Raw genomic sequence first — 72089 nt, forward strand, 5'->3', positions numbered from 1 at the left:
AGGAGCTGTTAACTCTTCTTTGGTTGCTTGCCTTGTGCACCAGAGAGAGAGAAAAACCAACCCTGGGCACCTGGTACCTTCCCTGGTGAATGGAGCTACAGAGAGGAGGAGGAGTTCCTGCCACATCTTACACTTTCTCTGCACTTAAATAAATCAATCTCTTTTTATTGCTTTCAAGTGGTTGGTTTTAAGTTTTCTCAATTTTGTTGATATACATTAGTAGATTACTGAGAAGTAAAATAGGCTATCTGTAATCCCTTTAACTGAACTAGAAGTCATTTACATTAGACCTTGATGTATCCTTCAAATTATTTTTGTCTATATTCTATAGTTTTACAAATTGCCTGCTTCTTTTTGATGTAGGGAGAGATATGTTTAAAATAGATTCAGCTACTTCCATTCCAGAATGAATAATTGCTTCTCTCAATATCATAAGCCTTCTTCAGCCATCATATATTCTTCCACTTAGAACCTATATCCAGATACAGTAGATCATAGTACCAACATGTTAAATGGTTAGATAATGAGCTCTTATGATTCACCGGATACTTTATTTAGGCTCAAAGTAATTATTTCATCTTTTGTCAAATGTTATGATAGAGCAAAACATTGTATACGATAAATGTGTAAATCCATTCTCTCAGGAAATTACCCAATTTCTTGATGGCTATCTGGGGCTAGAACTCAGTGAGGTCAGATTTTTCTCTTTAACTTTATTGGCTTATAAGCCAGAGATTCAACTTTACCTGTATTTTAGAATCACTAGGGATGCTTTCTTAAAAATATCAATATTCTGATCACAACCTCAGAAATTCTGACTTAATTTGTCTGGGGTGGGTCCGTGCATTTGTATTTTTAAAAAAACCTCCCCTGTAGAACGGCTGGATTGGGTCAACATACAGAGGCCATGACCCAGAATTAAAGAACTGCCAGAAACAAAAAACGATTTGAACATCCAAAGCATTAAATTCCAGCCAAGTCATCTTTCTCTAATAGCACACTACAAGAAACTGCTTAATGATGGAGGAGAATGCCATAAAAACCTTGGCAAGAAAATGTGTGGAAAGTAATCAGATAAAGTAACTGTATTTTAAAATTCTGATCTTGCTTCCTCATGATACACTCACTTAAAAGCTTGGAATTCTGGATATTACACAACTCGTTTAGGGCCATATCTAGGTAATGAGAGAATTAACTCCTGATTTTATGTAATTGCTCCTAATTTTCTGTAATTTTCATGTGTGTGTAGTTTATGTAGTATACGCTGTTTGTATTAAATTATTCTGTACTCCTCTATCATTTCTTTACTGTGAACGGGGGGGGGGGAGAAATAGCATCTGTTGGACAGAGAACAACAATTCTAAGTTTCACCATTGTATAGTATTATCACAACCTTGAAGCATCGCCTTCGTACAGCTGAATGCATGACACTCATTGATCTACTAGGCATCACCGTTCTCCCATTGTTTGCTGGGCATAGAATAAGACATCCTCCCTGGCTCAGAAGAGGCTACTGTCCAGTGAGAGAGGCAGTTTGCCAAGCATATTATTTCAATGTAACAGTCAGTGCTGTCAGTCAGTAAACATATATTAACTGTATTCTTGACACTCACGTTGTTAGCACTGGTTACAAAACGACATTCTAGACAAGTTGCTGTCCTTGGAGAGCTAATAATCTAACTGAATATAAGAAGTATCTATTATTAAAGGAGACAGTATTATTTGGGAAAAAATTCCTGTGAGTCATCAACACCTGCAGCGGGGATATATATGTAAAAAGAGAGACGGACTCAGAGCTCAGCTGATGTCTCCACAGGCCAGTAGAGCAAGAACTTTCTCTTCTGCGGCAGGTGAACAAGTTTTAGGAAAACTATCAAATTGGTAATAATTGTGTACTGGGCACAACAGTAACTTCTTCAGTGGAGAATATTGTGGAAATTTGTGTAATCTGAAGAAACAATAACCTATGAGGATCATTGGATTAAGGGAAAATATCTCACCAGGTTTGATATCATGAAAATTGATGGGGTGGTTAGGAAGACAGCTTGCAGTAAAGGAGAACTCAGATTAAGCCTATGGAGCGATATGTTGCACTGTCATTTTTTATTAGCTGTGTGATCTGATCAAACATGTAATTGAGTTTCTAAAGAGCCATAGTTAATAGTTTCTCTATTTCCACGTCTCTGTTGTCATGGCAACAAATGTAGAAGAACCACTGAGTGATCTGTCATTTGAAATTAAGGAGAGAAAATCTGATATAAACTTCTCTATTTTCCCTTGCCTGAGAAGAATCAGTCAGAAGCCCATTAAATGGCATCTTATTAAACACTGTTTTCTCCCAAAGTGTTGTGACTCACTGTTATTTTCATACTTCAGATCATCTGTCAAAGTAGATGTTCAGATCTTCTGTCAAAGTAGAAATTTTCCATGTGACTCTAGCTGTAAAATATAGGCTCTTTTAATTATATTTGTAAAATTTCTTTCTCTCCTTGATTTATGTCTAATGAACGTGTTCAAGTCAATTATCTGTCTCCAGATATCTCATTATTTGCGTTCCTACTATGAAGCAATATCTATCAATAGATCATTGTAAATTTTGTTTCTGGCGATAGAAGCATCTATAGGCATCTTTGCCCCAAACACACTGAAAATGGCATCTAAAATCCATATTCCTTCTTGGATGAAACCATTATGAATTTTTGGATTCTAATATTTCTTGCTTCTTGAAGTTTCTGCCTACAGAACAAAGTAAAAATAAAGTCCATCCATGTTATAAGCTACAAAGATTAATAAACCTCATGCAAGAACTATACCAAACATGGGGAATCCCCAAATTTCAGGAGTATAGCAGCAAGAAAATATTTTTGAAATATTTATAGTGCATAGTATTTTGTAATTATTGGTTGCTTCTAGTTGACTCTCTAACCGTTGACTTGAATCACTGCATTACTTCAGAGGAAGGGAGACTGCAACCTAGAGCAAAGCAGTCAATACTTCAATTTGCCAAATTATTTTTTTATTTAAAAAATTGCAACAGTAAAATTTACTTTCTGTGGTGTAGAGTTCTGTGGGTTTTGAGGCATAGAGTAATATATCCACCACTACGGTCATGATACAGAATAGTTACACCATCCTCCAAATCTAATCCTGTTCTTTTAAAGATAACCCCACCCCCCACCCTCCAACCCCTGGGAGCCACTCATCTGATCTGTGTCTCCATAGTTTTGTCTTTTCCTACAATTTATGCATGATTTCTTTCACTCAGCAAAGTGCATTTGACAGTCATCTGTATTGTCACAGAAATCAATAGTTTGTTTGTCTTTCTTGCTGAGAATACACAGTAGAATATGTACTACAGTGTGTTTATCCATTTACTGGTTGAAGGACATTTGGGTTGTTTCCAGTTTTTGGTGATAAATAAGTTGCTGTAAATAAATATTTACATGCAGGATTTATACAAACATGTGTTTAGTCCTCTTAGATGAATAACTAAGAGCGCAATTTGCAGGGTTTTATTGTAAGTCTATGTCTAGCTTTATAAGAAAAGGTCAAATGGTTTTCCAATATGGCGGCACTATTTTGCATTCCCACCGGCAATGTATGAGAGTTACAGTTGGTCTACTTTCTTGACAGCAATTGGGAGTGCCAATTTTTTTTTCATTTCAGTACGTATGCAGCGACATTTCATTGTGGTTTTTAATTTTTTGAAGAAGAAGAAGACTGGCCCTGAGCCAACACCTGCCACCAATCCTCCTCCTTTTTGGTGAGAAAGACCGGCCCCAAGCCAACATCCGCGCCCATCCTCCCCCACTTCATATGTGGGACGCCTGCCACAGCATGGCCAGACAAGCGGTGCACAGGTCCGCACCGGGGATAAAAACTGGCACACCCCAGGCCTCTGAAGCAGAACGTGCAAACTTAACTGCTACCGAGTTGGCCCCTCATTGTGATGTTTTAACATCAATTCTACTAATGAATAATTGTGTTGAGCATATTTTCATATGCTTATTTGCCACTTATACCTCTTCTTTGATGATGTATCTGTTCAGATCTTTTGCCCATTTTTCAACGTTAGTTTACTTCTTTTCTCATTGTTGAGTTTGAGAGTTCTTATATAATCTAGATAGAAGTCCTTTGTCAGAAACATGATTTTCTCCCAGTCTATGGCTTGTCTTCTCATTCTCTTAGTGGTGTTTTCACAGACCTAACATTTTTAATTTTGATAAAAACTCCAATTTTTCTTTTATGAATTCTGCTAAAAACTTTTTGACTGACTCAACAAGTTTTTCTTTTATATTTTCTCCCAGAAGTTTTGTAGTTTTATATTGTACATTTACATCTATGAGCCATTTGAATTAATTTTTGTATAAGTTGTAAGTTATGGGTTGAGTTTTTTTTTTTGCACCACTTACTTCAAAGACATCATTTCTCAATCAATTCACCTTTGAATCTTTGTCAAAATCAATTTACTATATTTGTGTGGGTTCATTTCTACACTGTCTATTCTATTATAAGAGTCTATGTGTCTATCCTTTCACCAACACCACACTGTCTTGATTACTTTATACTAGTTACTTGTAACTTTATACCAGGTTTTGTAATTGGGTTGCATAAGGTCAGTCAAAGTACTTTTGATTGGCAATAATTATGCACTTCAGAGAAGCCTGGGAGACACAGGAAGTCAAATTTATGGTACTGACCAAAAAGTCTGCAATACAGTGTAGTCATGTGGTCAAAGAGGAGAGTAACACACATTTTCTGGGCTAGAGGATAAACTTTGAAAGCAAGATTGAAAGTGACTAAAGCTTAGCCACTGAAGATTTGCCCAACACCTTGTACACCCTCCACCACAAACTGGGATAAAACTAAAGGTAGGATGGTGACTGGAAAGAGCAGATAAATCCCTAAGAGATTTAGGGAAAGGACCAAAAAATAGAACTTATTGCATATCTTGTTATGTTTGAATTCTTTAGAGAGTCCAGTGCTCCTACTGTGGTCTGGGGGAAAGCATCTGTGATTTCCCAAGTCCCAAAAGGTCTGTGGAAATGCTGAATGGATACAAGATCACAGAACTACGGATTTACCATAACTAGAGACATGTCAAGGTAAGGGCATTAACCTTACAAGCCAATGCAAGACAGAGGAAGCCAGATGAAATGTAATGAGCAGAGCCTTGAGTACTGCATGTCAACCACCCCATAGCAGCATATTATAATAATATTTCCAGCCCTAATTAACATTACCACCAGAATAAATAAAAGCAGAAGAAAATTCAGATAAAATCTTAAGGTAAGGAGTTTAAATTACTTTAAATTATAGAGATTACATTTTCTGCCAACTGAAGATATGAGACACAGAGCAAATTAAACTATAAGAACATTAGAAGAGTTACGTCATACAACACATGTTTATAACTATGAAATTTCATACTTGATAAAATATAATCACTTCTGGATAAACCATAGTAATTGAAGATAGGACAGGAAGGATGGCAGTGCTTAACATGGAATGCATCTGTGCCAATGGTCATGGTTTACACGGCAAAAGTAGCTCCTTGGTGGTTGGGATATGTCCTGCTTGGAAGCAGGAACTCAGATAATCTGAGGTTGCAGAAATTATAAAGTGTGACTATTAAGACGTCTCCATGATGATTCTTATCTCTCACTATTGCTTATCAATCTGTTGTCAGACCACGTGAAAATGGGATTTCTTTTCTTCCATTTTGTAAAGGAGTAAAGAAGACACCATCACATTTGCATATCTGCTTAATTTCATCAAGTAATTCACAAATTAAATAAAATTCACACTCTATTACCACGTTTATTTAGGATGATTTAGTGCAGTCATGCATGCAAATAAGTAACAGTTCTGGTAATGAGTAAAGTGCACACTTCTCTTAACACATAGAAGACCCCATGCAGGTGTCTAGTTTGGCTGTCACCGTGGATAGAGGCAGGAGGAGTTTACGTCAACATGGCCCATGAGGTGACTGTCTTGGGGCTCTTCCTGGACTCCAAGTCCGCTGAATACTAGCCCAGTGTTTCTCAGTCCTGTTTCTACAATGGGAGATCCCCCTTTGCATTTCAAAAGACTTCGATCACAGCCAAGCACTGGAGAATCCATTTCAGTAGATTTTGGACTGATCCCAGTAGCTCTTTTCTTAAAAGCTTCACAGATTATTTTGATTTGCAATTAGATCAGGAAGGATCATGCCAGATACTGGGATGTGTTAGGAAATTTTAATCAGCTAAAGAGTTGGGTGTAATGGGAACTAAACAGAGCGCAAGTTGAAACTTATGTGGAAACTTACACATATGCTATCTTCTATTACTTGCTCAAGAACCTTCCACTCAACGACCTTCCACATACAAAAATATTCAGTCTTATCTAGCCCTTGAAAATGAAAAATGTTGTTAGGTAAGTTCAAATTAAAGCTACAATGAGATGCCACTTTACACATATTAGAATGACTAAAATAAAAATTACTAAAAATTCCACGTGCTAATGAGGTTTCAGAGCAGCTGGAATTCTCACACATCTTTGTGGGAATGCAAAGCAGTACAGCCACTTAGAAAACGATTTGACAGTTTCTTATATAGTTAAATGATTATATGATTCAAAATCCCCACTTCTTATTTACCCTAGAGAAATTAAAATTTATATTAATAGAAAAACCTGTACAAAAGTATTTACATATAGATATGGTAAACTGCTTTTTTATTTGTTTTGTTATTTTTAAATACTTGGTCTTTTTTTCCTTAGTGCCATTTTAGCTAACTCCAAAATCATGGCTTTCTCTCAAATTTTTGTTCCAGTTGTGAGTAAGCTCTGGGGATCTAATATATGGCATAAAGACTATAGTTAATTTTTGTTGTTCGTGCCCTTGAGTGGATTCTGACTCTTAATGAGCCTGTATATAGCAGAATTGAAGCCTGCTAATTCTTTTTTGCACCATCCTCTCATCTCATAGAGTTTTCATGGCCAATTTTTTCGGAAGTGGGGTGGCCAGGTCCTTCTTCCTAATCTGTCTTCATCTGGAAGCTCCTCTTGGGAGCTTGGGTGACCTTGGGCGACCTTGCTGGTATTTGAAATACCAATGGCATAGCTTTAAGCATCACAGCAACACACAGTGCCACAGCACAAGTGACAGACAGTTGGTGTGGTTCCCTGACCACAAATCAAACCCAGGCCACGGCAGTGAGAGCACAGAATCTTAACCACTCGACCACCAGGGCTGACTATAGTTTACAATCCTGTATTATATACTTGAAAGTTGCTAAAAGAGTAGACGTTAATTGTTCTCGTCACACCAAAAGTGTAATTATATTAGCTGATGAAGATGTTCACCAACCTTATTGTGTCATTTCTCAATATATACGGGTATGAAATCATCACATTGTACACCTTAAATTTGTGCGATGTTATATGTCATTTGTATCTTAATAAAGCTTGAAAAAAACTTGGAGGTTTTTTTCTTAAATAAAAGTTCTATGGAGGGACTGGCCCTGTGGTATAATGATTAAGTTCCACACATTCCACTTCAATGGCCTGGGTTTGTGGGTTCAGATCCTGGGCGCAGACCCACACCACTCATCAGCCATGCTGTGGCGGCAAACCACATATAAAGTAGAGGAAGATAGGCACAGATGATAACTCAGGGCTAATCTTCCTCAAGCAAAAAAACAAGGAAGATTGGCAACAGACGTTAGTTCAGGGCTAATCTTCCTCACCAAAAAATAAAAAAATAAAAAAGTTCTATGGAAATATAATTTGATTACCAAACATTCATATTTTTAAAGTGCACAATTAATGGTTTTTAGTATATTCAAGGAGTTATGCAACCATCATCACTATATAATTTTAGAACATTTTCTTCACCACCAAAATAAATTCTGTGCTCACTAGCAATCACTCCTCATTCTTCCCTTACTAGCTTCCCCATCTATACCTCCTGGAAAACACTAATCTGCCTTCTGTCTATGGATTTTCTTGTTCTGGGCATTTCATATAAATGAAATCATATAATATGTGGCTTTTTGTGCCTAGCTTTTTTCACTTACCATAATACTTTCAAGGTTTATGCATGTTGCAGCATGTATCTGTACTCTACTTGTTTTTAATATTATCCCACAAATAATATTCCACATTACTATACCATATTTTACTTGTCCATTTATTAGTTGATGGATATTCAGGTTGCTTGCACTGTTTGGCTGGAATAATGAATAATGCTGGTATAAACATTTATGTACAAGTTTTTCTGTGGGCATATGTTTTGTTTTTCTCTTAGGTATATACCCAGAAGTGGAATTGCTGGACCATCCGCAACTCTATGTTTGACATTTTGAGGACATGCCCAACTGTTTCCCAAGGTCACTGCACCATTTTATTTCCCCACCAGCAATGCATGAGGATTCCAATTTCTCCACATCCTCATCAACACTTGATATTTTCTATCTTTCCTGTTTCAGCCATCCTAGTGAAAGTGAAGTGATATCTCACTATGTTTTGATCTACATTTCCTTAACAGCTAATGATGTTGAGCATGTTTTCACGTGATTATTGGTGATTTTTCTGTTTTCTTTGGAGAAATGTCTGTTTAAATGCCTTGCCCATTTTTATTTGGATTACTAGTCTTTTTAATATTGAGTTATAAGACTTCTTTAGATCTTCTGGACACAAGCCCTTTATAAGATACATGATTTGCAAATGTTTTCTCCCATTCCATGGGTTGTCTTTTGACTTTATTGATGATCAAGAAGCACAAATGTTTTTAATTGTGGTGTGATATAATTTATCTATTTTTCAAAAATTTTGTCCCTTGTGCTTTTGGTCTTTTTCCTAAGAAATCATTGCCTAATCTGAAGCTACAAAGGTTTACTCTTATGTTTTCTTCTAACAGTTTGAAAGTTTTAGCTTCTAAATTTAGGACTTTGATCCATCTTGAGTTATTTTTTGTATATGGTGTGAGGTAGAAGTCCAACTTTATTCTTTTGCTTGTGGATATAGAGTTGTCTCAGCATCATTTGTTGAAAAACTATTCTTTCCACATTAAATTGTTTTGGGATTCTTGTCAAAAATCAACTGACAATAAACGTCAAGATTTATTCTGGGCTCTTAGTTCTATTTCACTGAACTGTGTGTCTGTCCTTGTACCAGAACTATATGGTCTTCATCATTGTAATTTTTCAGTATGTTTTGATACTAGGAAGTGTGATTCCTCTAACTTGGTTCTTTTTCAAGACTATCTTGGCTATTCTGGGTTCTTTGCTTTTCCATGTGAATTTTAGGATCAGTTTGTCCAAAAGGCATCTGGGATTTTGACGGGGACTGTGACGCGTCTGTAGATCAAGCTCAGAAGTATTTGCCTTCTCAATAGCACTGAATCTTTTGATGATGAACGTGAATTTATTTCTATCCATTTGGATCTCCAATTTTATTCAATTTTACATTTTTCAGTGCACTTGTGTTGCACTTTTTTTGTTAACTTTCTTCCTAACAATTTTATTCTTTTTGATGCTATCGTAAATGGAATTTTTTTCTTAAATACGTTTTCAGATTTTTAATATCTCAAGTATAGAAATAAAATTGATGTTCATATTTCGATCTTGTATAGTCTTTAAATACTTTTGAAGTCTTCAGTCTTCTTTTAAACAGGTATTGCCTCAATTGTGCTGTATCCCAAGTTTTTGTTTCAATTTAGATAATACAAAGAATTTTTTTAAGATATTAAGAAAGCAATAAATACTAATTCATTTGAATACAATGCCTTCAATATTTTGGCATAGAGTTTTCCTATGCCAATTTTAGAGCATAAGGCTACCAAGCATGTGCCAATCCTAGGAAACAGAAACAACATAAATTTCTGTGTTTTTCATGTGTTAAACATCTCAAACATTTAACCAGTTCCCACAAAACTATCTTTACTTGTAGATGATCTCATTTGGTGTGTGCATTACTGTGATGATTTGTGAATGGTGAGTCAATTACCAAATAATCCAGCTCCTCTTTGTCCCTGCCATGTGCCAAGTCCTGGCCTGAACCCTGCCTCACAACACCTTAAGTCTCTACCTTTATGGCCTTGGAGTTAGGGAGTAAAAGGTAAGCATAAAATTAAAAGCAAAATGATGTAAAATTGCTCCTCTTACGTAAGGGGGAAAAAAATCACAGAAATGTTCTTCATTTTGGAAATCAGGGCAAAGTAGAGACCAAATTTAGCAAAGCTATAAAACAACTCCACATAGTTGGCATTTTTATATTTTTGTCATCTTATTTCCTAGAGGTATTTAACTTTTCAATACAGGGTCATTGTGACAAAAATCCGGCACTGTTGAATTATCATAATAGATCATCTGTTCAAAGAAAATTTTAATTTATAACACAGTTACTGAATGCATTTGCTCTAATTACGCAAGGATCAATCTGTAAGATTTGAGAGGGACTGAGCAACATTGATTTTCAAAGTTATCCATAAATCACTGAAATAGAGTGCATGTGCTCAAGTGAACTGTTTTGAATGAGGTTACTGCACTTTTAATTATGTCAGTTATTCCCTGAGATATGTGATCTGGGCAAAGACAATCAACATAAACTAAAAACTATGTCATATCTCTAGCTCTTGACTAAGCCAAGAATAATTCAGGTATGGCTTCACTTCTATTTCTATTTACCTTTAAATGATTTGACAAATGGGAATAAGGGAGCTAAGACTTGAAAATACTGTGTTTACTATCTGTGAAAGATTAAATGTGTCATGAAATATTCCCAAGGGACCACAGTGGTCAAATGTTCCCAGACAAGATTGAGGGTTGCTGAGAGGAAATTTGATCATGGGTCCATTCCAAGTATAAGCCCCAAACATGCGTGAGGTATCTGCTGCCAATATTATTCCATCTGCCTGGGAACATAGGGCCAACCTCAGTAAAAGTAACATTCATTGTTTTGATCCAAGTGGGTTGCTTGCTGTCTCAAAGATTCCCAAGTCTCTCATAAATTTCTCTATGTATCTGTTTATATTGGTAAACATAGGGAGTAGGATCCTCAAAACTCACCTTTATTCTTGCTGTTATCTCGGACCAGCAGACACTGAGCTCACAGGGTACGCTGATGGAAGACACCAACATGCAAACTGATCCTGGATCAAGGACAATTCGTGGCTAAAATTCAGACAAAACTCCTTTACCTGATAAAGATATGTCTCTCCCATCTAGAGTAATGTTACACTTTCTGATAAAGTCTGGTCTTTTTATCAGAAAGGTGGTGTTCTTTGCACGTAGGAAATAAAGTTATAGAACCAGAGTACAATTGAGAAGTGTCTCAATTTTTCTGGTTTTGTCAAATTATTTGAAATGCTTTTAACTTAAGTAACAGATTCATAATCTTTACATTTCTCTGCTTTAAACATTGCCACATCATACCTTTCTTGACATTGCCACCTGCCACATTTCTATCCAGCCTTCCAGGTCTGACTATAGTCTATTTGTCCTACATCGTGCATCTAGCACAAGTCTTTGCATGTGAAAAGGTAGAAAGACAAACTAGAAAGAATAGGAGTTTTGAACAGTGAGTTCAAAAACCACTTTTAGAGCTTGTGTTTGTAGTATTAAAAATATTAGCAGGTATTGAGGGCTTACTACATTCCGGGCACTGTTTAAAGAATTTAACATACACAGACTAATTCATTTACCTGTGAGGAAGTATTATTATTATTTATTATAAAGATGGGGGAATGGGTACAGAGAGACCAGGGAACTTGTCTGATTCGCCTGCTAGTAAGGGGCAGGGCTAGGATTCAATCCCAGCATGCCTGGGTCCAGCATCTGTGCTTTTAATCTCTTTGTTACACTTATTATTTTCACAGAGTTTGTGACTATGCCTTCTTTAGAAAACAGAATCAGCTAAAATAAATTATCCCATTTTGAACTGGGAAATGGCTATCAAAGATTAGGTATTATTGTTTTTGTTTTTTTTGAGGAAGATTAGCCCTGAGATAACATCTGCTGCCAATCCTCCTCTTTTTAGGTCAGGAAGGTCCTGAGCTAACATCCATCCCCTTCTTCCTCTACTTTATATGTGGGACACCTGCCACAGCATGGCTTGCTACGTAGTACCATGTCCGCACCCGGGATCCGAACCAGTGAACCCCAGCTGCCAAAGTGGAACATGTGCACTTAACAGCTGCACCACTGGGCCAGCCCCAAAGATTAGGTGTTATTATTAGCTAGCATCACATTTTCAACAAATGTTTACATAGGATTTTCACAATGCAATTTACCAGTGATTAAAACTTAGGAGGTTGTAGAACCCAATTAGATTATTCGTTGTTATCAAAGTAAAAATAGCAAAAATATTTACAGCCTTTCAAGGATTTATAGCTTCATAAAGTACTGCTAGAGTTTATTGACCAAAGTTAATTGTTTTATTATTAAAAACATGGCAAGGTTTGCAACTAGAGGTCCTGAAACTACTGTTAACCAATCTTCCTCTTTTTGCTTGAGGAAGATTGTCCCCGAGCTAACATTTATGCCAATCTTCCTCTATTTTGTATGTGGGACACCACCACAACATGGCTTGATGAGCAGTGTGCATGTCTGTGCTGGGATCTGAACCTGTGAACCCAGGGCTGCCAGAGCAAAGTGTACTAAATTTAACTACCATGCCACCAGGCCAGCCCCCAAAAGTATTCTTAAGAGGAAATTTCAGAATACAAAGTGGAAGTTGGGAGATGATAAAACTGTTAAATATCCAATGAACTGCATAATTTAAGGCATATCAGTGTTCATTATAAATTGTTCATCAGTTTGAGAGTATATGGATGTGGTTTAATGGAATATCTATTATTCCTACATGACTTTAAATAACATATTAGCATAGCCAGTACCATCAGTTCATCAAGGAAGCTTCTTGCAAAGATTTTTTTTCTGGATGACAGGACATTCCACATAGGAGTGAAGATCAGAAAGATTTAATGTCCATTAATTATTGTATTTGCAAAAGGAAAACTATAATGGGGACCTAGAGATAAGAAATCCTCACATGAGATTGGAGGAGTAAATTCCAGTATTCTAGTAAAATATTTACTGAATTTGCACCCACCTTCCACGCTGGGGGTTTGGGTTAGGAAAAAACATTGGGAGGGGGTACCTTGGAATGACCTTTGTAGGACAGGTACTTTTGAGGGAAAGAGTTGGATAACCTTCTAATTATAACAAACAACAAAGGTGACAAATGAGGCACAGCCCCTGGCTGAGACTGATATTCCTGATCTCCTGATGTGTGCTCAGGGTTCAAGGTCTGACAAGCAGCCCAGAGGGGAAAGCAAGGAACTGGTTCGGCAGAATGAACATTAAAAATTGCGTCCTAGATGGAGGACTAACGTTAAAGCCAGACATTTGGGGGAGAGGCAGGAACAACCTGACTCTTCAATCAAAGGGAGTTATGGGACCAAGCTGAGACAAAAGCCAGACAGAAAACTGAAGAATCCAAGTATATCGAGCATGATTCGGTCAAAGAAAGATTGTTTAGAGTCAATCCAGTGCCTCGGTGGCTCTTGCCCATTCAGGCCCGCATTTGCTGGGCAGCACTGGAAATATTTAAGCAGTTAACGTAGGCCAGAGTCTTCAATGATGCCTTCTCAGTCTCCTGGCTCAGATAATCATTGAGATAACACAAAGGATCCAATTGTCAAATAGACTCAGACGAACCAGAGATCTTGTCCAGCGTGAAGCTTTACTAAGAATTTCTAGGACACAAGTAATTGGGAAGAAGGGAGAGGGATGGGATTGTCAAATGGTTCCCTGGGTCCTTTCTTGCTGGTTCAGGATGCCCTAGGACCTACATTAACAAATGAAGTTTCTAAGTAATGTGTGATGCTACATTAATTACACAGAAGGGAGCTTATTTAGTCATGAAATAGCTCCATTTTCTACTCAGATAGTTACATAGCTTGTGTGCTATTTTCCAGTAACCTGTGCCCTTATCAATGCATAAATTCCAGTTTGTTCACTATATGCAAGCTAAATAGACAAAGGACATTGTGCTAATATGGCTCTCACGTTTGGATTTCTGTGCTACCAATAAGATCTAAGCTGTCTTTCAGCCTAGAAAATTCAGGCTTTCTGAACTTTTTTTTTTTATCTTCCCAACGCATTTTGGCAATTTTAGTTCCTAAATAGCTGTTAATTCCCTATTGCCTGGCACTACTGGGTCCTTATCCTTCCTTGGATTATTGCAATAGCCTCTAAACCTGGTATTCTGAGCTCGAGCCTTCCTCCTCCTCTAATCCATCCTTGAAACTGCCATCAAAATCAACATCTACATGTTGTGCACGATTCTATAGTAGCACTTTGAATTGAAAATAAAATTTTTTAAAAATACATTAATTTCTTTTTTTGGTCTACCCTGCTCTAGCCTAAATTCTGGAGACACAGTCTCTCTGGTAGTCATGTCTATTGGTTAAATGAATGTTGTTTATTGTGTTAAAAACATATTGTACTGTGTTTGGGAAAGGTTCAAAAGAAACAAAAATGAACTTAGTAACAACCCTTTAAGAATTTTATACTAAACTAAATTTCTCAGCAGCACTAAAGGAGCTCTTTTTATAGAATTCCTATAAGTTACGGAAGGCAAATTCATACATCGTTTCATGTAATACAAGACTAGTGCCAGATCCTTGCTTGAGAGAATTCAGCCATGGGAACATGGGAATGGTTAAGTATTCTTTGGCTAAAAACTTTGATTGGCCATGAAATGAAAAATAATCCCAGTTTAAGGGTTGAGGAGGCAACATAAGTTAGTGAATATTAGCCTTTCTTTAATTGAAATGTCACAAATTTCCTACAACATGTAAAATAGATATCCAAATAATTGAAAATGCTGCATACCTCAAAATAATAGAGAAAAAAATTGTATTAGGTTTCTTGTTGTTAATAGAACACTACTGAATAATTCAGATTGTAGATTTCTTTATAAAATATTCTTGCTTAATTCATAAAATTGATTTTGGAAGAAAGCACTGTTTTAACTAGTTTATATAACCCACATAATATGCATATTATATGAAAATAGTAATATGATTTAATATATTCTTATTTCAAAGTGTTTATTGAGAAATAAAATCAATATCTAAAATTTCGATTATAAGGATAAAGCATCTTCAATGCACTTTTTGATAAGGAAATGTTTAATCTGTGTTTGGCAACCTTTATGTAATGATGGGCAATCACGCATAATGTACAGGGAAGAAACAGATTTATGTTTCTAAGTCTAACAAACCAGGTCACATTTGGAACAAACCCTCCTGTCTAGAGCAGTAATTCTTATCAAGGGGTAAATTGCACTTAGATGATTAAACTACTGTTTCCTACGTTTTACAAAGACACAGCCTATCAAAGTCTATAGCATAATCAATTTACATTTCCTCTGAGAAAACTTTGGATATGAAATGTCATTTGTTTGGCAGAAGAACAATTGAAAAGAATCTCGATCCCAATTTATGTGTTTTTATTTCTAAAATATGGAAGTTCTACATTTAACTTCAATGAATGCAACATAACTTGGCGAACAGAAGCGTACAATGTCCTCTGTAATGAAGAACCATGAGAATATTTGGTTGTACACAGAATGATTAATGAAGATAAAACCAAGGTTATGAAATTTTATTTTTACTTAGTATTTGTTTTTGAATCTCTGACTCTATTTGACATAGTAAAAAGATTAAATATGCAAAACTAACGTTAATTACGTACTAAGCCTATACACAGCCAAGACTATAGGTCTCTTATTGGGTCCAACTTCCTCTTTGTCTATCTGGTAGAAGGTAAATTGTTAGTAGGCTGTAAGAGAGGAGTTACATATATACTACGGAAAATTCTTTCCCTCTTCATGTTTTTCTCTAAATTCAGCCCTGTATTTCCCTCTACTTTCCCCATCATGTAATACTAATTTTTAAGATTTCAGCTTCCTTTGAAGTTAAAGAATCCTTTGATTTTTTTCTACATTAAGAAAATATCTTTTTAATTTTTCAGCTTTATTGAGGTATAATCATCAAAATTGTAAGATACTTAAATTGTACATTGTGATGATTTGATATACATATATATTGTGAAAGAAAAATAACTAACATGCAGAGTAATTCAAAAATTTTAAAAAGATTTAATTGAATTATTTTATTTTGTTCTCACAACAACCTTGCAGTATAGGCTCCATTATTATTCCTATTTCAGAGAAGAGGAAAGAGACCTGCTTAAGTCAAGTGATTTGAAAATCGTTCAACTGGTAGGTAGAGTGTGTGAATTGCAGCAAGGCATTTGGCGGGATGTTTTGTCATAGGGACTTCAGAAGAAACCTGGTTAGCTGCAAATTTTGGTTTTATTACTTATTGGCAGCATGATGTTAGACACATTATTCAAACTCTTTAAATCTTAGCTTCTCATTCATGAAATGGAGATAATAAGTCACTTAAATCGTAATATGAACAGAGGACAAAATGAGACATGCAAGTTAAGACCCTTAGCATACTGTCTGATACACGTAAGTGCTCAATTAATGTCAGCTATTATCTCAAAAGTGGAGCTGAATAAGGGAGCTATCTGATTCTATTTTTGAAATACAGCTAATACACTTTTGAAGAATTGAAAAAGGATGGCACTGCTATTGATCTATGGGGGATGTTAAAAATGGTGTTGCAGAAAAAAAATGAATTAAATCATTGTATAGACGCTTGGTAGAAGCCATAGTCCCTCCTAAATAAAAATGCAAAGGTCCAAAGGTGAATGTGTCAAGCCCTGCCATTCCTTTCCCTGACTCTCTGCCCCAAAATACAGAACACTTAACTCATCTGATTTGTTTAAAAAGAGAAATGCCTTACATATTATTTTATTTTTTACAGAGACAGAACACTACCATAAGATATTGAAAATAATTTCAATTCAGGAAGTCATTATTCAATTAACTCAAGTACATAAATATATGCTAAGTTGCCGAACGTCCACAATGGAACTTCTCTTTTCTTCACAATAAAAGGGGTTTTTGTCTTTCTTATTTACTGATGTATTCTAAACACACCAAGAAAAGTACCTAGCATTTAATAGATTTTCAATAGTTTTTATTGAATTAATGAAAATAACAAATACATGAGTTTGAACTTATCTGTCTATCTATCTGTCTATCTATCTATCTATCTATCTAAACCAACTCCCCGTTCATCACCTTAGATAGCATAGGATAAAAGAGAACCAAAAGTTCTGAGAGAAGATATCATCTGTAGTATTCCTTTCGTATTATCTTCAGATGTAGGTTTTTTTTAAGTTGGTGTTTGCATTTGGTATTCAAGTTCATATTGAAGTATCATAATTCCTTCCCAAGCCTTTCAATTTCATCAATAAGATAGTCAACATCTGTTTGTCTCGTAGCAGGATTAGAAAAGACCATTCGAAAAAAATTTACTTTGTCCCCACATGGCTGGTAGCTTATCATGGCTGTGCCTTCCTCTAGCATCTGTGCTTTAATCTTTGGAGCAATCTGTGTGTAAATGTAAATATTATTAAAAGGGAATTTTACAAGTAAATATGCTTCCACATACTAGATGGCTACATGACTATCATTAGCTTAAAATAAATTGCAGGCAATTTAAAGCTGTCAGAGATAATTTTTAAGAAGCAGCTTAGTACAGAAAAAAACCAGCATTTTCTATATTTATATTGTAGTTCTCGCTACTCCATGATTCACAATTACCAAACTTATAAAATAACGCAAGTGTGCTAGAATGCATTAAAGAAAGTTGTGTGACCTTTTCCTTATATTTATATGGCAATTCAAATAGAAGTATCCAGGCAAGAGGTAAAATGAAATAGGGAATGGAAAAATAGTAGCATATTTTGGTATTGTAAGTTTCATTATTTGAATTATTATACTACATCTTGAGTTTTCCTACAAGGTCACTGTTTTGCAGCAAATCATAGTTTCTTTGTAAATTTCACAGAGACAAATTCCATTTAATTGCCCTGTACAGCTCCTAAAATGACATTACGCATGTGGCATTGGATCACATTAGTACATTCTTTGGTTATTATCTTACAGCAGTGGCACTGACATTCAGGAAAGCCAGAGCGGGACAGTCTACAACTACTCAACATGCCCCTCCTCAAAACTTCTGCTTCTGCTCATAGCGTACCTTTAAAATGCTACAGATGCCATCCATTATTTAACTTTCCCATAAGTATTTATACAATGGCAGCACAAAAGTAAATATATATATATACATATATTTATATATATATTTATCTCCTTTAATAGCCAGACATTTCACTTAATGTCCTTCCCTATTTATTATTGTAATTAATCAATATGGCCATAAAATAATAAATATTAGTTATTGCCCACAATATTTAAAAAATTTGTCTCATAGTTCCGCCTTGCCTTCCATCCAGGAACCTGTACAGAGCCCTAAGAGAGACAGCTGTCTGGTAAATGGGTTGTGTGGACCTCCAGGAGCCAGCTTGCTAAGTCTGTGTAAATATGTCCCTCACTAACCCTCAGCTGGTAGCAATCACTCTAGTGGAAGATAACATTGATATGTTAAGAAAAAAATTAAGAACTTCACTTAATACTTGCTTCAAACCACAAAATATTTAAATAAGGGGAATTATGTAAAGCAGAAAGCAAAACAAAAAAAAAATCTCTATTTTCTCTTAGAACTTAAAAAAGAAGTAAAATTATCTAATGATAGAAAAGGTTGATTCCTTGAAACACTGGTATCGGTTTTGTGCAACTTATCCTAGGGCACCTCACAGTACCTAAGATAAGTGGTCATGATATCAGTATAACTCAAAAGTTTTGGTATTATTATAAAATGTATATACGTATATGATGAATGCTTAATATAGTTAAAAACTTACAATAAATATGGGTGATAAATAGCATATAATGGTGGTGATTCTCTTTATTTTAATATATGTTATTAAGGTAAAGATGAAATGCCCCATTACCATGATATTCATTTGGATTTTTTTCAAGATCGTCATTGATCTGTAATAAAATCTCTCTCAGATTCTTGCTCAGATGACCTTATCATAAGTATTTCAAATCTGATAACACTTCTTAAAGTACTTCTTCTGTTGCTCTTAGAGATTATAATTATTTATATTCTTGTCTTCTCTCCCACTAAGCCTTCTAGCCAACTTTAGACCAGAATTCTGTCTTACTCATTTCATACCTCTAACTCTTAGTGGAATACCTGGCAAATATTAATTGATGAATAAATTAACCAAAGGGTAGGAAATTCAGCTGATTGCATATTAAGCACTCAATAAATGTTTTTCAATTATATAAATGATGACTGGAAATTCAGCTGATTGCATATTAAGCACTCAATAAATGTTTTTCAATTATATAAATGATGACTGGATTAATGTGCAAAATGACTGATAGGTTGAGATTTCACTTGGCTCCATATGAGTATTAAACCAATGGCTTGGGACCACATGACCGCTAAAAACTAACCAATCAAACTAACCAGACACATTATTTAAAAGGAAATATTAGAATTAAAAACACTACACACACACACACACACACACACTTACCTTTTGGAGTTCTTGATCTCTTTCAAAACCTTTTGGGATATGTTTAAGTCTTGGTGGGAAGTACCAGAAGCAGACATTGGTGAACTCAGGCTAAACCAAAGATAAATTTTATAAGTCTTCTTAAATCCCTACCTAATTCCTTAGTGATTTTATAAGCATCCTTAAAGCCCTACTTAATTTCTTAATTATTTCAGAAGTATTTTAATTAATTTAACTTTTGATACATTTACAAATAATTTTTGAGGGCCTAATACATGTCAAGCACTAGATATGGAAATAAAAGAAATAGCCACTGTCCCCACAGAAAGCCCAGTCTGGCATGGGCTCTTGTTGTCTTTCCCCAACACCTCTCCTACCATAGTTTTCCATGATTCCCTTATCTATGTAGGTTGTCCTTCCCATGCTCTGGTCTATTAATTTCTTCAAAGATCTTTAGCCATCCATCCCATACCCATTCTACAAAATATTTTAAATATTTTAATGATAATGCCAATTTTATATTTGAGAAAGATCATTGGGGTTGGAGTATGGACTACTGATTAAAGGAAAGAATAATTGAAGAGAGAATACTAATAAATAAGATGGTATAGTAATTCAGGATACGGAGAGGACTTCTCTAAACCAAGGGCTGTGGGTATAGATAGGAGGGTTTACATTTTCAAAATCTTCAAAGCATAGAATTGATCTTTGTTGGGCTTTCAAGATAAATTCAAGTTTTCTGGTTTCAGTGACTGGATGTCTTTCACGTAGACAAAGAGAACTTACATTTTCCTCTCTGTAACGAGCTTTTCTACTGATTCAATCACAAAATTTAATCAATTAGAAAAGCTCATTACAGAGAGGAAAATAAACTATCAGAGGATGCATAGTATTGACAACAAACCCCTTTACTTCTAGTTTCCACTTAAGACTGAGAGAGAGCTAACGAAAATTAAGACCATGCTGTAATCAGAGGAAGACAATTTAGAAGAGAGACAAAGCACCTTTGTTTCCTTATAGTTACTCTCATTAGCCTAACAGTGATCGCCACTGGATAGTTGACTGGGCCTTGAAGAGGAAGACAGATACAATGCTAGCAAAACACTCAGTTTGTCATTAATATCTACGTAGCACCTTAATAACGATTTACCAAAGATGATCATATAATTTAAAGGAACAGTTAAATTACTCTTGATTCAGTGCCAGAGAAATCAGAAAAGCAAATATAGTCAAATCATTTTAATTGTCTTAAAAAATAAAAGGTTGAATAGAATCATCAAATTAAGGCTTTTGGACCCTTGGCTTGTAAGATATAGAACTTAAATGAAAAAGGTTTTAAAATCTAAATAGTTTGCATTTAGATAAAATAAAATATTTATGATCATTGTTAAGTATACTTTTAAAACTATCCCTTAGTATTAGATAGGGAACAGAGTCAGGTAAGAATATCCAGCAAAGAAAGTTTACATCCATTAAACGATCTCAAAAAAAACACAAAACTAAGAGTCCTTACCTCTGCATCAAGCACAAGCTTAAAGTTATCTTTTTTCTTTAAAACCTTATAGAAGTATTTTGCAAGTTCCATATATCTGTTGATCTGTGCCTCAAAGCCAGAGGTTCCCTGTAATTTAAAAAAAGAATCAAAAGAAAGCTTCCATTGAAGTAAGTTTCTTTAAACTACATTGAAGAATTTCCTGAAATTTATTAAATTTATTTAAATGTACTTTCTTTTAAAATGTGATTATTATCTTACTAATAGCAGGTGTTACCTACATCACTGCATTTTTGTTTCTATCTCCTCGAACTGCTTTTACTCCCTGCTGTCTGTGGAACTTGAGGCAAGTTACTTAGCCTTTCTAAGTTTCAAAAGCCTAGATCTGCAAATGTTTGCTAAATATTTTGACAGAAAATTTTTATCTGTCTGTTATGTAGAGCAAGTTTTTAAAAATTATATGTAATGATGTGAGGAGTAGGAAAAATACTAGGAATAAAGCCCTTGGCATACTTGTCGGGATAGTGTCTTTAAAAACTAACGGTTGCTGAGCTTCTGCTGTATCCTTGGCATGTGGTTTCGTGCTTTATACACTTGGTCTAATTTACTCTTAGAAGAACCTTATGAGGTGGGGAACTAAGGCCAAGACAAGCTGACCAGTCACTATCTCCATTCACCTTCTTTCCCTTGGTTATTTCTGCTTATGTTGTGGTTCTAAATAGCACAGATATGCTGATGACTCGCCTACTTATATTTCATCCAACACCTCATCTCTGAACCTCAGACATATAATAAACTGCTTATTCAAATCTCCACTGACAAGAGTAATAACGTCTCAAAATGAATTGCCAAAACTGAACACCTGATCTTTCTATACACACTTGTTTCTCTCACAATCTTCCCAATCTCAATAATATAACAATTTTACCCTTTAGTTGCTAAGGCCCAAAACATTGAAGTGATTCTTATCCTTGATCTTCCTCTTTTTCTCACACTCCATATCTAATATTTTGGCAAATTCCACTTGGTTTACCTTCAAAATCTCATTAGAATCTAATATTTCGTATTCACTGCCATTATGCAGGCCCATTCACTCTCTCCTGCATTATTCAAAGTGCTCCCCAGCTGATCTCTTTGCTCCTGTCCATACATCTATTGTCCATGCTGAGGGTATGCAGTAACATTTATTCTAGGCTAGTATAGTGTAGAGCCTTTCCAACCGTATGAGGTGGTACTCCAGTGTGTTCTCAATACTTAAGCCTTTGTGATCAGAGCTGGCTTCACGGGCATACAGCCTGTGCAGTAACATAGGGCCCCATACGCAGAAGGGTTTCATGTTTAATTTAATGCTGTGCTGTCACTGTCCTGTAATACTGTAAAAGTTTATCTTGAACTGTGTTTTGTAAGTGAAGTCCAACGGGATAACGGATCATACATGTGAGCTAAGGTGATGCATGCAACATACATATCTCCCATTCCTTGCCACCCCATTCACACATAACATTTACCTTGCACAATGAGCATTGAATTCCACTGAATTCACAATAAGTGGGAGCTCAGTGACACAAAATGCAAGAACAAGGTAAACACGCTGCATCTACAACTCAGTAAGCAGGGACGCTAAGGGTCATAAGAGGCCACACTTTCTGTTTAAATCAGAGCTTATTGCCAACACAAACAGAAGGTGATGGAGTTCTAAGAAGCATTAATAACTGAAGAACCCTTTCATATCTTTCTTATTCAAGTTTTGTCTTTTATTAACCAGCTCCCCCCACCCTAGCCATATATGATCTCCTTGTTGTGTCTTAGACACAACAGGCATGCTTCTGTCTCACGGCTTTGAAGTTGAGATTCCCTTTAGCCACATTTCCCCTAAATATCAACATGACCCCTTCTTCACTTTCTTCAGATTTTTGCTCAAATGTAACCTTCTTATTGACAATTACCATCCTATTTAAGATTACAAATACTCACCCCCAGCACTCCTTCACTCCTTATCCGTTTTCAACACTTGTTTTTCTCCATAGGAAACATATATATGAATCAAATGTGCAAAAAGTTTTGATTATATGACCACGTGGTCAGAAGCACCAACTCTCACAATATTGAACAAATATTGGTTTGGAAAAGGCATTGTCAATCTTTGAAATGCTTAAAAATAGGAGTGATTAAATATGAATGGACTAATTTCTTGAGATAACCACTTTATCATTTGATGTTATGCCAGATATTTTTCCTTGAGGGCAATCTGTTTCAGAGGGAAGCTGTATGTAGTTGAAAAGAAGAAAAACTTGCAGAAAAGTTAATAGAAATTATTGATAAAGAATATTCCTACTCTTGATTCTGAAGAAGTGGTGCTAAGGATCTTTGAAATAGTTGGCATAGAGCTTATTACTCTCCAGGAATTTTCCATATGGAACTTTTGGCTGCATTCATGCCTATTAAATTGGCAATGAAAACTATCAGGACTTACGTCCTTATTGTGAACGCATCTTTAAGTTTCTTCATAAAAAGTCTACAGAGACTGAATAGTAAAGACAATAGCACTTCTATTCTGAACTATATTGGACTCTGTTAGACCAGGTCCTCCAAAAAGTAGACACTAAGATAAGATTAAAGTGCAAGGATTTTCTTAATGAAAGTACCTGTGCGAAAGACAGGGGGAAGGAGCCACTTAGACTGGGAGGGCTATCAGACTGGGAATAAGTCTGACCCTAAGTGAAGGGGAAGAGGAGAGGTGGGGTAGAAGCATCTTAGATTGCCACCAAGTTTAAGGAAGATTTGAAAAGCCACTGGGGAGTCTTCACACCAAATCAGCTCTCAGAAGAGTCTCGTGTCTCTCAGGAATGGGAATGCCTTAGAATTGCTGCCATGCTCAGTCATTGGGTGGGAAAAAACTGTGGAAAGCATAGCCTTGGGGCAAATGCAATTATGAATTTAAGAGAAGCAGATGGAGCTCTTGGACAGTTAAGCTCCCTATAGCATTCTCATAGCCCAAACAGATTCATCTTATGAGTCCAAAAGCAGTCCAACCCATTTAGAGAATCCATCCAAAAAGAAGCTTTTGCATTATACTTGAGTTTGCATATGTAATCAGTGTTTGAAGAATCTTGTATGTTTTCTTAACTTATTTTTATAACCTATCATAGAATATTATAATTAATTTTATTTATAAGGTACATAAATTTCATTAGTGATGGCTCCTCTTTCTACTATCAATGAAGCAGTCATTGTGTAATTAGAGCAAACAAGGACAAAACAGAATTTTTTAAATTTATATCTCTAGACTTTGCTCTTAATGCCCATTATTTTGTAAATAATGCTGATGGAGGCTCACATTTCAAGTGTTTAAATATTTAATAGTCATAAATCATGCTAACAAACTTGCAAGTCAACTCCTTTTTAAGCCTGCCGTGGATATTTACCTGAACCTGATTTCCATTGTATAGAAATATTCTTTTCTGAGAAAAGCATTTCCATTTCACCCTATACTGAGTTTCTCTGTAATCATCTGCTCCCATTGAATAATAAATAAATATAATAATAAAATCTTTGTTATCTTTCCAGGAGTCAAATGCTTTCATTCTGGGGCAGAGGTGGGCAGAGATCTCTCTTTCCTCTACCAAAAGATTTCTTTGCATTGCATTCGGGAATAAACATAAGCTCTTTCTCTCCCCCTTTCCCTCTCTCCCTCTCAGAGTGGGTGTGCCAGCTTATATATAAGATTCCAGCTTCCCAACTTCGGGCTCCCTCTTCTGTAATATAAATCCCCTTTGCAAACGTGGGGTGATGTGACATGCCCTCCTCGTGTTCCCCCAAGGGGGAAGTGGGGTGTGGGAAATTGACACTGAGATATTCTGTAAGTGAATAATTGATCTTCCTCTGACCCAGAAACCTTATGTTTACTGAAGGATGAAATAAATACATATAGATACTAAAAAATCATCGGTCAAGTCTGTTTTATAGAAGGCCAAACAAGGTGGTCCAGGTACACAACTCTCTGAGGGTCTGGCTTAATCCATATCAGACTTGCTTATCTGTGTCTTTTAAACTGTAGGTAGTAGCCTGTAAGTGGGTAATAGAAACAATTAAGTTTTTCTTTCAATGAGATAGAGTAGAATAGAAAATACTAAAGAATTTCACATATTATAGATTTTTTCCTGAAACTTTTGTTCTAATTACAGTGTGTGTGTGTGTGTATGTGTGTGTATGTCATTAGGCCACAACATCAAATGCATTTCTTACTGTGGATTGTGTTAAAAAGTCTGAATGCCACTCTTTTATTGCATGAAGGAATAGACGAACTATATGACCCTTTACATAATCCTTTACACATATAATTTCTTTTTAAAATGTTTTGATACATGTTGAGCATTTGCGAATTCAAGGATGGACCTCATGACAAGTGTCTAGGTACATATACTCTGATCTAAGCGAAGTCAAGCTATATGCTTTGACAGCTAAGCTATGGGAGAAATGTCAACCTCTTAAAAAGCTGAGGAGGTTCATGAAAGTATTTACATAAATAAAGCTGTACAGAATCGGATTGAGGGATATTTGGATTATCAGTGTCTGAAAGGTCTACATAAATATTTGAGCTTCGTGCTTACAAAAATTTGAGCTTAGAAGATTTTTAAAGCAAGTTTAACAAATTTCCAAATTGGCTAATTAAAAATCTTCAGGAAAAAGAACTTGCAGAATGCGTATCTTTGAATAACGAAAATTATCAGTGACACCTCCAAGATGAACTAATTGCCAATGTCTTCCGGGGTAACTGATTACATAGATTCCTATATCAGAGTGCTGATTATACACCAGGTTGTTGCTGGGTGATTTCCATGAAAAGTGATGTCTCTGGTTTTGGAGTAGTAGATTTCTAACAAAAAAAGAGACTTCAGATTAAATAATAGGGTCAGTAATATATTAAAGATGCTGTCAGTTCATGCCAAAGCTTTCATCTGCACAGAATCTAATGTCCATCTTTCTATAGAGGATTGAATTAGGAAGAGGGTGATAGAAATAGCTTCCTAAAAGCATGTCAATTATCTAAGTCAATAATTATAAACAAGGAGCAGGAGATGCAGAACATGTCTTACCGTTGTCACAATCTTTGGAGAGACTCTATCTGCTGACCTTGACTATAAGGTAGATTGAACATTCGGGCAATAAAGCGTTCACATCTGAGAATCTATATTGATGTCAAGTAGCTTGACCTATTACCAATGCCAATCAGTAAAGGAGAAAAAACAGTTTTTAAAAAGAGCTGTAGGGGAGCCAGCCTGGTGGCATAGTGGTTAAGTTTGCACTCTGCTTCGGGGGCCCAGGGTTCACAGGTTCGGATCCTGGGCACGGACCTAAGCACCACTTGTTAAACCATGCTGTGGTGGCATGCCACATACAAAACGGAATAAGACTGGCACAGATGTTAGCTCAGGGACCATCTTCCTCAAGAAAAAAGAGGAAGATTGGTAACAGGTGTTAGCTCAGGGTCAATCTTCCTTGCAAAAAGAAAAAAAGCTGCAGGGCTGGCCCTGTAGCATAGTGGCTAAGCTCAGTGCACTCAACTTTGATGGCCCAGGGTTTGTGGGTTTGGATCCCAGGCACGGACTTACACCACCCATCAGCCATGCTGTGGTGGCCATCGACATACAAAATGGAGGAAGATCGGCACAGATGTTAGCTCAGGGCAAATCTTCCTCACCAAAAAGAAAAACTAAAAAACAAAAAAACTGCAAACCAGTTTATATTCCTGCCAGATTTTTATCCCTGCAATTTGGTAGAGTATATAGTAATGGTGGAATATACCCCAATTTTTTCCAACTCAGTTAGAATTTTGATCTGAGAAATGAAGCTTTCCATTTGCAATTAGAAATATAGCAGTTTCCTTGGGAGATGTTTAGAAAAATAATGGGGCTGTAATTTGGGGCTAATAGAGCTCTAAAAAATTGGAATAGTCTATACTTTGCATCTGAATAAATAAGACCTAATAAAAGAGGTGGCAAATCCCTACCTTTGCTTTCCACATTAACCATAGCTTAAAGATATCCACATGTCGCCCACACTGAATAGTCTTATCCCCAGTGTCAAAGTCAACATTGTAGAGTTTATCAGGCTGGAAAAGATATCCAGCTTGCATCTGGTTGCAGGCTTCCAGAAGACCCTAAAAAAGCAATAATATACCTTACATGTAAGTCATATACATTTCACTAAGAAATCACAATTATTTATTTCAACTAAGTGAGCATTTCTACTTTACATGCACACCTAAATAGAATTTTGTTTATTCTATACAAAAATGTTAGGCTCTTAGGATTTTGGTATATTCAGTTGTTCTTAGGATTTATCTGGAACAGCAGGTGGTGTAATTGGATTAATATTTGTCTATTTTTCTTTAACTTTTTCAAAAGCATTGAAGTTTTGCTGCTCTTTTGAAATTAGGTGCCTATCATAATTTGAAGTTAATGAGAACTGAGTGACTGGGTCACTTTAACTAAACTATCCCCTCAATCACCAATGTACGTGCCAGTCAGTAAACTGCTCTCATGGCCACAGTAGGTAGACAACAAAGGAATCCGTTCATTTAATTTTGTGCTTTCCAAGCCATTTCCTCTCACCTAAAAGATGTTAAAAACATTCCTCCTCAGTGTTAAAGAGTGGAGAAACATTTGCTTGGATGCTTAAGAAATACTCAGTAGAAGGAAGTAATCTTTCCATCACCCCATTAAAGAGAGACTTTTCTCAAAGGCTGTGTGTTGCTACAGCACAACAAAGGCAACATCTGTGCGCGCTGACAGGGTGTGGTTTAAATATATAACAAGCATAACTCTTTCTATAGGGAGCAAATAAGATATTTATTCTGTGTTTATTATACACCGGACATTTCACAAATATTGTATCATTTGATCTTCACAGAAAACTCATGACATTGGTACTAGTACATCATTTTACAGATTGAAGGAACTAGTACTTTAATGTGTTAAGTAATTTTCAAGGTCATATATCTACATAGTGATGGATTTGGGAGCTGACAAAAGGGCAGTTTGTCTTGGAGTATCTGGAAACCCAACTTCCAAAGAAAGGAAACTCACACTCTTTTTTAGGGTAGGCTATTGATCTAGGGAAACGACCGCAGTGTGGTGGGAAGCATTGTAGGATTTGGGGGAAATGGAATAGAAATGATACCTTGAAAAGGAGAGTACTTTATGTGCGTATATCTTGGGTGTCCTATTTACACATGTAATTATTTTCTCTTTAGTCTACCTCAAACTCCCATTTTAATTTTTTGTTAGATAAGCGTTGGAGACTATTTAAAATAGCTAAAACAGTATAATCAATATGATTTCTGCCTATCCCTTCTAATGAGAAGATTAAGTTACGTTTACTCATTAAGGCAACAAATATTTGTAGCACCTACAATCTGTCACACACTGCTGGGACAGTGGATTCATGATAAGGAAAACGGTGGCAGAGCGTTGCCCGCATGAGTTTACGATCTGGGTTGCAGGAGGCTGGGTGGGTAAGCGTGGGGCTACTTCAACATATCATGGGTGAAGAAATCAGAAAAGACTGCAGAAAATTTGTATTTGAGCCCTACGCGTAACAGTAGCAGAAATCTGAAAGTTTAATATAGACGTGTTAGCAAGGGGAAAGGGGAACAAACTCAGCTTCTTAAAGAAAAAAAATGCAGCCACACTGTAGTTCCTGGGTACTGGACACACACCAGTGGGAAGGAAGGATTAGCTTGTTACCCTGCAGGCTTGGAACACAAGGCAGCTGCATTTTATTGATGAGACTCTGCTGTCATGTGGCCAACTAAGCAGACTCTGAAGCAGCGCTAATAGTTCCAGCCTAAGTTGGTGGCAATGGCCCAGACTGGGAGAGGGTAAAGATTCTCTTAGAACTAGGAGAGATGAAGTAGGCATTACGTACTCAGGAGTAAGCTAGGAGTACCAGGTAAGGCAGTACAATAGGAAGACAGGCTATTTTTATATCCAAACCCTTTGGATTGCTTTTGAGTAAAGAAAAAAAGCTATAAATGATAACTACGTAAAATCTGTTTGCATTTCTGACAACTAAGTAGAGATAAGAATTCTCTCATTGAGCTTTAATTGCACCTCTCCTTGGAGGAGATCATGGGCTTATCTCCTTGTACGGCATCACCTTTACTATTGACAGAGATAAAGTACACAAACATAAGCAGAAAATAATTTCACACAACCCGTAAATTTGTGTTTTTTATGCTAAAAGTATATCGAAGTTACTCGGTTACCTGCACTTAAAAGAAGTTCTATTTTTGGTCCTACACTCTGAGATAACAAATTGGCCAGTGCGTCAAATTTGACACCTAGGAAATGTTTTGTTTTTTCATGGTGTTTTTAGGAAGTGGGGCATGAATGATCAGGTTTTCCACGGACCTTGTCGTCACCGTCTATTGTCTCATCCTAGGTCTTATGCGCACATTGAGCTACTACCTGTGCTCCATAGTTTGATTTTGTGGCACCTCAGTTACCCAGTGGCCACTTGAAAATCAAGGAGGAAGGATCAGTGTTCCTCAGTAGGGCAAATTGTGGTACACTATGTTAAGTCAATGAGGCCATAATTATTTTGGTTTTATTAACATTCACAATGAAGCCAGTCATCACTAAGACATCCATTATGTCATGACTTAAAAATAGAGATCATTTACTTTTTCCCGGATCAGGATAGCAGAGCACTGAAGGGGGACACCCATGAGTTTATGTGGATTCCAGGTCACCGAGTTGGCCCTAGGTGATAAAACAGCTCCAGTGAGTACTCACAGTCTAATGGAAGGGAAGAGAAGCCTAAGCAGCTTCTTTTGCTTTCACAAGCAATAGCCCAGGTCTCACCTTTCAATGCCACTGAGTTTATAGGAGTGGTTTCTGGACAGCAGCAATCCACCTCCCCAAGCTGCCTACAACAGGATACAAAGGACACGAGTTCTTATGTTAATTATTTCTTTTTAATTTGCATTGACTACTTTTTCTATGTGAAATTTATTTCAAAAGTTGATGAAGATTTAATTGCTATGCTAGATAATTATAAACTTGGCTATAATTATCCTACTTACAAGAACAATGCATTTTAAAATTTCCTCCTATGAATCCTCATTGTCTATTCATGACACAGCAAAGTTTTAGGTTTCTAATTAATTCAAACAGACACCTTCTGTATAATTGCCAGAGACAGATAAAAAAAAGTTGGCATCAAGTTTGGCAATGCTACAGAAAAATTAAAGTCGCTATCATATTATATAACTTTAAATTTGTCCAACTCTATTCAAAGCCAAGGAAATTTTTGCCCAACGTCACTGTACCAAATTAATAGCATCAAAAGTTTTGATTTCCTTAACAGTTATTAATTAAGAAATGTATATTAGAGTAATGGGCTAAATCTTTGGATTTCAAATTGGGTTTAGATATTTTTTCACATTGATTTTCTACATTGTTGGTTGAATATGTGTAGAGTTTTGGACTTTTTAAAATCACTTGATACTAGTGTAGCTCTTTCCATGATCCTGTATTAGTCCATTTAAAATCACTTGTGCAAATAAGACTATTCTTTCTCTATATTTATTCATTATAAAAATTAGTTTACAGAGAAATTTTCGTCTTGCCCGCAATGCCAATTAAGAAATTTTAAGGATTGTTCACAGGATACATTTTTTTAAAAGGGAAATGATGAACCAGATTGAAAGATGTGACCTACTTACATCCACATGCATCCAGAGGTTGTGCCTCTCACAAATATCTGCAACGTCCTGGAGAGGGTCGAAGGCCCCCAACACTGTGCTGCCAGCTGTGGCAGTGACACAAAAAGGAGTCTGGCCCTGGTGATGGCAAAAGCTAAATCATTCTTACAGTCTCATGGAGTCCACAGGCATGTTAATATTGTTACTTAACCACTACATGTCTGCACCTCAGGAAGCCGGGTGACATTGCTGAAGGGCGTTAAGAACCTGACAACTTCAGATATTCTCAGGGGGCTGGAGAAAGGAGCTTAACCAGATGAACTGCTATCCCTACCATCATGCCTGAGTTTCACTTATTACTACTTCTCCGTGAATTTATTTTCATAAAATAACACCACAAAAATAGAGATGACCAAATTCCTTTATTTAGGAAATAGTTTGATAACTTTTCTTTTGATATTTAACAGAAACAAAACTATTAGAGAAATACTGCACAGTTATTTAATTATTTCACTTCAATTTTATAAGGAATTTCCTACATTTAGGGATTATTTTATTTCTGCTAGCAATTATCTTATCAATTGTTTTCCAATAATGAATATAGGTCAAGAAAATAAGATGCATTTGCATGTTAAATATGGAACTGTAGAACATACCTTTCTTTTAGCTTGTAATATATTTTTCTCTAACTCAGCTGGAATCATCTTTCCCCTTAAAAATGCAAATATACATTGATCTATTATGAGTGAATAAACATATTGATTCTATAAATTAGGAGAATAAATTATATGCAGGAGAAAAAATAGTTTTTAGTGTCTCTCAAAGGTATTTATTGGTTTATAAATAGGTGTTAGATAAATGCTCAGTTGCCTAAAACCAATGTTACATATCACGTTGTTTGAATTAAAGAGTGCTTAGTTTACTATTTAGTCATCTTAAAATTTGCATTACTTACTAATCAGAAGATTCTGGTCTTTCTAAGAAAGATAGAGAATGATAAAATTTATTTTTCTCTTTCTTTCTTCCTTTCTTTCTTTTTTACCTTCTTTCCTTTCTCTCTCTCTCTCTTTATAAAATAAAGCCCTCTTGACATCAAAGTAGAAAAATCAAGTATCCAAACTGAGAGGGGGGAAAGAGAGTGGTATGAATTCAGTTGGCCTCACATTTCTTCACAGCAAATTTCTGCAAAAAAACAAAAGCCAGTATTTTTCTACTTCATTTAGCTATCAGACTAAAGACCAGCATGTCTGTTGATGATTAACTAGAAGGGTTCCTGTTAAAGTCAGGAATAGGATAAAACTGCTCACTTCCATCAACATTACAGTATTTTTTTCTGATGAAATAATCTATTAGATAGGTAGGTGATAGATAGATAGATAGATAGCAAATAAAATAGGAAAAGATCCTAATATTAGAAGATGTTCATTGTTTCAAAGGCCAACAATTTTTTTGTCTTCAAACATCATTATATTGATGTCAATATACTCAAAAGAGGGAACAGGTACATGGCAGTCCCACTTACATGAGACCATATTTAGTGAAGAAATTTTAACAATAGGATAGGATAACTTTGGTGCCTCTTAATAATTAATTCTAGTTAAAATTCATTGAAACTAATCTGGTAGAGTATTCTTGCTAAAGATTAGAATAATAAGAAAGTGGAATTTTAGTCTACGAAGACAAATAAAAATTTTTTATAATAATAAAATTTTTATAATAATTTTTTAAATTACTTAAAAAATTTTCTGATAAAAAATTTTGAGAATATATTAAGAAACATACCTTTCATCACATTTTACTTCAATTACATTATCAGTTCCAATACCAAGGATTGCGGCAGCTTTCTTTACTGAATAATGACCCTTGGGCAAAAATGAAAATGAGAAAGGCATGAATTTTCTGCGTTAAATAATCATTTACCCTAGGGCATTCGGGGCATAAAGGCGTGACTTTGAACGGGTTTGTGCATGTATACATGTATACACACAAGTACAGGTACCAAGCTGTTTCCAGACCCTCATCATGATGCTTGTTGAGATGAAGAAGATTGTAGCTCTTCTTTCTAGAAGGCACTGTCACAGAACACAACTCTTCAAGTGCAGTAGGTGTATGAATATTCTAGTTCTTTGTATACACATGAAGACATGTCATTTATAGATTTAGTGATAATGTCCTCCAGGGAAATCCTTACATATTCAGGACAGCTCTCACTCTTGCATTACAAAGTTTTTTTTTAAAAAAGAGCAATTCCTGGAGAAACGCATTCTTTCTTGTGATATTTGCAATACTTAATTCTGACTTTGACACCAACTTTGATTTCTTGCCTTCTGGATAACTATTATTTCCTTGTATCATTCTACCGGATATAAATAATATCAGTAAGATGGAGATAGTAGCAGGCAAAAGACAAATTGGCCTGGGCTATTTTTAGTTGCCAAGAAAAGACTAGATGTATGAGAGAAAAAAAATACAGAAATTTAAAATCCTAACCATGCTTTCATTTCAATAGAAAATACAGGTTAAATTTACATAATGGAATTTCGGCTTATTTACTCATTATATTTAAAAATTGTATGTCAAATGATGAAAATGACATTTGTAAACAAGCATTTTAAGTTAAGCTTTATAGTAAATTACATATGCAGCAGTGATCTCCCACTTGATAACACGCATATGTATAATGCTAATTTGAGTTCCGTAGTAGAAGCATATTGCAAACACAGGGACATTTCAAAGAAATCCTGTTTTTCCAGGTATTTTTATCTAGAATTCTAAAACTGGGACTACTATTACGCTTTAGGATTACAAGCACTGCTGTGGTAGAAGGAAAAAAGTGACCAGATTTATTAGAAGGATGAATTTTTTTAAAGAAGTTTTCATGCTGTGTACAAGATTGGAACATTAAAACAGACCCATCTGAGGGTATACTGTCAATATCAGAAACATTCGGTTGATAGCCTAGTCTATAAAAATAAAGCTTTGTTTTCAACTGGTTTCTTTAGTCCCAACTGGAAAAATAAAACATTAATCACATTCTTGTTCTCTTCATTCAATGTTAAAGAGAACCATTAAATCTTTGAAACTTTTATGGCTTAATTTTTCTTTTTTTGGTGAAGATAGCAGAACGTTTTATATTAATAATCACATTTTTTTCTGTAGTTTCTCATACGTTGAAATTAAATTTTAATCCTGAATTATTTGTATTGCTAATCTAGAGAGCCTGTATTGACTGGAAGGTTGTTTTTTACCCTTTCCAATATCAATAGATCCAGATAGAGAGATTACTGAATATATTTAATGAAAAAAATGAAGCTAACATTCTCAGTCTTCCAACTACTTTATCAGTTTATTTTAGAAGATTCTTAAAAGTTGGAAAAATCTGGACTTGACACTTACTTGTTCGGAAACAAATAATACGATGCCTGGAAGCACTGTCATGCCTTTTCTTTTTATCTCTGGATATTGTTTATAACGAGCTGTTAATATACCATAGAGGTTTGATATACTCCCACCTATGGAAGAGAAACAGCAACTGATAATCTAATTTCAAAATCAGAAATGTTCACTGAAATCATGACAACTTGAGAGCTTTCTGAAACTAAAGTGGTGCCAAATCAGTGATGTTATTTTTGAAAGATACTTCCTGAAAGTGTTGAGAGAAAGACCAGACAACACAACTCACAACTTTTAGATTTCTGGAAACTTTGTTTGCAATTATAACCAACACAATGGCTCGTGAACATTTCTGTCTCAAAGATAACAGTATGAGCTAAAATATATTTTGAGTGTCTCCTAACATGTAATTCATTTGGCATATAGAAATGATTTCTTGCTTTTTCTTACCAGGTGAAAATAATCCATCTCCCTCTGTTTCTCCCCAACCAATAATTTCATACATTTTCTTGAGAAGAATTGTCTCCATGACTGTAAATACTGGAGCTATTTCATATGTAAACCTATAATACATATATAGAAATTCTACTGTGAATTATATTAAATGGAAGAGAATAAATAAAATCATTTCCTAAATAAGATTTTGTACATTTTTGTATTCCGTAGCAGACTCTACAAGAAATAGTTAAATTTTATATGCTCTGAATTGCCCCTTCCAGATGAAGTTTATTAGTTCTAAGAAGAAAGTTTCATGCTTTCCATTGTCTTGTACAGTAGCTGGGAATTTTTTCCCCAAGAAAAGAACTTTTAAAGCAACTCCTCTCCCCTCAGCACACACACAATACTGTTAGGGTCAGAAAATGTCCAGTTATCAAGAAAATATATATACCTTCCCTAGTGGGCAAGTTAGAAAGACAGAAATCTAGAGTTACAGACAATGTGTTGCAGAGCATGAAAAAGGTAGAAAAAGCCTTTTCTGAAAATTTATTGATAGATGTTTTCTACCTCAAGATTGTACTTTAAACAAACACACCCAAAAAAGCTAAAAACTATTGTTTTCAATAACAGCTTGAAGACGGGAGATGGTACCATAGAAGAACAATGGGAGACCCCTGGAAAAGAATTCCAGAGAGCACCACTATGGGTACTCTCCTCTGAGTCACACTATGAGATTAGAGTCAGCTCCACAGAAAGAAGAAGCTGGGATTAAAAAGAAGGCTATAAAGTTTTCTCTATACATACCGTCTACAACCAATAATGAAGGATTAACAATCAGTTCTGAAATCAGAGTGGGTGCAGTCATTCTCAAGAAATCCTTTTATTTGTCCTCAAAAGAAATTTGAAGACCTCTTTAAGTGTTCTTCTAGAGAGATACTGGTATCAGGCACCATTTATGTGCCACTTCAGATGTTCTCAGCTTGCCTTGTCTCTAAGGTCTTTGGACATTGTTCAGGCCCAGCCACCACTGTGACCACTACCTCTCAGAGACACCCAATAGAGAATCACCACCCACCCACACTGCAGTCACTGAGCTCCAGCCCAGGGGCTTCCTTTTGCCATTGTTTAGGACAAGTCATGGAATCAGTTGGGAGTCCCAAGAATGCCCAACCGTTATGTGTGGAGAACCATAGGAGACCTGGTGGGGAATAAATTCTTCTCTTTCCTCCCTACAGATGGACTGCCCTCAGAAGCCATCATTTACAGGGTTGTGCTACATGCCAAGAGATTGAGCACTCACTTCCGTTTGTACAAACTGGTAGCCAGATCTATAACACCCTTCACATTGCCTTTCTGCCTGTTCTGTTTTCCTCAGCCCTGCTCCTCGAGATGGCATGGCCTAATAAAGTAGTAACACATAAGCTCTTACCCAGGGCTCTACACAGACAGCCAGTAAGAAAACCCATTGTCTATTTGGATTAAAATCCTAGTTCTAAAAGAAACAAAGTAAGAGGCAAGCCTTATGCACTTTTATTTCAACAAGGCTCTCATTTCCGCCCAAACGTGCTGTATCAATTCCAGCTTCTACACACATTACCTTTTTGATACTATTTCAATTCCACAGAGTAGGTATTATTGTTTTCAGACAACAAAGACTCCCTAAACTTCACAGCAGGTGCAGCAGTAGAATTAAGCCTTGAATCTGGGTCTCTTTAATTCCATCTCCATCTCGCATGCGTTTACACTATCTCAGATTACAGAAAGAGATATCCACTCATTAAAGAAGGAAGAAACTTCAAAGGCAAAGAACCATCTCTTAAATCCTTTCTCTTTGCGTCTCACAGATCTTCTTTCCATTGTTTCTCTGTTTAAACCAAAAATCTATATTTTCTTCACATAGAGAATGATTAAGTCTCATAAAGATGGAATTCCAAACAACGGAGTAAGATTTATAGATTAATTTTTATGTAATAATTTATATAGTATATAGAATGCATCATATTGTATCAAAAGAGTTTTTTAAGCAAAGTATTACTTTATGCATGTTTAAATAAAGGGACATAATCAAGCAATAAAATTAAAAATAGCAGTAAACTGTGTAGGCCACACACAGTTTTTATTTGCATTTCACATCTATAAAATGTTGATTACTACCATGAACTAGGCATCATTAAAATCCCTATGATATCTAAACAGTTAAAATAAACCTCAGTTTTTCCCACATAGCAAGGCAGTCTCTCCTCATAAATGTTCAGCTCTTGGTTTTAAAGTTTAAACTTCTACAAGGGACCTCTTTTGATTGCTAGTTAAATTGTATTAACATCTGACACAGACTGTTCTTTCCAATTTCGTATCCAATCTTTTCCCTATCCCTTTTAACCCTGAAAAATATTGCGCTAAAATTAACTTTACCTCAAAACATTGTAGCAGTCTATTGAATTTTCTTAGGGCCAAAGTTTTGCTGCGGCAAAGGTCAAAATTTTAAAAGAATCACTTTGGAGTTAGATTTAACTTTTCTTTAAAAGTTTACTTTATTCGCTTTCAATCAGATTGAGGTTCCAATTTATATTCAGGCAACTTTTCATAACCTCACACGTGTCTTTAGAATATTCTGTACTGTGGGATGTTTTGAGTGGTGTGGCAATGAATCTAATCCCAAAACTAGACTTTCAGTCTGCACACAAATGACTCAGGCTAATCAACTGTTTACCTCTTACCAGGGGATTCAGATCCGGAAAGTTTCTAGAGAGAGAATGTCCAGAGGATGGGGTAAACTTCAAACACATCACCGGGGAACACTTAGCAGCTCCTTTGGATTTCTCTAAGGATACCGTTTGTTTTTGTTACAACAACCGTCATATCTAGTCAAAGGTAGCTTCCACAATCTACATCTTCACTCTTGCTTACATGTGTCTAATCTTGTTACATTCTTTGGCACAGAAGGATACTCACATGTTGGCATTTGCAGTGGCTGTCAACCATTCCCCTGCAAGTCCAATCACATCTAGCCCACTGGAGAGCTGGTTTAAAAAGCGAGGATGTCCTAGAAAAAAGGACAGAATTGCAAATGGGCCAAAATAAAAACGCAGGGCTAAAAAGAGGTTAAATTTAATAGCAGTTTCTCAGTTAACAGGTATTTGTAGATTAAGCACACAAACTAATTATTTCATTCAGCAAACATCAGTGAGCCACTATCATATGCAGGACAGGGCGCGTGATACAGCAGTAAACAGGGTGGACATAGTCACTATCGTGTGGATCTCACTGACTGGTGGAAGAATGACACTACTCAAATAATGACACAAATGTGTTTAATTACAATTGTAAGAAGTGCTGCAAAGGAAAACATCAGGATGTCATACAACCATCCCTGGAGAAAGTAGAAGGCAGTCAGGAGAGAGGCAATCTCCGGAGAAAGCTTCTTAGGGGGAAGTGATATTTTAAGGTAAGATCAAAAGTTTGTGTTCAGACAAAGAAAGAGCGGAGGAAGATCATATGAGTGTGAGGACCAGCTTATGAGAAGGCATCGAGCTGAGAAAGAGCTCAGTATGATCAAGGGTGAGGAACCCATCCTGTGTCTAAAGTAGAAAGACCAAAGATGGGAGTGTGTAAAGCCACCTCAGCAAATGTGGAGGGACCAGTTAAAAGATGAAATAATTTTCCCTCAAAAGCTATGTATACATTTTTTGGATAAATTATTCTTCTTACAATGATTTTTTAAAGATTTATATTAATAAGAATATCAAGCAATAGTTGACAAACTAAACAATCTATATTTAACTCAGTTTAATCTTCCCCTCCTTAGCTACAAAATAGATTGTTCTTTGTACTTCTTACAGATGACGTGCATCATAGCTCTTTGTAAATTTCTCTCTTTTCTCCTCTAGCGAGTTATCCATGATTTCATCCACCCCCATAGCACGTGTATGATTTCTTAATGAGTAGGCATTCCATAAATCTTTCTTAAATATGAAAGAATGTAATGTCTGAAATTTGTGACTGTGTTAGCAAAGTGTTCCTTTTTATTATTTATTTTTCACTTAACATCTTTGCTTTTTTCCTCTCATTTGACATTGGGCAATAGAAAGTGGGGGATGGGCTCCTGGAGCTTCCATCTTCATTTGCAGCGCTGCATAAGGGAAGGAGAAAGACCTTGATCTACATCTGTCAGAAGTGCTTCCCAATTGCTTCCCTATTTTTCAGAACTTCCTTTTACTATTTTTATTTCTAACTAAAACTTATTTCTATTTCACATTTACTTTACGTGGTTGAATTTGAGTCTTTATACGTGTCTTTTATTTTGGAATATTACAAGGATTTCTTTTTGTCTTATTCAATAATATTTTTCTGGTTGTAAATATTCTGCATAGAATAGGAAACAGTACACACAGAACGGTAATTTTCTATGCACATACAAAGATGATCTATCTACATATCTATCCAACTATTTCTAATAAATACATTTGCAAGATATAACTTAAAATATAATTAAATATAATTGCAGTCATATTGAGCATATTATTCTGTGGTATGTCTTCTTATAATGTTCAAAATTCTATGAGAAATTCCCCATGACTTTCCTAGTTCTTTAAGTAGTAACACTGCATAATAGTCCTCTCAAAGGATGTATATAGCTTATGTAAGGTAAAGGTCAAAATAAGGATACTTTTGGGTTTTGCTGTTAAAACTAAAGCAGCAATGAGCATTCTCAAATGTAAATCATTTTTGTTTCTTGGAATAGTTGATCAGTTTGGTCTGTGGACAAAATATTTCTTATGCTCAAAGTTTCTGGGATGTTAAAAATACATTGTTACGTATTCATTTACTTGATGTCTATCAAATACAAGGCAAGGCATCATACACAAATAACTTCTAATTATTGAAATAATACATAAAATATTTTCCAAGATCACATAATAAGAAATGAATAATAAACCCAGGGATGCAAGTTGTGTTTGGATCCTTTGTTTGTTTGTTTGTTTCTTTCCAAAGACTATATTCTTGCCAATACATTATTTAGTATATGTTTAAGATTTTAGAAAAAATGTTTCATAGAGCCTATTCAAAATCGTTTGCTCCTGGAAACGTTATTGCTTTAAGTGATTAACAATCAAGTTATAATAGAGCTAATTTAATTTAAAAAGACAATTTCTAAAATATAAGCTATATTTCTGTATATCTATATCTATATGATAATTTTGGTGCTATATATTTTGTTGACATAGAAGGATAATCAGTTGAGCATCAATATTGAATATGATAAAATGAAATTGGTAAATGAAAAAAGGTAAATAAATATTGTACATTTAGTTTCCATTGGGATATAACTCCCCAAACCAAACCCATTTATTTTATTTTATTTGTTATTTAATAAGCAATTCACATTTTATAACACCAATTTGAAAATAAACTAGACAAATGTTTTAAATAAAAATGAGTAAAATTGGACCATTTTTCAACACAAATGTAAACTCAAGGCTGTTGCATTCACCCAGTCTCCAGTTCAGACACACCATTTTGAAAATCACCTGTTTTCACACCATATTTTAAGGTATCTGTGCAATCAACAAGTAACTGTTCCAGCGATTCTGGGTGGTCAGACAGTTCTAAGCTAAATCCATCCAAACCTTCAAGAAGTTGATGAGGGTGGTGAAAGTCCAGCACTTTACTCTTAACATCAAAGGTTTTTTGGATGTAATGCAGAAGAATATCTACTACATGCAGCAGAAAACTTTCTGTTAAATCTTGGCCATCCTTGGATGGCAACAAATCTAGAGGAAAAAAGAGATAAACAACAAGGTCAGTAAGTAACGTGCCAAAGAAAATCTCCATGAGATAGAGTTTTGATCATCGGAAATTAGAGACATCGAAAGGCCAGGTCAAATTGCAAGTGAAGTAGTATTTGCTCATATCCTTTCATTTGAAGTCTAATTGGATAATAATTTTTACCAAAAATAAGCCATTTTATTTTTTATTTTTTTTTTTGCTGAAGATTAGCCCTGAGCTAACATCTGTGCCAGTCTTCCTCCACTTTGTAGTCGCTGCCACAGCATGGCTGACAAGTGTAGGTCTGTGCCTGTCATCCAAACCCACAAACTCAAGCAGCTGAAGTGAAGTGCACCAGAATTAACCACAATGTCACAGAGCCAGCCCCCAAAATAAGCTCTTTTAGATTAATACCATTGGAGTAACGAGTCCTTCAAGGTCTTTCAAATGGACCTGCATAGATGACATTGAGTTTATTGAAAAGACTAAAACAATATTTGTTAATGACATTCATACCTGAAGCATAAGCATTTGATAAATTAGTCATTAAATTCTCAGGACGAGTATCTTTTTTCACATCTTTCTCAGTTGATTCAAAAGTATGAACAGATTTTTTTCTCATCTGTTCCTTATCTAAGTCAAAAAAAGGAAAATATTTTGTGAGTATTAAAACATGCTGATAACATGTATTTACCGCTTTTATCTGTAATCAAATAGATGCCTCCAAGAAATTCATAATGATTGAAATTCCTATTTACATTCACATGTGATCTCTGGTGGAGAGGTGTAAACTGGAGAGAAGCATTAATTCTACTGGAATTATGTAAGGCTCTTTTATAACCACATAGAGAGCAAAAGGTACAATTCTTGATTGTGATTTTCATATAAGCCTAGTGTCCAGGATTAGGAATATAGTAATTAAGACATATCATCTTTAACTATAAATAACAATACCTACTACATAACAAGATCCTGCTATTAACGTTTAACTGTATATAATAATGTCTACTATATATTAAGCGCCCTAAGTGCCTTGCATACATTTTAATCATCAGAATAATCCTATAATATAAGGACATTTTTCCCAGTATGTAGATAAAGAAACAGATTTTAAAAAGTGAAGTAATAGAAATAATTTACACTTTTTGAGCACATACTATGGCCCAGGCACTACGTATCTCACATGTATTATTCTATTCAATCCTCATAACATAGGGTTATGATGTAGATACTCTTATTATTAACAAAAATAGCTTTATATGGTGGAACTAGGGTTTATAGACAAATGTTTGAATCCAAAAACCATTGTTATCCTCTTTAAAAATTAATAGTTGAAAATAGTAAGTCCTAAGATCATCTCCAATAAAAATATTAAACCAAAATCCAAGGAAGCAAACAAGTCATTCTTAAGCAACTTTTAATGCTCTAGGCAATGTAGGGGGAAAAAGGAAGTACAAACTATAATTCTTAAAATCAAAATACTTACCAATAGCTATATAGAGAAAACATGAAGTACTCAGAAAATGATCTAAAGCTAAATTTTTCAGTTTTGATTTCACAAGCTTAATATTGCTTCCAGTTCTAATGTTTTTTTCTTAAAATAAAATAAGGTCTTTCCCTATATATTTCAGAATTGCATTTGTTAAGATGGTAGCAAGATAATTTGGTTTAATTTTTAAGCACTGATACAATGTTTAAGCATTTTTAAATGCTTATGTATGACATAATAATGTTCTCATAGCTTTTTCCTTAAAAAATAAAATCCTAATACATAAAAGATTTATGCATAAGAAAAGATGGTGTAAATTACAGAAATGTGAGGTGACTTTCAAAGCTAGCAGTATACTTAAAAATAAATTTTCAAGGGCCAGCCCTGTCGAGTAATGGTTAAGTTCACACGCCCCACTTTGGAGGCCCAGGGTTTGCAGTTCAGATCCCAGGTGCAGACCTACATGCCGCTCATCGAGCCATGCTGCGGAGGCACCCCACATACAAAATAGAGGAAGATGGGCACAGATGTTAGATCAGCAACAATCTTCCTCAAACAAAAAGAGGAAGATTGGCAATAGCTGTTAGCTCAGGGCCAGTCTTCCTCACAGAAAATAAATCAATAAATTTTTATATTACGTGTTGATCCAGTATACATATATGAGGTCAATTCTTTGCATAATTTTTTTTCTGGAAGAAAATTGCTTTTTTAAAGTTTCACTGCTATAAACAGTGAATAAAAATTAATAAATAAATCCTAAAGTGACTAAAGTTATAGAAGTATCACTCCTTCTAAATAATTAGTGGAAACAAAAATCACAAGAAAAACTGAAATTTAAAAAAAAAAACCCTATACATGGAACAGTATTACAGAAAGTTTATGAAGAAATTAAGTAACCAAAGGGTGTGATATATTGGCATAAGAATTATACTCCATTAATAATTCAACTACACATTGAATCTACAATCTAAAACTATGTTAAATTTACATTTGATAAAAAAACAGTTGTTTTAAATGCATAAGTAAGACAAAGATTGCTAATATGCTCATCAAAATATGTTGATAATTAATCATCTTATGAAATAAGCGAGACTTGTTGACGGTCTGCACTTTTTGACAAGTAACAAAATCCCACTCAAAGACCCTGTGAACGTTTACTTTCTTGGTCAATAATAATTCCCATTTAATTACCATTTATTCTCACAAAATTTCAACTTACTTGCCAGGCTATGTCCACGCTCCTTGAAATCCATGAACTGTGAGAAAAATATCTGCTTTAAAAAAATACCTGGAGCCAGAGTGTGCTTTTAGGCAATGAAAAAGAACTTGACTGTTAAAGGTGTGCACCTGCTGTATTTTATAACGCAGAGCCTTTCAAAGTCCTTTTTTTGATGGCATAGAAATTTGGAGCAATTCCACTATTTGTAAAACAGCCAGGGATACAATGCTTTTATCTGTTTAGAGAATAGACTGAGAGATGACTGTGAGATATTTGTGTGTAAACATCACTTGCTTTTTAGAAGTATGATTTAGTGTAAAAAAACGGAATGGGCTTCAACTTCCCCTTTAAGGATTACAACTTTTATCTACAGAGTGAAGTGTTACATACTTATCATTCTAAGGTAGAAATGAAAAAATGCATGGGCATATTATAGTACAACTCACATCTTTGTAACACAGGAATTACTCTGTGCTTGTGGATTGAAAATTCTAAAATTTAAAATAATCCAAAAATATATAATGATCATCACATCTGAGCCCCATTTCCAGATACACATTGTCTCAAGAATCTATCAAATGTCAGCTTATCTCATGGGTTTTACAATTGTTGAATAATGCGCTGGTCAACATTATTTTTCTTTGCTAAGCAAGTTTTAAGCCTGTTAATGAAAGAGCAAGAAAAGATGGATTATTCACATAGCAAAAGCACCTGGGAATACATTAGCCTAGGCACTGGGGAGCAATTTATTAAAAGATTGAGTAATTCTTAATTCATTCTAATAATAATAGAAAAGATATTGTAGATTATCAAAAGCCATTCCAACCTAATTTGGGCAAGTTATTGCAAGTTTTTTTCCTATTAAAGAGATCACTAGAGCCTCTAACAAACAAATATATATATATTTGATGACTTGAAAACCAGTTCCTCTTTTCCTTTCTTCCTCCTTTGACTGCTTTCCAGTGGAGCTGATTGATGATGTGGAAGTGGCATACAAGTGCTAAGGTAGAAAAAACAAGCTCAAAGGAGTCCACAACTGCTTTTCCATTTCCTTCAATGATCTGCAGAGCTTCTTTGCTCTAATACGCCACTACATCCACTAAGGAAGATGGTCTCATTGTCTTCCTTCAGAAAGATGATCTCTTCTCATGACTCCTGGACATCTGCTCCTGTCTGTTAATAAACCCACCCACGTTCTCCCACTGCTTGCATTAGCTGTGATATAACCCTCATGCATGAAGTTCATCCTGCAAACTTCCCTTCCTTCCCTTCCTCATCCTCATCCTTAACCATTCCTTCTTCCTATATTATAACCGATAGCACTCTATGTTCAAAAAGATTCAAATAATCCCAATTCTGAAGAAATGGGCTTTGAGCCAGAAAGCACTCTCTAGCTATTATTCCACTTCTTTCCCTTCATGTCCTAGCTCTTGACAATTAGACTTTTACTTGTAGACATGTTCAGCATGAAACTGACCCTCCAAGGCCCGAAGGGAAATTAATGTGGTTTTTAAAAAATTTTTCATTTTAGCCTAATTTTATACATTTATAAAACATATAAATTGAAATTAAAACTCACAGTTTTTCTCTACAAAGCATGTGGTGAAAGCTTTCTTATATTATACCACATCAGACAGGACTAAAAAGGGGGAAAAGAGAATAGTACTCTCCTCTTAGGATTGATAATAACACTAATACTAAAACCGATAGATTTCTTTCATTGGACCCTTACTGTTTTGCATACAGTATTAAATATTTTTCATATGTGGTATTCTTATAGAAGTTCTATGAATTAGGAGTTTATATTGCCTTGTTCTGTTTCACATACCTATTTACTTCAGTTTCCCCATCAATAAAGTGGGCATTTAAATAATACCAACTCATGGGTTTATGGTATCAAGAGAGATGCCTCTGAAGTGCTTTTGACAATCAATTAATTCTTTCTTTCTTTTTTTTTTTTTGTTGGGGAAGATTTGCCCTGAGCTAACATCTGTTGCCAATCTTCCTCCATTTTATATGTGAGCTGCCGTCCACTGCAGCATGACCAATGATAGACGAGTGGTGTAGGTCCACACCGAGGAACTGAACCCAGGCTGCCAAAGCAGAGCATGCCAAACTTAACAATTAGGCCACCAGGCCCGGCCCCTGACAATCTATTAGTTCTTTATATCATTATTTTCCCTGGTAATCCTTACTGACAACACAAAAATAAACAAAAAGAAAATTTTGATAATACCACCACAATGCCCAAAAACCTTTCAGTGACTTCCCATACACTATATTATGAAGTCTTTATGTTGGCTCTTTTCTTGCCTTACTTCCTGCCGCTCATCTACGGGAACTTTCTTCGTCTCAAATGTAGATTCACTCGCTCTCTCGTACACGTCACCTTTTTTTACCTCCCTGCATTATATTTCATGCAGTTCCATCTGCTTTAAATATCTTCTTTTTTCTAATCCAAAGCCCACATATAATACATATTTACTGAGTAGGTATTATGCGCAAACCACTTTTTTAAGCTAGATTCATATTAACTCATTTAATTCTCCCTGCAATCTTATAAGATAACACTGCTGTGTACTGTCTCCGTTTTACAGATGAAGAACCTAAGGCACAGAGAAATCGTGCACTTTTCCAAGGATCACCAGCTAGGAAGTGGCAGATCTAGGATTCCCTCCCAGCCATGCTGGTTCTAGAGTCCACTCTCTTAACCCCTACCCTGACTTGGATCTTAGAAGGTCTGACTCACATCTTAGCAGCTCCATAAATATTTCCTTATCTCCACCACGGAGCTGAAGTCATCTTTATTTTCCTCCGAATTATGACACCAAATATTTTTGTACGGTTTATTTGGCAGTTTAATGCATTTATTAGAAGTTTCATCTTGATGTAGGAGGGGATATACAAAACATACAATCTGTATTGCCCTCATGGAAGTTATAACTTAGCAGAAAAGAGAGTAATGGATGGAAAAAAGTGTTGTATTTTAATAATGCAGAGAAGTGCTACATTGACAGTAAGATTATAATCATAGATTGGAGTAGAGACATGGGACAGAGTGGCGTGGGAGGGTGCCACCGAGGTGCTCTGAGAGTATCTAGCAGGAGACTAACACAGTCTGGAAGGCCATCTAAAGCTCTCTAAAGAGGTTGACATGTGAGATAGGAAGGATAAATAGCGTTTAACTGGGTGATCCGGGAGGAGAAGCATATTCAAGGGAGAACCAAACAAATGCACAAGATCTTGAGATTCCAATTGAGGAAATAAGAGAAAGCAAGAGCATGGGACAGCCCAGAAAACCAACAGAGAGACACGGTCCTGGGGAGGTGGGAAGGCATGAGAATGCGTTGGGTGTTTATCCTTGAAGCAGTATAAAACCAGAGAAGGGATTAAGCTGAGTGACAGGACTGGTTTCCCGATGGTCGGAGAAACAATGGTGAAGGGATAGTGGTTGAAAGTAAGTGTGTTAGTAAAACTTGGAGCAAGAGTTCTTTATCATCTGTGGGATTAACAGAGACTATAGAGACGGGAACATATGCTTTCTGCAAAATCCTTCAAAGTGAATTCCAATTTAAATACATGACATTGAACGATGATGGCACTATATTATACAAATATGAAAAGTGCCGTAGAACATGGGGAAATTTCATTAAAATTAAGAGATACAATAAGAATGATAATAACTTATAGGCCTTGTGCCTTTAGTATGTGGCATGCTCTATTCTATCATGAGCATTAACTCCTTCAGTCCTCCCAACAACTAACTCTATGAAGTGGTTTATTAGTTAAAATAGCATATGGCTGCTTTAACTGAAACCAAAATAATAATGACTTAAGCCAATTAGAATATTTATTTCTCTCCTATAAAGAAGTCTAAACTTGTAGGTAGTTCAGGGCTGTCACGCTGTTCTGTTCCATGACATCATCCAAAGACCTGGTTTCTTCTAATTTTGTGGCTCTTCCACTCCCTAGATGAGTGCCAGCTGACAGAAATAAATGTGAGCTGTTGGGGCGGCCGGTGGGGCAGCAGTTAAGTACACACATTCCACTTCATCGGCCTGGGTTCGCCGATTCGGATCCCGGGTGTGGACATGACACCGCCTGGCAAAAAGCCATGCTGTGGTAGGCGTCCCACATATAAAATGGAGGAAGATGGGCATGGATGTTAGCTCAGGGCCAGTCTTCCTCAGCAGAAAGAGGAGGATTGGCAGCAGTTAGCTCAGGGCTAATCTTCCTCGTAAAAAAGAAAGAAATGAGAGTCGCATGTGTAATTTTAAATTTTCTTATTAATCATATTTCTAAAAAGTAAAAGGAAACAGATAAAGTTAACTTTAATAATACATTTGATTTAGCCTCAGATAGCCAAAATATTATCATTTCAAACACGCACTGCATCTCAGGATGATATATTTCATTGGAAATATTTGGCCCGTATTTAGATCTCATAAAATTTTGCTGTAGAAATACATTAACTTGTGTATGTTGCAAACATACTTAAAGGTTTTCCAATAACTAAATTCGTATCAATTTTTTTCATTTCAATTAATTAAAACTAACACACTAGCCACATTTCAACTGCTCAATCGCCACGTATAGCCAGTGGGCGCTGAACTGGGTAGCACGGATTGAGATTATTGTTTTACCAATTTTTTATCCACAAGGCTGGTTCACTAGCACTTTGTGTGAATTCCAGACCGAGAAATAGGGGAAAAGGGAGATGAGAGAAATTAACCTACTGCTTAAGGTATGATCTGGAACTTGTGCACATCCCATTAGCCAGAACTTAGTTATGTGACCAGACACAGCTGACATGGCCACACACAGCCGCTGGGAGACAAGGATAGAAACTATGGTCTCCTGCTAGATGGACATCTTCCTTGCCTACACTTTGTCTATAAGGTGGAGAAGATGAGAGCAGGAGAGGGGAAATTTTCCATTACTGAAACAAAGATGAGGAGATGGATATCAGGAAAAATTAACAATCCATGCCATGTGCAGGTCCTATTGTAGCACTATTTTTCAGAGAAGGAAAGGGAAGCACCAAAAGATTATGTACCTTGCCCACATTTATACATTTTTTAACTAGCAGAGTTGAAAAAAATGATATTTGGACCACAGTATAAAGGATGTTTGGAATTTCAATATGTTGGTAAACGTATAAGATTATGACAATTGCTACCTAATAATATCTTTTTTTTTTAACTTTACCTGCGTTGATCCTCTAGCTGTTGGATTGTACAAACTTTGAAGACAGGAAAAAAAATCATTCAATTCCTTTTACACTTTCACAGTGCCAAATATCATTCAATTCTTTATGCATCTATCTGATGCTTAGTCACACTGTAAAATCCGAAGAAGAATTGTCATCCCTTTCATATCTATAAAGTCATATTTATCAGCTGCTTTTTCCATATAATTTCTGGTTATCTGGGTTCAAATAAAAAGATAAATTTGAAGATAGAGTAGAAAACTAAAACTGTAGAACAGAAAGATATGATAACTCAATAAACAGCCCGAAGACATATTGACATGTGTTTGCTTTGTAAGGTTTGACTTCATCTATTTTCATAAGTCACTGATCTCTTTTGGGAGAATTTCTTTTCATCTTTGAGAAATCGTTTTTAACAATAACATGAAGCACATATTGTAAATACACAAAGTACAGAAAAAACAGCTCATGCTTTGTGGGAATATCTGGTCTTTACGTTCACATACTTCTTTTATCTTTTATTTTACTTTAATTTTCCCAGGAGCACTTGTAAACCTATTTTTTATACATATTGAAAGAAGAAAAGATCACAATCATCTAATATACTTGAAACTTTATTGTTCTTTGTGGTTTTTGTGTCTAGACTACAGGATATCTTTCTCTTATTAGTTTGCTCTTTAAAGTTGAAAAAGAGTTTTACTTTTTTTTTGTAAATCACCATTTACATTATTCAGATATGCAATTCTAACAAAATATCTACAGCATAGAAACTATTTTACAGAAAACTTAGACAGTTTGCCGTACAAAGTACAACTAGCTACTGTCAACGCAGAGTTTTGACCCCAGAACAAAACCCAGAAATTCCAACCTTAATCTCTTCATTTTGTTAAAACAAAATAAGATAGTAACTATGCCTTCCCACCTAGTGACTTTCTAAATAGAGCCTGTCGTGTTATCAATATTTTAAATTGTTTGCAAGCAATGTGTGTTTTACTTGAACATAAAATATTAATAAGTAAAGCAATACTGATTCTTTGCTTTCAACATTAATGATTTCAGTCATCTGCATTTTTTGAGGCATTTCTAAATGGCTCTCCATATTGAGGGAACTGAATTGCCATTCGTATCTCTCCATTCTATTTGATGACACATGTAATTTATATTTCTTTTCTCAAAAGTTCCCACATTTTGTCAAAGCCTACATTGTGAGGAATGATTTTAGAATATGGACTAATAGGGACAAATAATTCCAAGCTGAATTGTGTAAGTTTTTGTGTAACCTGGCTTGAACCAGATCTATAACATCTGTGCTAATGGACTGGCAGTAGCTTTGGAAAATCAAGACAAACCTTAAGTTATCCCATTTATGTAAACCAGAAAACAATTAAATAGTATCTAGTTCATTAAAAATAGTTGTTATAATGAAACAACTTAATCCAGTAACTGAATGAAACATATATGGAATGGATGATAATAAATCAACCAGTTTTCTTGATATTTCAGAAACTAAGGGTTAGAAGGATATATAAGATCATTGTCAATGAATTGGTCCCTCCTAGCCTAGCCAAATTACCAAAGCTTGAAGCTACTATGGAGATTGCAAACAAGGAATAGAAGAAAAACAAAAATGGCCATTAAGCAAATGAAAAATTATCAATCTCAAAAGTAATCATAGAATATCATATAAAATATGACTTCAATAAATTCTTTGTTTTAATAATTGATAAACTAATTGACAATTAATACATTGTTAATATTTTAATAATTGACAGTTAATACATTTAGTAATATTTTAATAATTAATGAATTAATTGACAAAATGATCAATATTTTAATAATTAAAATTATAAAAATGCTCATTAGATTGGACAAAAAGTAAGATTTAATTACTTAAAACAGTAGTCCTTGAAAAAAGGCTACTCTAGACCTAACAATCCTTAAAAACAAGACTTGAAAAGACAAAGCTGATCCACAAGTGAGTTAACTACCCACCAAAACAAAACTCAGCACATTGAAGGATGACAGCATCTATATACAAAATAACACAAAATTCACAATGTTCAGCATCCAATAAAAATTATAAAACATACAAAGAAGAAAATATGTGAACCACAACCAGGAAAAAATATCAGTAATTTGAAACAGAACCAGAAATGGCAGAGATGATGGAATTAGCAGATAAAGACTTTAAAAACAGCTACTACAAATATATTCAAGGAGTTAGAGAAAATACAAACATAATACAAAGAGGAATGGAAAGAATAAAACTAAGTTATATAGAACTTCTAGCACTGAAAAAATAAAATATCTGAAAATGAAAAATTCACTAAACTGGCCTAATAGAAGATCAGAGGTTATAGAAAAAAAGACCAGGCTAATGAATTTGAAGAAAGGTCAATAAAAACTGTTCAAACTGAAGCACAGGGATAAAAAATACTGAAAAAAAATATGACCAGAACTTAGTGATACATGTAGCGTAAAAATGCAGTTTAATATATCCTTAATTGGAGTTTCCCAGAAGGATAGCAGCAGCAGAAAAACATTTGAAGAAATAATAGCTAAAAAATTCCAAATTTGTGAAAACTATAAATCCATAGATCCCAGATAGCTCAACATATCCCAAGGTGAATAAACAGAAAGAAAACCACATCAGGACACATATACCAAATTTCTGAAAGCAATTATTAAAAAAATTTACAGAAGCCAGAATAATAAAAATGCACTGTGTACAGGGGACTAAAGTTAATAATGACCCACGATTTCTTATCAGAAACAGTGTAGTCAGAAGGCAATGAAAATACTTCTTTAAAGTGCTGAGAGAAAACCAACAAACACTGAAAACTAGAATTCTATATCACAAATGAAAGTGAATTTGTTGACAGCAGTACAAGATACATTTAAGGATATTCTTCAAGCTAAGCAAAAACAATAAAAAGATTTTTAAAACAATTGACTCTACATAAAAGAATGAAGAATGTGTGGAAAGGATAAATGTGTGAGTAAAGTTATCAGATTATTTTCCTTATTTAAAAAAGATTTTCAAAACAATTCATCATTTAAAGCAAAAAAAAATAATGATAATAACTATTCTTCTCAGGTGCAACAGAGAAAATCAATTAATATAAAGACATAAGAACAGAGAATACTTGTTGGATTCAGTAGTATGGAGAATATTGGTTGTCTTTGTCAAATAAAGTTTCAATGAAATATGAAGAAGAGAGGCCAGCTGTTATGGATTTGATACCAAAGCTCTTAAATCTCAAATCCATGTGCCAAAGCACAATAAGCTGATCATTGAGACACCAACATTTGGAGATGGAGAATGGTTTATTCAAATTGATGAAAATGAGAAGGTGAGAGGATAGGTTCTCTTAAATCAGCCTTAACAAAAGAAAGCCAGGGGTTTTATAGAGCTAAGGGGCTTGGCAGGAGGAGTTTTGGGGAAATCTTTGCTGCTTTCACTCAAGATAAGCCCTTAGGGCAATCTGACTTCTGGGTGTCAAGGGCCCCTGGGGGCTGGTTATCTGGTGATCATAACTTCTTTGAAGGCATTCATCTTCTTCTGCAAAACAAGCTCATAAATCCTTATGACCCTTGAGTCACCCCTCAGGTTAAACAAGAAAATAGCAAAATTAACTAGATTAACTTCTTTTCATCCATGTCTTTGCTGGTAACAAGGTCAAAGGTAATCACCTTTTTATTGAATGTTTACAGTAACCCCAGGTACCCAGCTTCAGGTTGACAAGTGACTGATAGTGTTATTTTTATTTTGGTTTTGGAAAATAAAATTATTTTTTATAAAGCCAAGTTATTTATGTTAATATTGGTTTATAATTGTTATTTTTAAAATAAATTCATAAATATTTTTAAATTCATCAATTTTAATTTATAATATTTCTGGCACAGCCAAAATTATTAGATATAAGGCACATAAAACAAATTCTTTGGAGTTTTCAGTAATTTTTAAGAATTTAAAGGGATCTGGAGACAAAAATTTTCAAGTACTGCGTTATAAAATGTTTCCATCATAAACAGATGTTGTAGATACAAAATCATTCTGAGGGAGAAAATAGGATTCCCAGTGGTATTGTCTTATGTGAAGTGGAGCAATAAGCTAAATGTGTTTTCTTATGGTGCTTTACTATTCATTTTTTAATGATGTACAGGTATGACAACCATGCCTAGTGTTTGCGTTTGAATCTCAAACGATCGTTTCTGAATACAAAGAGGAAAGAAATAACATCTGGATATCACAAAATAAACCAATAACAAACTGGCTCATGAATATTTAATTTGCACATTAATTCACCTACAGATAAGCAAGGCTTGCAAAACAAATGAATAGACTCATAAATATTCCCTGAATTATTTATCTATTTGATCTTTTGTAGAAGGCAATAGGTATATTATGCAAAACTTTTGCTCCTTAAATAGATGACATTTGAATAGTTGAAAAAATGCTCTCCCATTATAATCACTGGACATTGCTATGCTAATAAAAGCAAAGATGAAAGATGAAGATTCACATAATTGAACACCATTTGAAAATGAGATATTAGCTTGATCATTGTTTACACATTAGATAACTTTAAAACTGTCAGAGAAGTTGATGATTAACCGGAAAAGAGCAGAGGATAGTACATATATCTCTCATCCATCTAGTTTTTATGGGAGTAAGAATGGAGTTCTATCATCTATTAACTCTCATTTACTTAGTCTCTTGTGTAATCTATACATACAAGAAGACAGGGTCTTGGGTATATGTCCAACATATATTCATCTCCCTATGAAAGTTTGCTGGAGTGAATTAAAGGTTAACTTCTTCTATTTTGCTGTTATCTCAGTTTTGCATGCCTTCCCAAAGTCCTACTTATTCCCACAGGATTCCCTGAAGTCCTTCTCAAGACCATAAAATAAAAATTTTTTTTTCCTCAGTATTGACATAGAATATTTTAAGTTTTACTCTGGGTTTTTACCTTAGAGTGTCTATTACATATCTTGAAATGTAATTATGTAGATATATTCTACTTCATTGACTACATTATCAGTTATTTGAAGTAAAGTAGGATTGTGTCTTACTCAGCTTTCTCTGTATGGATTTGGTGCAGAGCTGAGAACTTAGTACAGTCATGTGCCGCATAACAACATTTAGGTCAATGACTGACTGCAGATGCTATGTTGGTCCCATAAGACCAGTATCATATAGCCTACATGTGTAGTAGGCTGTACTATCTCAGCTTGTGTAAGTACACTCTGTGATGTTTGCACAATGACAAAATCACCTAACAACACATTTCTCGGATTGTATCCCTGTTGTTAATCAATGGGTGACTGAAGACAGCTGTTTTGTGTTGACTGAAGTGTATTAAACAATCTCAGTTCTACCCTCTCAGCTCAAATCTCCTGGGGTGAGGACCAAAAAGTAAACTTTACCTAAGGAAAGTCAATCATCCAGGGTACCATCCTTCTATTTTGTATTACTATTGCATTAGAATTTAAGAACACACTAAAAAAAAGAAAAAAAACATAAAAACTCTAGTCTTAAATACTGGGATAAATGCTAAACATAGTGTTTTATTTTTTTCCTGTAAATTATGTCAAAGTCCTAATTACTAAGTATTAGGTTCTATGGAGAGATGAACTGTTAGAGATGTGACCTAGAACTGAGACACCTACAGCATCTGCTACATCAAGGTTCCACTTTTGGGAGTCAATCTTTAATCATGTCTTTGCCTCATTCATCTTCCAAGTTGCCAACAATATCTCAATCATTTTCTAACTGAACTTCTCTGTAGGTATGTTTTCTTCCATTCTTACAAACCACAGCCAAATAAGTGTTACTTATATTCATTCACTGATTTATTCAAAGGACATTTATTGAGTGACTATACTGTGCCTGTAGGGGAGGAAAAACAATTTTCCCTCTACTCTTCTAGGTTCTTGGCTAAGACCAACCCGTAACAAAAGGCAAATTAACAGAAGAAAAACAAAGAGAAGTTTAATAACATGTATAACCCTTGTAAACATGAGAGATACCTAAGACAAACTGAGTGACTCCCCAAAATGGCCCAAGCCACCACCTTAAATACCATCTCCAGCTAAAGACAACAGATGCTGGGAGTAGAGGGCAAGCCATTATAGGGGGTGACCAGGAAAAGTATAGTAAACAAACGTAAAGTTGTTGCACAGATTTAAGTTGTTGCCTTCTTCATTGATGAGAGTTTAGTTGTCTTCCTCTTCCTGGAACAGAGAGAGAAACATCCTACAAGTGGAGATTTCCTTATAAATATAAATGTCTCTTACAAAAAGGTAGCTTCTCCTATCCTTTACTCTCACCACAGGTACTCTAGTGGAAAAGTTTGAAAGGACTGTTACAGGAAATAAGAAACTATTATGGAATTCACCACAAAATTGACATTATCAGATTTGTGTTTCAGAATTCTCAGAGTTACAAGTGTGTATATTAATAAGAAAAGGTGCTTAATAATTACTAACTATTATTAGAGAGGACACTAGTCTGCATTGCAGATTCCCTTAAGATTAATAAATCAATATGCCTGCAGCAAATATTATGTGAAGCTTGTGAGCTTATCTAAATGCTTATTATGTTTAAGTTACCAGGAGGGTTATAATTTGCTTCTCTTTGTTACCACTGCAGAACATTGCACCAAAAATATTATATGTTGAGTTGGATATTATCTCTCTCCCCCAAGGAGGTATATGTTTTTTGAAAGCTGAGACTTTCCTTTACCTATTGCTGTAGCCTTTCACTCAAAATCTCTTCTTGGCATATTACAAATTATATATATATACGCATACCTATATATGCACATGTAATTGGCATATAATGGATAGTTATAGAATCCAGGAGCACCCAAAAGAATTCCTGGTAAAATTATAAAGAAAACAATTTTGAATATTTATATAAATAATGTATGGCTCAAAGCACACAACATTTATTTATTTTAATCAATTGTGAGAAATATTTATTTAAAAGCCTGTCTTAGAAAATAGTTCTATATTACTCTCTTTTATTTTCTGGATAAAAGGAAATCAAGTTTAATTATAACTTCCCTTCAGGGAAAATTCAATTTCTTCAATAATGAGAAAGAGATTTGAAAATGTTACAATAGTTTTAGAGCTTAATCATGTATAGAAAATTATAATGACTTAACTTTATAGAATAAAAATGAACAAAAGATATAAAAGAAAATTAAAGAGTGGCCAAAAGCGATATTTTGACAATCTTACATCCCTATATTTACTTTGATATGAGACTCCAACTTACTGTTTAAAAACAAATGAGGAAGGAAGGATGGATGAGAGGAAGGAGTTGTAACACTACACCAGCTGAGCGTGTGTTGTTGAGCAAGTCTCTTCAGCCTTTTGGGGTCTTCCCAATCTGAAACGGGTTTTTTTTCTCCTTCCCCAGGACACTGAGGTTCAGACGTGATAATGAAAGGGAAAGTATAGATCTTAAGTAATGAAAGAAGTTTTCCTTCATTCCCTCCTCTGATCTTTAGGCGCACAGTGCCAGCTACAATCATTGGTTTTTTGGAAAGATAAGAGAAGTGTTGTTATTCTTTTGGAGGAAGTCAATTAACTAAACAAATAGCTACCACAATTCCCAAGTGAACTTTGTACCTGCTTTGCTGTATAAATTGTATAAAATTTTATCCTGGCTCCTAGTCTTTTATGTTCCACCTACATGTATGTACTCTCTTATGCTGATTCAATAAGAAATCAGTGTTATTTCTACGTTTATGTGGAGGGATCTGACAAATAAAAATGGCAAGCAATAGGATATATTGGAGTGTATGAGGAAGCCATTTGGTGTAAACCTAATTCGGCCTGACCTTGTCTTTCCAAAAGGGCCTGACTGAGGCCATTGAGCATGCATTGTATATCTGCTTTAGAGATTCCCTATGGCAAGAGCAAAGGCCCTTGAGATAAAGGTGCAACGTCTCTCCTCCTCCCAACGTTGGCACCTCCTTAAGGATTAAGTATCTTTCCTTAGGCTAGAAACTGATTGCTGTGCTCACCTGTGACCGCCCAGCTTGAGACAATAGACTTGCCACCTCCTAAACCCACCGAGATAGCAGACCCACTACCTGCTGCGTCCATCAAGCGCTGTGTTGACAGGACGATCTTGTGACTATTGTGGGAAGGACATTTCAATCATATGTGAAACACCCTCTTTGAGGGTATATAACCACCCTGTGTACCCCACTCTTTGGAGTGCTCTGTTCCTTTGTGGAAAGACTCTCCCGGGTTATAATCCTAAAATTTAAGCTCAGAATAAACTCACCCAAATTTTCATTTATAGATTGGTTATGGATTATTTTTGTTGACAGATCTCTCTTTGTGGTAGAATTTTTAATCCTCAACAAGATAAACAACTGAAGAAAAACATTTGTTTCATACAGAAAAAAAAGATCAAAATATGCTCTTTCTTCTCATTTAACCTTTAATTTTTAAGCTCCCTGTTATAAATTGAACAGATTTGAGCAGCAGGTATAATCAAACAGCAGTAGCTGTGGCCTGTGGAAAAAAGAGATTGCTAGAACCAAGAAATAACATCTGGGGAACCGTCCTAGTTACAAGGACAACAAAAAAAAAAAACAAAAAGAGAGAGAGAGAAAAGAAAACAGATACCAGTGAGGCAAGTTTCAATAACAGAAGTTGAGTAAAATAGATGAGGTATGATGGAAAACAGTTCTTCCACATGGCAACCCAGCCCAGCCCGAGGCCTAAAGTATAAGAAATAGGACATAGTAACCTCAGAGGGAAGATCAAAAACATAATAAGGAGCCTCGATTCAGAGGATTCCGGCCCAGTGGGACTGTAGTAAATCCAATGAATTATCTCTCTCGTGATGGGGTTCAGGGCAGGCTACCCCAGAATGTGCCATTTTGGCATGTGGATTATTTCCAACGGAAAACAATCAAAACCTAACAGACTCAAGAAGAGCTTTTAACCTCCCCCTTAACTGCCTAAAAGGATTTAGACAGGGAGCCTGCACCAAGAAGAGAGCTATCGGCAAAGATAACTTTCTTTTACATAAGAAAGACTTCTCCGCAGGGCAGGGGAAACCTTTGTTTACCAAATGTTTGCTCTTCCCATCTCCCTGTGAATTATCTTCTTCCCCTTTGAAGTCCCAGATCCCTACCTCCTTCTCCTTAGCTCAGGATGTCATATAAGCCTCAATTGCCTATCTTTGGGTGGCATATTCTTGTGTGCCTCCCCACCCCCGACCCTGTACATACATAATTAAATTTAGTTTTCTCTTGTTAATCTCACGTCAATTTAATTCTTTGACTAGCCAGAAGAACCTAAAAGGATAGAGGAAAAATTTTTTCCTCCCCTACACTCTCACTGATAAAAATAATAGGACTACTGATTTGAATAACATCTAGATAACTCGAAAATTTCCCTATTAAAAATCACCTAAAAATTCTGGGTAAAATGCAGCAACCATCCTAAACAACCTTTAATTGTATAACTAAACTCACATAAAATAAGAGAAAATTCCAGGAACCAAAACAAAAAGAGACCCTGTAGAGATAGAGTTGATTTACAGATGGAGTGGAAAAGCTCTGTCTTTATCTCTAGAGAAGCTTGTATGTTTGATTTTTACTCTGAGCCAAGATAAGGGAAGTAGAATTTAAGGTGCACTCTTTAAAATGTCCTGTTTAAGTTTCCCTGGTGGCTTCCAGAGTCAGATTCTTTGCCCACCTTTTGCAACTAGACTAACTGATTTGATAAGCCTAGCTTAAGTCCTTGAAAGGCCTCCTTGAAAATTTTCCTTTGAGCTCTCTCAAAGCCATAATTCCTCACACAGATCCTGGGAGTCCAACTTGGGGACACAGTGCAGTCCCAGTGTGTGAGTCCATAAGATCCTTGGGGACTTTGTCCAGGAGATGTCTAGGACTTTGGATCTTTGCTGCATTCTCTTTCTCTTACCACACCACATCCATCCTTTGCCTTTAGGTAGAAACCTTATGTGATTTGCTCTGTGGACTCTGGTGAGCTCTTTCAAATAACTGGGGAAATCTTTGCAGATCTGGAAAGAATAGTCACAAGCACACAAGCTGACACTATGCTGTCATTGGGAAAGAAGTTTAAAGGGGTGGTTTTTGCTCATCTCAGGAACCAAGAGCTTGGATTTCAACACACTAGTAGGAATAGAGTCTTCCTGAGGCAGCAAGTTGAAACTGAGACTGTTATCGAACCAGGTTCATTTTTGCCCTCTGCCCAGAAAGCCAAACACCGAGACGACAAGATTGCAGCAAAGAGAGGGTTTAATCACAAGGCAGCCACGTGAGGAAGCGAGGGCATGAGCCTCAAATTCACTTCCCTGAAAGTAGGGACTCAGGGGTATTTATGGGATGGGGGCAAGGTGGTCTGAAACGTGCAGAGAGGTGATTGGAGGTGAGGCGAGGTGAGGTAATAATCTGCGCAAGCATAGTCAGACTTCATACCTCTTCATAGTGATGCGGGGTCGGTGAGCCGAGGAGTCGAAAGAAAGATTTCTCGGACTCTCAAGGTCTGGCAGTGGTGCTCTTTTATTTAGAGAATAGTACGGAATAGCATGGGGACAGGACCCGTGGGCAGTAAAGAGCTGCTGCATGGGGACAGGACCCATGGGCAGTGAAGAGCTGCAGGCATGGGGACAGGACCCATGGGCAGTCAGAGCTCCTGCTGCTGCCCTGAGTTGAGGGTTAGGGCTAAATTTATAAGGCATGGGTACGTGACTTATTTTTACTGGAAAAAGAAAAGATGATGTAAAAAGTCATTAAATGATTTCAGTGCAGATGAGGTCTGGTTATTGTGTGGTCGTATAACTTTAGATACGAATCTGGTCATATAGATCGGCATGTAGGTGAGGATGCCCTGGGCTTCTCTCTCTGGGACAGCCATAATTCATACCATAAAAAAATCCACAGGGTTATATAGTTTGGCATGTAGGCCAGGTCACCTTGGGCTTCTTTAGCTGGGGCAGCCTTAATCCACATCAATAGGACCCATGTTCACAAAATGGCGGCATTAGCATGATCTGAGCGTGGAGTTTCTGGCCTCTTGACGTGAAAAGGTCGGCTATCAGACATCTCTGCATGCCCAGTTGAGTTGGTGGTCTCAACTGGCCTGAAGTGGACAAGGAATTCTAATTCCTGAAAAACAGCTCATACACCCATTTCCATGGTGACCCAGGCTCCAGGGAGATGTTATCTATAGGAGCCTAGTGGGAGTCAGATAGCATATTGCCTAAGCAGCACAGTTAACAATGGGTGGGTTAGAAAGCTAAAAGCTATAATCAGTAATTGCAGAAAGGAAAAACAACTTTAGTACTTAGATACTTAATCATCAATGGCTGTTTGCCGGTTTCAAGACCATCATCCTAGGCTGAGACTCTGGGAAGCCTTCACCCTCCGTAAAAGATGAGCTAGAGGGGCCAGCCCGGTGGCGCTAGCGGTCAAGTTCGCATGTTCTGCTTCAGCAGCCCAGGTTTTGCCATTCATTGCAATTACCATCAAAATCTTAACTTGATCAGCTAATTCTAGACTTAGTAAGGAAGAACAAAAGATCAAATACGGTCAAGACAATGTTAAAGATGAAAAAGACAAAGGGATTTATCCTAACAGATATAAATAGTTGTCATAAAGCTATCATTAAAGAAGAGTCTTACTCATGCAGGGATACACAAGCCATTGAAACAGAATAGAGAGCCAAGAAACAGACCCACACAAATATGGAAATTTGATATACCATTGAAGTAACACTGCCTTATCTGTGGAGAAAGGATGGATTATTTAGACATATGATGCGGGGACGCTCATTCATATAGAAGTGTTTTTTAAACTTAGATTTTTTACACAATACACAAATAACTATGCAGAATTGATTAATGGCTTAAGTGTGGAAGAAAAAGTTCAGTAATTAAAATGCATAAAAATATTAAAAGATAATCCATGTAACAAAAGCCTAATGGCCAATAAAATTGAAAAATTACTCACTCGTTAATGATCAGGCAAAGGGCAAGTTAAAACCAATAGATGATAAAACGTTGTACTCTAATTAAATTGGCAGAAATATAAAAGCCTGGAAATATCAGGCGTTGCCAAGGATAGAAAGAAAAGGGAATTTTCATGCATTTCTGCTAGAATTGTAAAAGGGAACACTGATTCAAAGGAACAGTGTGGTAATATGTGGTAAAGTTGAAGGTGTTTATACACAATTACCTACAACCTAATATTTCTTCCTCTAGATATATAATCCTAAACCTAACTCAATTCACCATGGGAACCTTTAATATAATCTCAATGGACAAGAAATTCTGCAGACCTGTTAAGCTAGAATCTCCAGGGATGGGATTCAGGCATCAGAATTTAACACTCTCTGGGTGACTTCAATGTGCAAAGTCAAGAACCTCTACCTTAGAGAAACATCAACATTTGTGTGCAACTTGCATAAGAATGTTCATAGAAGCAACCTCAAACGACACCTAACAGAACTAGAAAAAGAAGAACAAACAAAGCCCAGAGTCAGTAGAAGGAGGGAAATAATAAAAATAAGAGCAGAAATAAACGATATTGAAACAAAAAAGACAATAGAAAGGATCAATGAAACAAAGAGTTGGTTCTTCGAAAGAATTAACAAAATTGACAAACCCCTAGCCAGACTCACCAAGAAAAGAAGAGAGAAAGCGCAAATTAATAAAATCAGGAATGAGAGAGGAGAAATCACAACAGATACCAATGAAATACAAGAGATCATAAGAGAATACTATGAAAAACTATATGCCAACAAATTGAACAACTTGGAAGAAATGGACAAATTCCTAGACTCCTACAATCTCCCCAAACTGAATCAGGAAGAAATGGAGAATCTGAATAGACCAATCACAAGTAAGGAAATAGAAACGGTAATCAAAAACCTCCCCAAAAACAAGAGTCCAGGACCAGACGGCTTCTCTGGAGAATTCTACCAAACATTCAAAGAAGACTTAATACCTATTCTCCTCAAACTGTTCCAGAAAATTGAGAAAGATGGAGAACTCCCTAACACATTCTATGAAGCCAACATCACTCTGATCCCCAAACCTGACAAGGACAACACAAAGAAGGAGAACTACAGGCCGATATCACTGATGAACATAGATGCAAAAATCCTCAACAAAATTTTGGCAAACCGATTACAGCAATACATCAAAAAGATTATACACCATGATCAAGTGGGATTTATACCAGGGACACAGGGATGGTTCAACACCCGCAAGTCAATCAACGTGATACACTACATCAACAAAATGAAAAACAAAAACCACATGATCATCTCAATAGACGCAGAGAAAGCATTCAACAAGATCCAACACCCATTTATGATAAAAACCCTCAGTAAAATGGGTATAGAAGGAAAGTACCTCAACATAATAAAGGCCATATATGATAGACCCACAGCCAACATCATACTCAATGGACAAAAGCTGAAAGCCATCCCTCTGAGGACAGGAACAAGACAAGGGTGCCCACTTTCACCACTCCTATTCAACATAGTACTGGAGGTGCTGGCCAGAGCAATTCGGCAGGAAAAAAAAATAAAAGGAATCCAAATAGGTAACGAAGAAGTAAAACTCGCGTTGTTTGCAGATGACATGACCTTATACATAGAAAACCCCAAAGAATCCACAGAAAAACTATTAGAAATAATCAACAACTACAGCAAAGTAGCAGGGTATAAAATTAACGTGCATAAATCAGTAGCATTTCTATACACTAACAATAAACTAACAGAAAAAGAACTCAAGAACTCTATCCCATTCACAATCGCAACGAAAAGAATAAAATACCTTGGGATAAACTTAACCAAGGAAGTGAAGGATCTATACAATGAAAACTACAAGACTTTCTTGAAAGAAATTGACGATGACATAAAGAGATGGAAAGACATTCCTTGCACATGGATTGGAAGAATAAACATAGTTAAAATGTCCATACTACCCAAAGCAATATACAGATTCAATGCTATCCCAATCAGAATCCCAAGAACATTCTTCACAGAAATTCAACAAACAATCCTAAAATTCATATGGGGGAACAAAAGACCACGAATTGCTAAAGCAATCTTGAGCAAGAAAAACAAAGCCGGCGGAATCACAATCCCTGATTTCAAAACATACTACAAAGCTACAGTGATCAAAACAGCATGGTACTGGTACAAAAACAGGTGCACAGATCAATGGAACAGAACTGAAAGCCCAGAGATAAAACCACACATCTATGGACAGCTAATCTTCGACAAAGGAGCAGAGGGCCTACAATGGAGAAAAGAAAGTCTCTTCAACAAATGGTGCTGGGAAAACTGGACAGCCACATGCAAAAGATTGAAAATCGACCATTCTTTTTCACCACACACCAAAATAAACTCAAAATGGATCAAAGACCTAAAGATTAGGCCTGAGACAATAAGTCTTTTGGAAGAGAATATAGGCAGTACACTCTTTGACATCAGTTTCAAAAGAATCTTTTCGGACACTGTAACTCCTCAGTTGAGGGAAACAATAGAAAGAATAAACAAATGGGACTTCATCAGACTAAAGAGCTTCTTCAAGGCAAGGGAAAACAGAATTGAAACAAAAAAACAGCTCACTAATTGGGAAAAAATATTTACAAGCCACTTATCCGACAAAGGGTTAATCTCCATAATATACAAAGAACTCACACTGCTTAACAACAAAAAAACAAACAACCCGATCAAAAAATGGGCAGAGGACATGAACAGACATTTCTCAAAAGAAGATATGAATATGGCCAATAGACACATGAAAAGATGTTCATCATCGCTAATCATCAGGGAAATGCAAATCAAAACTACACTAAGATATCACCTTACCCCCGTTAGATTGGCAAAAACATCCAAAACCAAGAACGACAAATGTTGGAGAGGTTGTGGAGAAAGAGGAACCCTCATACACTGTTGGTGGGAATGCAAACTGGTACAGCCACTATGGAAAACAGTATGGAGATTTCTCAAAAAGTTAAAAATAGAAATACCCTATGACCCAGCCATCCCATTACTGGGTATCTATCCTAAGAACCTGATATCAGATATCTCAAGAGTCCGTTGCACCCCTATGTTCATCGCAGCATTATTTACAATAGCCAAGACGTGGAACCAGCCTACATGCCCAGAAACTGATGATTGGATAAAGAAGATGTGGTATATATACACAATGGAATACTACTCAGCCATAAAAAAAGACGAAATTGGCCCATTCACAACAATGTGGATGGACCTCGAGGGCATTATGTTAAGCGAAATAAGTCAGTCAGAGAAAGACGAACTCTATATGACTCCACTCATAGGTGGAAATTAGTATATTGAGAAGGAGATCTGATCGGTGGTTACCAGGGAAAAGGGGGGGTGGGGGGAGGGCACGGAGGGGGAAGTGGTGTACCCACAACATGACTAACAAAAATGTACAACTGAAATTTCACAAGCTTGTAATCCATCATAACATTAATAAATAAAAAAAAAAAGAAGCATTAACACAAACAGCAAATATATCTATTATTATTAATATATATTATAATAAAATATATTCTATATTTATATGTATTTATACATATGTATAAAAATATATATTTTTATATTATATATATCACTATCCAAACACTATCAACTGAAAAAGGGATAAATAATATTGATATATTCATTTAATATATGAATAAAATTAATTAACTGAAATTCCAAGTATCAGTTGAACAAATCCGTGCATAACGAAAATACATTGTTTAGAGTTTCATATATTTGTTGTAAAAGTGTTAGGAAAAACAAACTACATAGAATTACAAACAACAAATTCAAGAGAGTGGAGAAGAAAGGATAGAGAATTGGGAGAAGCACATGGGGGTTTCAACTAAACTGGGAATATTTTATTCCTTAGGAAAAGCGATCTGAAGCAGGGCAATGGGATGGGGTAGGAGAACATAGGTAGCTTGGGTTTGTAGATGTTTGTTTCATCATTTTGCTTCTTAATTTACATTTGTGTTACACATATTTTCTTTATGTGTGAAATATTGTGTATCAAAGTTATGAAAAGACATTAAACAAACAGTATCAGTGTTAAGACTGTCAGTGGATACGTGGATATTCTTTATCTAGTCTCTGTATTTTTCCATATTTTTAAGTGGTCTATAATTTTAAAATTACTTTCCTCAAGTAAATAAATAAAGAGGAATATGAGGCCAAGAAATTGAGGCAGAGTCCCCTTCACAGTGACTAAGCCCTAATGTTAGGAATCTTGTGTATTTATGATGAAAATGTAAATTCCAAATTCTCAGTTGTGTAAGTGATGTGCTCGTTGTATACAAAGTGAGCTATCTATCCCCGTGCTCTTAGATTTTAAGTTATACAATGAAGAAAAAAACCCAACAAACTAAAAACATATTGTATGCTACTAAGCTATTTGACCCACTATATAAGTATATAGTTTACCTACTACAAGTTTAGTGTAAGAAGAGAATTGAATATTAAGAACAGTCCCTCCATTTTCACAATAACCTTGGATGTTGACTTTCAAATTCATACTATATTTCTATAGACATTTTGGATCAATAATTTATAGGAAGATTTAATTCAATACATTTGAGTAAGCAAGTTCAAAATACTATCCACATTACTGTTAACCATAAAGTGGATCATAGTCAGGTTGGTTTATGAGTAGAACAATAAGCCTTTCATAGCTTCCTCAAAACCAAGATTAAAACCTCTGAAGTCTAATCTTGTCTCTATTGTTAAGGGATGTGAGTAAGAAGGATGCTGTTGAGAGGTAGAAAAGCTCTTACATTCCCCTGAGTTCTATAGACTTTTATCCTAAACAAGTTGATTCATGAGAGTAGGGATTAAACTGAGATATGAGATTAAAAGTTGTGATGGAACATTTTCTTGATTACTGTGAATGACACTAAATGAAATTGAGATGGTGTGTGTAATGGGATAAATAGATAGAAAAGTGTTTTCAATTTATCAGATATATTACAGAAGGAAAAGAAAAGAAATTAATAAGGGAAATATTCTGTTCTCAAAAACGGGTTAAAGGAAATCGTTATTATGATGTGAATAAATGGATTCTCTTCTTCTTAAATTTTTGAAGACTCTATGTCATTATCCTTTAAAAAATTCAAGGTGAACTCGTCTTGCCTTCCTGTTTCTTTCATTCGTATTGGAGCTCACAGGATCTGAGAGCTCTGATGACAAAATTGTTTCCAATCTACTACTGTGGTTCCTACTATGACTGTTCCTTTGCAACCAAAAATATGGGTTTGGGTTTTGTTTTTGTGCTTTTAGCATTTCTCATCCTGCTACCATTTTCCTGCCTCATTGTTTGAATCCTCCCATTGGGAAGGTTTTCTACTTTGATACTACCTTCTTGACAAACCTCCTGTGCAAATCCCTCCTTTCACGGCAGCAATTAGCATTTTAGAAGAGAAACCAATCTGGATTTTATTCAAAGTGGAACAATTCTTTTCCTGTTGACGAGCTATGGGTTTGCAAAAACAGAGTGATTTGCTTTTTGCTTTTTCAAAATCTTGAAGTAAATAACATAAAATATGTAGAATTCCTTGCAGCTCCTATAAACCAGAAGCACTCTAGTCAGTAAAAGGGCGAAAGTTACATTTACACTGACTTTCCTTTGATTATCTACCTCTTGTCATCATCTGATCTAGACTTTCCCACCCCACGTATTGCTCTTAGATTAATTATGGCTTTTTATTGCCAGCCAAGTTTAAATATGAAACATACAAAAATAATTGTAATAATTATAATTTAAGGGATCATGAGTAAATGAATTAGTGATCATGTTTTCCTTATATTTAGGAGAGCAAAATTTCCATACATAGTTTTTTATATACACATAGGATTATTTGTGATTTATTCTAGCAGAAATGTCATCAGCTTAATTTTATCCTAGAGTAATTTCCACCAGTCCGGTGTATTGTCTCCATCAATTTTCCCTGCCTGCTATGTTTAATTCTTCAAAACTGAATAATCTTAAGGATTTTTTTTCTTATTTGATTCAAATGACCATGTAAGGATTATTTATTTCTCTAGAAAAATCATGGGAAAAAAATCTTCCCTATTCAGAGCAGATGTAAATTATGTTTAAACTATGAAACATTTCCCTTGTGTGTTCATTTGTATTATTTCCTCTGCCTGGAATACTTTTTCCCTTTTTCATACCTAGCCAACTTGGACGTCAAAATCAGTTCTAATCTTATCATATTGGGGGAGATTCCGCCACTTCTCCCAAGAGAACTTCAAACCACTGTAATCACGTGATTTATTGAGTCACGATAACCAAGAAATACAATCTAAGTGATGTCTCCAGCTACAATATGATCTTCCCAGGGTTAGGAATGGCACTTGTTTTATTCTGTATTTCTGGCCTCTGGTGTATGCCTCATACATAATATGTTCTACTAAGGCTCTTTCAAAATGAGTAAAAAAATTGTTTCAGCCTCAGAACTGAATCTTGGATAGTAGGAATCTCTTCCCTTCAAATAAGCTGTTAGGAGGATCTCTACATCATCATTTTTTTATTCAAATGAGTTTTACCCAGCTTGCTCCATCCGTCCCAAAGCAAATTTCCCCTCTGCCCGAACTGGTGACCATAGTGCAAATGTGGATGGCTCCAGAGAGATTTGGACCTGAATCTCAAACCCACTTTTAAAAATTACCGTTGGCCATTGAAAGTTACTTAAGGCTGAGTCTCAGATTCCACCTGTGTAAACTTAGAATAACGATATTTCTCAGCATATTTGTTTAAAAAAAATAAATATAAAATATATTTTAAGGGCTTAGAACAGAGCTAGGCATATAATGTTAGCATATCAATGAGAGTTCCCTTCCTTTTTTATTCCTTTTCCCGACTGTCGTTCCTTTTCATTTTCTCTCCAGTAACCTTGAATACAAAATAATTCTGAAAATTAGTCTGGTTGTGAATATAGGGCAACCTAACCTACAATAAAAATGGCATACTGGGTTTCTTCACTTAGAGTGAAAGGCAAATAATCATTTGCTTTCAACCCAAAGCAAAGGCTGCAGAATCATTTATTTTTTTTTTCTAATCTTCTGATAAATTCCATAAGAGATCTAAACATTTAGAGATGTTATAAATTGGAGGATAAAAATTAATTTACTTGAAATCCTTAAAAATATTTTTATTTTAAAATAATATCTCATTTATTTTAAAACTATCTCTGCCTAAAGTTTTGCACTTTTGAACAATACATCATTTTGTTCCAAGGTTTGAAGAAAATTGGTAGAGAAATTCTCTTTAAGTACTGAGGAAATAGCTAAGGTGAAATATACAGAAAATGCTAAAAATAAAACAGGGATATTGTCATTTAGTAGCATAATGGTAAAGTGTGTCCAATAGATACCGAAAACGGGATACTTAATTTGTCTCTGTACTTTACATTTACAGTCTGCTAATTCCAGTCAGTTCTTTCTATCTGTGATTTCTTCTTTCATTGTGTAATTTGGTATTGAGTTTCACAAAAGCTTCATCTCTTTTTGCTCCTGGAGAACTGGGCCTATCTTACACTCATCCAGCTCCCAAAATAGCAATTACTTTCTTTTAGAGTTGCCTATTCTCTTATAATTTTCATACATTTGGTTTCACCATTGTTTAAGCTGAATCTTTTGCAATCATGGCAAGAACCTGGTTCTTTAAATTTCCTGACTAAAGGTTAGATGCCATGTATATTTGGCCACAAAATCATTAGTCATTTCTGAAAAGTCAAGCAACAACTTTAGAACAAAATAACAGCCTTAACCACAAGCCAGTGGTTAAGATCTGGGCTCTCACCACTGTGTCCTGGGGTTTATTTCCCGCTTGTGGAACCACACTACTTGTCTGTCAGTTGTCATACTGTGGCGGCAGCACACAGAGAAAACTAAACCAACAACTAGGATACACAACCATGCCCTGAAGCTTTAAAAAAAATAAATAACAGGCTTTACTCTACCACAAAGTACAGGATCTAATTCACAGATAATGATCTCCACGGGGAAAATATCTCTCTAGTTTATGGAGAGGTTATTATGAATTATATTATTAACTATAGAGTTAATTTTACAATACAAAGTCTAGGAGAATTTTCTTTGTATTCACATATTGAAGCAAATGCAGCAATGTGTATCAAGTTTTTATTCAGAAGTGGATCCTGCGTTAAAAAAGAAAAATTGAAAATAAAAAAATCTCACAAAATATATTATCTTGTAGATTATATTTAAACTCCAAAAAAGTACTTGTTTAATAGCCCCTAAAGTTATTTTTTCTTGAGATTTTCATTTAACTAGTGTTTATTTAGGATTTATTCTTGCTTCTAGGTTGCTGGTATACACCATTGATTCCTCAGTTCTAATTGGTCCTCTATTATCCTCTAAATAGATTATTCTTCAGGAGGTTGTCTTTAAAAGTGCCAAGGAGAAAATAACATGTTATTGATTCCCAAACGCTCTTTTTCCTCCAACTCTTTCCCCACGTTGATGGCCCAATGGCGTTTCGAAAACATATTTATCTAGCCTCCTTGTTAACAGAGTAGGACCTCTTTACCTCCCTAGTCCAGAGTACAAATAAATGTACGTGAAATAATTAACTTGCAGTGTTTCAGTGGTTATCCCTCCTCTCTTTTTATTTTTTTCCTTCACTTCCCTTTTTATTTTTCTATTTTTCTCTACAGAGCTAATTTGAGAGTCCTGAAGTTTTTCAATAGATGATTCTAGCAATAGAGTTTAGAGAAAAATCTTTAAGATGAATTCTTAAGAACCCACTTTTCTTTAATTTCATAATTAATGCAAATTTAATACAACTTTGAAATAAAGTAGTTTTTTTTTTTTTTTTTTGAGAAAGCTTAGCCCTGAGCTAACATCTGCTGTCAGTCTTCCTCTTTTTGCTGAGGAAGACTGGCCCTGAGCTCACATCCGTGCCCATCTTCCTCTGCTTTATATGTGGGATGCCTGCCACAGCATGGTGTGCCAAGCAGTGCTATGTCCACATCTGGGATCAGAACTGGTGAACCCCGGGCCGCTGAAGCAGAACGTGTGGACTTAACCACTGCGCTGAGGGACCAGCCCCTAAAGTAAAGTGGATTTTATTTCACAAAATTATTTAAAACAGTTAACTCTTTTGTACTATTTTAAGCTCAGTATAACGACTTCATGATTGAGTATAATTATTTTCCCAGGATCTATTCATGTCATTTCAACGACTCCATTTTTAAAAATTTCACCGTAAATCAAAAAAATTTCAAATTTTTACTCACTAGGCCCTTTTATCTAGATTTATCAGCGTATTTTTGGGAAATAGAATTGCAGACACTAAAAACCTGGAATGGAGGTTACCCAACATTCTACCAAATACAGTCTATAAATATGCATTATTCCCATTCTAATTACCCATTAGTGTCCATGAACACTCCTAGTGATGAAGCCTTCACTGCACAGGGCACTCCACATCCATAAACTTCCCTCAGCAATAATCTCCAGTTGGGATCCACCTCCTTCATTCCTTGGTCATTGAAAGGTCAATATTTGCTCTCTCCCCAGGTGGAAACAAACTGAGGAGTTAGTGATTGTGCCTCCCCCCATTTCAATGTTGTCTGATACTGGAACTGGCTCAAATATACATTCTAAGGCTTTCCTGTCAATAGGACCAGCTAAGCAATAACTTCCAGTCAGTCTCCAAAGTACCCTCTAAGGATGAATAGAAATTTGCTAGTGTGCCTTTTCCATATGCATTGTCTGCTGCAAACTTGATAACTATTATGCTATATCTTCAACCAAAGTCTTGATTGTATTCCCCCTAACTTTTTGCTTTACAAATTTTTACAAGTAAATTATACTTCTATATACTGGGATATTACACAACCATTTAAATTTTTGTTTACAAAAGGGTTATATTGTGGCATTGTAATTTTTCTTTGAAATATATGTTCAATGCCATGTTACTAAATATTCCATATGATTTTAATCACAGAAAGATAAATGCATGGAAAAATACTAGAACATAATATACTAAAAAAAAAATTTAAAGTTTCTCTTTAGATGTGGCATTGTGGATGAGAATTTTCTACTTGTTTTCGTGGTGCTGATGCTTTTTTTTTTTTTTTAAAGATTTTATTTTTTCCTTTTTCTCCCCAAAGCCCCCCGGTACATAGTTGTGTATTCTTCGTTGTGGGTTCTTCTAGTTGTGGCATGTGGGACGCTGCCTCAGCGTGGTCTGATGAGCAGTGCCATGTCCGCGCCCAGGATTCGAACTAACGAAACACTGGGCCGCCTGCAGCAGAGCGCGCAAACTTAACCACTCGGCCACGGGGCCAGCCCCAGTGGTGCTGATGCTTTTGTCCACCACTCCCCCCTTTTATTTAATGGGAAGTCCTCCTTGATTTTATAAACAAGAGAAAGAAGTCTTTGGGAAGTATTCATTGAAGGATAAGGTTAAAAAATGTGAAAAATTTCTTTGCTTTTTCTTATATGAATGTCTCCTCATTTTAATCACAGTTTATAAAAGCACATTAGTTTCACAGTGATGATACATTTATGATGATCTATTCTAACATTAAAGCAAAAAGTTCCTCTTTGGTTTCTGAAAATATTTAGGAAAGCTTTATGGTTGAGTTGGCCATCTACAAGCCAACGAGAACGGTCTCAGAAGAAACCAATCTTACTGTGACACTTTGATCTCAGAATCTCAGACTTCTAGCCCCCAGAACTGAAAGAAAATAAATTTCTGTTATTTAAGCTACTCAGTCTACGGTAATTTGTTATGGCAGCCCTAACAAGTTAATATGGATTTCATTGACCCTTATAGAAATTCAAAACTTTTCCAGTTTCAAAAATTCCTCCATCTTTTGAACCCACATACCTCTTTTTATCACACAATTTCTTTCTTTCCCTTAAGAGTCAAGCGCCTTGACTTGTAGATAATTTTTCCTGTGCTTTCTCCACTTTTCATCAATTATTCAGCTCACTTCAATTTGGATTCTACCCTTGCCAGTCTGTCGAAATGTTTTTCATTCCTTTCTTGTCTCCGAAATGTGATCTTGTTGAGCACTCTTTCCTTCCTCAGATACTTCCTTAACTTGTTTTTTAAAGTATCATGTTATCTTGATTTTCTTCCTTCATTTTAGAGATGATTATATCATCTCCAGCTCTACTGAGCTCCTGTTTCTCTTCTCTTCTCATTTCTATAGTGTTCAACCATTGACTCTCCTCAATTCTCTGTACTTTCTATGCTCTGGATTTCAAAGCAATACTTCTAATTCAAGTTGCTGGATTCAGACTCATAAAAAGCTAATATTCTAAGTTAGCATATTTAAATCTGGATTCCTTTTCTATCCTGCCTGCTCTTTTTCCTGTGTTTCCTCTCCCCATGAATGACATCATTATACATTTACTTTCCCAAATAAGAAATGTATCAACTCTTACTCCTCCTTTTCCAACATTTCCCATCAACCAATTAGGTCTTTTTGACTTATTCTCTGCAATAATTTTATACTTTTATACTTCCCTTCATTACATCCCCATTATCTTGATTTAGGCCATCCTCATCTTTTACATAATCTCCTGAAATTTTCCTCTGACTCCACTCTCAACAGAGAGACAATAGAGCCGTAGTGATCAGTTTGAAACATTAATGACTTTAAAATTATCCCGCCTGAAATCACACAGTCGTTCTCCGTGGCACTCAAAGTCCAAATTATTTATATGGCATATAAAACCTTTCCTACATTTGTCTATGTCACCA

General features: G+C 35.6%; 1 protein-coding gene across 1 annotated transcript; it reads right to left on the reverse strand.

Annotated features, from left to right (window-relative positions):
* Positions 1-17346: 17346 nt before the first annotated feature.
* On the reverse strand, positions 17347-56401 carry LOC106842730 (glutamate decarboxylase 1-like). Its single transcript, XM_070514499.1, has 15 exons — positions 56320-56401; positions 40877-40993; positions 40123-40365; positions 37547-37637; positions 34607-34719; positions 34160-34275; positions 32546-32625; positions 31420-31474; positions 30785-30901; positions 29922-29986; positions 29741-29819; positions 27065-27214; positions 21076-21183; positions 19584-19673; positions 17347-17520 (listed from the first exon to the last, which is right to left on the reverse strand). Exons 1-15 carry the CDS (start codon positions 56399-56401, stop codon positions 17347-17349), a joined length of 1680 nt encoding a protein of 559 aa, XP_070370600.1.
* Between the last annotated feature and the right edge of the window lie 15688 nt (positions 56402-72089).

Source organism: Equus asinus, chromosome 7 (genome assembly GCF_041296235.1).
Source record: "Equus asinus isolate D_3611 breed Donkey chromosome 7, EquAss-T2T_v2, whole genome shotgun sequence".
In the NCBI taxonomy this organism is placed as follows: Eukaryota; Metazoa; Chordata; class Mammalia; order Perissodactyla; family Equidae; genus Equus; species Equus asinus.

Excerpts from the sequence above, each read along its gene's own strand:
- LOC106842730 (XM_070514499.1), bottom strand. The coding sequence starts at position 56,401 with ATGGACGCAGCAGGTAGTGGGTCTGCTATCTCGGTGGGTTTAGGAGGT. Across the intron at positions 37,638-40,122 it reads AAAATATGGTGTGAAAACAG|GACATCCTCGCTTTTTAAAC; the intron begins GTGATTTTCAAA and ends CCTTTTTTCTAG. Across the intron at positions 29,987-30,784 it reads ACCTCTGGATGCATGTGGAT|GCAGCTTGGGGAGGTGGATT; the intron begins GTAAGTAGGTCA and ends ATCCTGTTGTAG.